Genomic DNA, 72,089 nt, shown 5'->3' on the forward strand with positions numbered 1-72,089 from the left:
ATGGAAATTTCTCCTGTGAATAGAAGTGAACCATGCTCTGCTGGGCTGGGATGAAAGAAAAACAGAAGCCCTCACTCACCTGCAAGCCGCAGACAAGTCAAAGAGAACTGAAAGTGTAGGAACCTCCTTAATGTCTCCTGGTGTCAAAACAGCATAAGAGCTGAGAGCCGGATTCACAAAGGTAACCTTGCACTTATGTGTAAATTTACATTTTTTATGGTATTCACAAACATCGAGTTAAGGCGGAGATGTAAAAATATAAAAAGATAGGACAGGTCCTTCTATTTATGTGTGGAGTATTTTGTCCCAACCATGGATGTAATATAGGGGTCACAGATGCGACCCTTTGATTCCCCATTGTGACTGCTTGCACTGCCTTTGATACTCCTGGACTCCGAGGCAGTAAAATTTGTGCATACCAGGAACACAGTAGCAGATTGTCCTTATGGACATCAGTTGGGGCTCCACTCTTTATTTTCTCTAAATTTGTAATTACACTAATAGTGAATAATGTTTCATTATTCATTATTAGTGTAATAAACATAGAGTACAATTAGCTGGAATATGACATTTCCTGGCTGCTGAGGTAAGTACAAAATATGCTTTTAAATGTATGTTGTGCATGTGTTTGCGTATTGAGTGTGTGTTTATGTGAGAGAGAGTGTGTGTAAATTAACCCTGGGAAAAGCACTATGCTACGCTCGCGTAGTTTGCGAAGTTTCCGCTACTTCGAACTACGTGAATTGCACGTAGCACTGTGCAAACACACGTAGCTTAGTGTAGCATAGTGCAGCGGTCAATTTTTGCTTGCTCGCGGTCCTCAACGTCAAGTTAGTGACCGTGAGCAAGCAAAATGACATCCCGGCGAGACTTTTTCCTCCTTCGAGTGGTCGCGTATTCTCGCGACCGCTCGCAATGAGAAACTACCAGTCCGTTTGAGAAAGCTGCTGCTCGAGTAAAAATATACTCGAGCGGCAGAAAACTACAGCTCGCACTGTGCAAGATGCCGTTTTCAATGATTGCACAGTGCTGGATGCTTGTCGGCACTGTGCAATCATTGAAAACGGCATCTTGCACAGTGCGAACAGGGTACTACGCAGTTCGCGTAGTGCTACGCGTAGCTCGCGTAGTGCGACGTGCACTTCGCATAGCTACGCGTAGCGCTGCTTCGCAAACTACGCCCAGGGTTCGTGTAAATGTGAATGTGAGTGTGAGTGTATGTGTAAATATGTGTGTAAGTGAAATTGAACGTCAGTGTGTGTAGGTGAAATTGAACATCAAAGGTCGTATGATGTCACTTCTTCTACCCTAAGCCTTTTGGTGAATTGACGTTCATGGTCTTGACTCCGGAGTCTCCACAGTAGTAACGTGCGCATATCCTGTGAATCAAAAAAAACGTTAATTTAAACAAAAGTGAAAGTTAACCTTTGTAAATCAGGTCCACAGCTGGGAAGATTCTATGAGGATAGCCAGGATTCCAGTTCTGGCTCAAGAACAGCAGCAGTAATGGAAATCAGGCTGGTTTCTATTCTCCACTAACACTGTGCAATAACGTGAAAGTTGTCGTTAAAATTAAAGCAAACTGAGGGCCTCATTTACAAACTTTTGATGTACGGCAGCTCAGCAGGCCTTCCTGCTGCGCTAACGTGCATCATAGGAAAAGGATAGGAATGCGCAGCATGTTGCAAGGGTACCTGCATTGTGGGGATGATTGCTTTTCTGCAGGAAGGGACACCTTCCTGCACTAAAACAATCATTGTTGGTGTTTTCCTCTGTCTGCAGCACGCATAGAATAAGGAAACAAGCATTTACAATGCAATGGTTTCGCCTTTGGAAAAGTTTGAGCTATTGGCATTGTAAATGACAAAATTTGTATTTATGTGTTGGTTTTGAAAACAGATAAATAAATGGCATTGTCATTTACATTGCCATTAGCTTAATCTCTCGCAAATGTGAGACCTATTGTACCCTACGAACGAGCTCAGCAGACAGCAATTACTACCACACACACACCCAGAGCCACACAAACACACCCAGAGCCAGCCACACAGACACACCCAAACCCACACACACACCCAGAGCCACACACACACCCAGAGCCACACACACACAGAGCCACACACACACACACACACCCAGAGCCACACACACACACACACACAAACACCCAGAGCCACAGACACACACCCAGAGCCACACACACACCCAGAGCCACACACACACACACACCCAGAGCCACACACACACTCACACACTCCCAGAGCCACACACACACCCAGAGCCACACACACACACACACACAGAGCCACACACACACACAGAGCCACACACACACACACACACACAGAGCCACACACACAGAGCCACACCACACACACACAGAGCCACACACACACACCCAGAGCCACACACACACCCAGAGCCACACACACACCCAGATCCACACACACACACACACACCCAGAGCCACACACACACACACACACACACACCCAGAGCCACACACACACACACCCAGAGCCACACACACACACACCCAGAGCCACACACACCCACCCAGAGCCACACACACCCACCCAGAGCCACACACACCCACCCAACCGGTGATAAATGTTGTCATTTCTTTCTACCAGCCTGCTTTGCTGACAAGCGCATAAGCGCACAATGAAAAGCACACCTCACCCACCCTGCGTTAAGAAGATACTTTAAATTCCCCTGGTGACAGGTGTTTTTATCACTACTGACGACCTAGCTGTAAAATGACATCAGTCAGGAAAGTCCCCACCGGCCCACGAAAAGAGGAACGCCCCGCCCTTCGCCTCCCAGTTGTAGCATCTTAGGGTGGAGCAAAACATGCCCTTTCTATTTGTCATGTCGCTGTAAAGCGAGCAGCTCTCTCCCAGTGCTTTAAATGAGAATATAGAAGTGCGGGTACTCCCACTATCAGGGTGCCTGCTTCAAACTGAGAAGTGCCTGTACTCTCCCATATAAAGAGTTGAAAATCTCCTGCGAAAGGATGTTGAAGTGACATTCCTTTCAAATGAAAGAATTACAGGTGCCTGCCCATTTAAAGCAATGCTCTCGCCCCACGTGGATGAAGCAGTACACCCTCTTCTTGTATGCCACGTCATTGTAACGCAGACTACCCCTTTCTTTCCATGTTATGATTTGTAGTGTAATAGATGACGCATTCCGAGACGAGAGGTGTCTTCAATTGAGTGGACTGAACTAACTTGACTAACACGAGTACTGATGATAGGGATGTGAAGAATGGAAAGCGCAAATCTAAAATAAACATTTCAGGAGAGATACTGTGGTGCCAGAGTTGCCGAATTTGGAGCTGGGGAACCGAGTTTGAGTCCCGGCATCAGCTCAACATCCTGTGATTCTGAGCAGATCACTTAATGTCCCAGAGTTTACAAAAAAATATATGGGCTGTAACTGGTTGTCATGTAAAGCGATCCAATACCTTTGAGGAGTTCGCGCCTTTTAAACTGCAAACACGTAACGTTGCATTACGCCACACCTACTACCTACGTGAGAAAAAGACCCAAGATCCCCCGGGAATGCGAGGCCACCCACCCAACTTAAGTGACCAGACCCTTTCTAGACACTTGCACCTTGATAATAACCACAGTCCTTCGTTCATACTCACCCAATCCTGCCTCCCCCACTGTGCATTCTAGACCCCCGTGCTACACGCCATCGACCCCTTCCACATACATAGCACCTCACTCACCCCCGGTAGGAGGCCGCTCGGCGTCAGCAGCACGTGCAGAAGGGTCCGGGCTAGGCGCTGCATGGGGTCTGCCCGGGGCTTTTCTACTCAGCCCTCTGAGCGGACAGCTGTTCGCCCACCCTCCTCCTGGCGAGCATGGCACGGAGAGCCCCCGCCCACACCCTCGAACAACACGTCCTACAGATAGCAAGCCCCTGGAGTCTCTGACCGCCCACACGGCCACTTGTTATCTGCTGACCAGGCCCCCAGAGAGCGCTTCCAGGTGTGGTGCCCTGGGGGTTTGTGCAGTCGCATGGGGGTCGAAAGGGCCCATGAGCATGCTGTGGTTTTAAGGTGCTCAGAGGCTCTGGGTTTTTGTGGCTGTTTGGAGATCGAAGCCCCTTTATTTATAATAAAAATAAAGCCCCCAGAGCCCGCTGTGGGCCCTGTGGGGCTCCAGGGATTGTGCGGCATGATCTGCTGGGTGATGGCTCACGGACCCGATGTTTTCAAAAATGAAGACTCCCGGAGTCCGCTGTGCTACCTGCGGAGCTCTGTGGGGGTAATGTGAGGCTCCGTTTTTTACATTGAAGCCCCCCCAGAGCCTGCTTACCCATGGCTGTGCTCTGGGGGGCAGACAATGGCATTTCCACGGATCCCACGTGGATTCCGATGGCGGCGGCTGCAGGGGACCAGGGAGCTCCTTCGTCGTGACTGCGAGTTCAGGACCCGCCCCTTTCGTGATGTCACCAGGGATACCCCTGACATCACAAACGGGGCAGGCCCTGCCCTAGCAAATACGAAGAGGAAGCTGGCTGTGCCCCAAAGGGGGCATTCAATAATTTTAAAAACAAGCCACAAAGGCCTTACTGAACCGCCGCCCACATCCTACCGGTCCCGGCCGCCCCACATCTGACCCGAGCTCCAGAAACAATCACTTTCACCGTCACTGGTGCCGAGACACAGATAACGGGAGGGCGGGCGGGAACAGACACACGGACAGCGGGAGGGGGGGCGGGAACAGACACGGACAGCGCGAGCCAGAAGCAAACATTAAACTAACTCGGCTGCAAGGCCACAGATACCGGAAATACTGCAGGTCTTGGCTTGGAGCAATAGGGCTTACCGGGAGACACAGCTAAAATAATACAGCTAGAGAAACACGGGGTGTACTGGGAAGACACAACAGTACACGGAGAAGCCACGATGAAATGATCAAAACATGCCGTCCCAAAAAAAAAAAAAAAGAACCGCCTACCGCCGGAATGACGTCACAAAGGGGCGGGATGAGAAAAATTTGACGGAACGCCCACAAATCGCCTCGCACAATGACGGACGCCTCTCTCTTCCAATGGCTAGCCTCCATTTATGGAGCTAGCTAATGGAACAGAGAGGCGGGACAAAGCCCATACTAGTAAACAAAAGTTTTCGCCTGCGCGAAACGCTGCTGCGCAGCTGTTCGCCAGGCGAAACCTAAAAAGCAGGAGAAATAAAACAATTTCTCCTTGTTGAGCATCTTTACGCCTCCCCAAGAGAGCCTTTGATTCTGACGCATTCCCAGGTTTACGAAACATTGTAAATCTGGGAAAGCAGCAGAATCCAAGGGTGCTGCGTAAGAACACCAAAAGCAACACCCATGAAACACCCCTTTCACATAAAGTGATGCATGAAAAATGGTCATATTTACAAGACCATGAAAAACCACGCAGGGTGACGGTGTCTTTGCTTGGCCTTGTAAATATGGACCACCACATTTCGCCACCTGTGCGCCAATAAAAGCGACACACCTGCAGCGCAAGGGGCTTGTAAATAAGCCCCTGAGTTGACCCCTTATCCTGCTGCATAAGAAAAAAAAATAGGTGAAAACCGCATTAGACATTTTTTTAATGTGAGCAACTCATGAAGAACATTTCCGTGGTTAAAAGTGTATCCTTCAAGTACAATGATTTATGAAGTATAAACATTAGAGATATTTTTGCGTTATCTTTGGAATTGTCATCTTCTGTGTATTTGTGCCAGGAGCCAAATGTTCAGTTATTTCTCACGGGAGATGCAAAAATGGTGCAGAAAATAATTTCTGCCCATTGTGACCTTTGCTGAAAAAGTTTCTCTAGTATTACGTCTGGTTGCATGCGTGACGCACAATAAATGAATAGCACTGCCTCAAAGGGGCAGATTTACAATAACTGGCGCATCCCTGCATATCAGCAGGGATGCACCAGTTATTGTGCGCCATGCCTCCGCCACCATAGATGCGCCGCATTTATAATGCGGCCCACCATGGGGCAAAAACGGCACAGATGCGTGACTCATCTGTGCCGTAAAAGCAACGCATTGCTGGAGTTGCTCCGCAAGTGCGATGCAGCTCCAGCAATGCTCTGGGGGGCCCTATTCTTACAATGCTGCATCAATCCTTACGCCTGCTTCAAGCAAGCGCAGGGTTTTGACGCAGCATGGGCCCAAAAGTGACTGAGTGAAATCTTGTAAATTTCACTCAGCCACTTTTAGGAGGCGTTCCTGCGCCGGAACGCCCCCCCCCCGCGCAGGAACTCCTCCTTCTGGTGCAGGGCCTTACAACGTGACGCATCTCCCAGATGCGTCACATTTGTAAGTACCCCGCACCATGGCGCATCTTTTGCGCTGCCGCTGCGTCACAAAAGTGACGCTGCTGCCACTTTTGTGATGCAAAAGGGGCGCAAGGGGCTTGTAAATCTGCCCCAAACTGTCTAATAATAGCGCAGCACCGCCACCACAGAGTCAGAGATATAATGGCAACATCGTCACACACTGTCAGCTGCTACACATTGGCGGCTCTGCCCAGCCTGCTATTCTTTTACAAAATTATTCACTTTCAGGTTCTTTGCAGCAACCAATAAGCATAATGCAATAAATATGTATTGGAAAATGATTTTTTCCTTCTGGCGAAATGTTCCCGACACCTACATAAATGTTGTTCTTGTATTTCAGGATCAGCCGCTCCCTCTTGGCATTGTTGAGGGAAGGGTAATCCCATTGGACATCTCGGTAGCAAATACGCAACTGAGTCATCATTTCTTGGCTAACGGGACAGGTCTGAATTTAGCGCCTGTAGAGCCAGTTTCAGATTTAATAGCCGATTTGTCAACTCCTCTTTTAGAGTTAGCCCACAGGACTCCCCGAGGCATCAACATTTCAATTAAGTGAAGCTCCACCTACTATAATGCTGTAATGCCTGTCCCTATTTGAAACCAGCCCCTATTAACAGAATGAAAAGAGGGGGCCCTCGGCCCCCTCGCCCGCATGGCGGTGCGGCGACCGCCCCTCTCCCCCTGCCTCCCTTTGGTGGTGTGTGACCTCCCGGCGATCAGTGATGACGCGGGGGTGCGCTCCTCACCACCGATTGGTGGCACCTGACCCCCGACCCGGAAGGCATAGGTTAGGCTTCCGGGTCGGGGGGGGCGGGCGGTGGATGGGCAGGGTGCCCCGCGTCCCTGCAATAAAGGAGGAGGGAGCGCCCAGGGAGCCCCCTTGTTCTCCTGGACGCTCCCCCACACTGGCCGTGCCCCACGCTCGGGGCTCCTTAATTTTCTCTTACTTTCTTTTGCTGCAGGTTCGCAGGTTGGAATCCAGGAGGCCGGCGACGTGTGCTGTGGCTAGCCTACAGCATTGGGCGGCCCAGAGGCGGGACCGGCAATCGTTTTTCTTTCCCCTTGCAAGTCACGCCGTAGGAGGTGCCATCGCCAGGGAAATCGAGCGGAAAACGGACAGGCACATCGGAGAACGTGAGGTCACTGATCCCGCTGCGGGGCGCGCTGAGGCTGATTTGCAGGCACTGAAAGCCGGATAGGCGGGGAGCGAGTTCTGCTGTAAATAACAGTGAGGTGTTTGGGGGAGGCTCAGAAGCGCACACGAGGCTGCGCGGTGCAAGAGAGAGGGGCGGAGACCCGTTAGCTTGTACACCGGCGTGACAACAGTAAGTTACCTCTTACGCAGTGTTACCTCTCACGCGAGAGGCGTGAGGCCCCGCAGGACATCGTCGTAAAGACGCAACTAGGCAATTCTAAGCGCTGTAAAGCTCTAGTGGTTTCTCGACCTGGGTATTAGGCCCCTTTTGGTGGTAATAGCATCAGGAGTTATCAGACATAAGGTCATTTGTGAATTTAATACACAAACAGATAAGGGTCCTTTTATATCCGTAGTGTGGTAGCAAAGTATTGAAGGGATTTGGGTGGATGTAACAAGGGTGTGGGACAGAAGGTGTAGGAGGCTCAGTCTGTTCTGTTGTACTTTTGCTTGTGACAATATTGTGGTATTAATGTGGTTTTCTTTGTAGACCGCTTCATACTTGTGGCCATACCGGCTGGCGAGGAACACTGCCACTTAGACGGACGTGCAGGGCTGATCCGGAGTTGGTCACGCGCGACGGACGCTGGTAAGGGGAGTGAGGGGGGCCTGCATTTCATTGCTTCTGGTGGCCGCCGGGTGAGTCTACGTTAGAGTTTACTTACCCCAGACAATCGGGTAAGCCGGTGTGTTGCGGGCATAGTTGCATGGTGCTTACGGCCCCTCTTCCACATCCTCCATCTTGTAAAGGTACTGTGCACTGGTGCACTTGCGTCTGAACATTAGGAGTGTAGCTACAACTGTTGAGACAAGAATGCCAGGAGCAAGGGGTGGTAAGAGTTCCCGAATGGAACTTATGATGCAGACCATGATGCGTAGGATGTCCGCCATAGATAAAAGGTTGCGGAAGGTGGATGAGCTGGGGGAAAGGTTGGATGGCCCGCCGGGTCCACAGGGTAGGCCCAAGCATCAGATTACGCCCCCCTTGCCAAGGGGGGATTTCGCTACCTCGCCTAAGAGGGGCAAGGCCAAGAAACCTAGGGGCGGCGCATCTGCACCCACGCCCCCGTCAGGCCCACCTGCACCTGTGCCTGTAGTCCCGGGGCCAGCCCCGGCGGCTCCGGCTCCTGCCACGCCACCGGTGACCCCTCCTGTGGCGCCTGCCCCGTCAGCCCCACTGCTACCTCCACCTGTAGTCCCAGTGCCAGCACCTACTGCGCCACCCCCACCTATAGTCCCAGTGCCAGCTACTACTGCGCCGGCCGCCCCTTTACCTAACCCACCAGTGCCGCAGGGCGCGCCCACGGGGGGGGCAGTGGTGCCTGTATTGGTACCAGATTCGGATGCTGCAGTCCCTGCTGAGCTAGCAGCTCAGATAGCAGCAGTGTTGCCTTGGTTGAAGATGGGGGGTGTGTTGCCCACAGCATCAGATCATTCCGCTGAGGCGGCGAAGTTGGTGGAAAGGATTAGAGCAGCAAAGGCTGCAGATAGTGCTCCAGGGCCCTCTTCTTCTCCACAAACAGGCTCAAGTGTCCGGAAATGGTAAGGAGGTGGCTCTGCCTCTCTTGGGTGACGGTTCAATACCATCCAGGAGGGATGATTTGGGACAGCTTGTTTAACAGGCTGTAAAAGAAATGATTTGGGCGGGAAAATATATTTATATCTTCTCTTTGTTGCTTGATAATAGGGAAATGGAGCATGCCAAGGTCCACAAAGAATGGATGTACCCTCGTGAATGGAGAGCACAGTTGTCTAAATTCAGAGTAGAGCAAACATTGATTAATTGGTTCAGGGCTTTCTCTGTTTTTATGACTGTCATGGCCGAGTGCCCCCTTAATGTGCAGGCAGCAATGGCATGTTACCAGAGCAGGATTGCAGGCTGGAGCGAGAAGTATCCTGGGGATGCTTGGAAAGAGTACGATATAAACTTCAGGAAGTCCAAAGAATTTGACTCATCATTGACATGGGACAGGGTGGACTCGCTATCTTGGCACACACAGTTCTCAGGCAATTCAGCTCTGGCTCCGTCCACCAGTGCAGTCAAGGTTTTCTCTGCTAGACCCCAGAAGCCCTTTCGGTCAGCGCAGGGGAATGACTTCCCGGGGAGGAGTAGGGGAGGGCGATAGGAGGGGGGTATGCTGGGACTTCAACAAGCGCACATGCACGAGGGTGGCAGGCACATGTGGATTCAGACATGCTTGCGCCATTTGCGGTCACCCCTCCCACCCTGAATCAACCTGCAGGTCAAAAAATGGGAATCAAAGTCAGAGAGGGAGAAGGAAACCAGAGTAGGGTAGGGAGCTTGGTTGGTCACACTCCTATAGACGTCTTAGCAATGATCCCATGGCTGAACAGATACCAGGACCACGCAGCGGCTAAACTACTTCAGGAAGGGTTCTCCCAGGGTTTCAGGATCCCGGCAGGGGGTTACTCTGGCAGTGCGCATTGCAGGAACCAACTGTCAGTGAAACATAGCCCTGCAGTGGTTGCCGCTAAAATTAAGAAGGAACTGTCTTTGGGCAGCGTAGCTGACCCTTTTCAGGAGGTCCCTGTCCCCAACTTTGTGTGTTCACCACTGGGGGTAGTACCCAAGAAGGAGAGGGGCGAGTTCAGACTGATTCACAATCTGTCGGCACCTAGAGGGGGGTCATTGAATGATGCAATTGATGATGGTATTTTCAGAGTGAAGTACGCTTCATTTGACCAGGCTGTGGAATTGTAAAATCAGACATCGAATCTGCTTTCCGTCTCCTCCCAGTCCACCCATTAGATCACCACCTCCTGGGATTCACTTTTGAAGGAAAATTTTACATGGACATATGCATGCCTATGGGTTGCTCGATATCGTGTGAATACTTTGAGACTTTTAGCTCCTTTCTAGAATGGGTCATGAGGCAGGCAACGGGCCAACAGCATGTCATGCATTACCTGGACGGTTTCCTTTTTCTTGGTGCAGCGAGCACTCAGGAGTGTGCCTGGTCATTGCAGGAATTTTGCGTGCTCATGCGGGCTTTCGGGGTCCCGTTGGCGCCAGGGAAGACGGTTGGCCCGTCCACTTGTTTGGAATTTCTTGGCATTGAAATAGACTCAGTGGAGGGATGCTTCAGGTTGCCCAGGGACAAAGTTTCTAGGTTTAGGGCGGCACTACAACAATGCCTACTCAAAGACAAGGTCTCCTTACAACAACTGCAGGAGACGGTGGGGCAACTTATCTTTGCGCTGCGTGTCATTCCAATGGCACGCCCTTTCTCATGCTCTATTGCTCAAGCCATGAGAGGACTGCGGGAGAAGCACCACCGCACTAGGCTGTCATGTGAGGTTCGCCAGGATATGCGGATATGGATGGCATTCCTTGAGGACTTTAATGGCAGGGTAGTGTGGTCCGGCCCCCCCACCACATCAGCAGAGTTGGGTCTATGGACAGACGCTGCTGGTAGTGTGGGCTTTGGCGCCATTCTGGGGACCAAATGGATCGCTCAGAGGTGGTCGAGGAATGGAGGACCTGTGGTTTGACCACCAACATCGGCTTCCAGGAACTGTTCCCAATATGGGTAGTACTGATGGTCTGGCCAGAAAACCTATCTAACCAATCAATGGTATTCTGGTCTGACAACATGAGCGTGGTGGAATGCATAAATCAGCAGGCAGCACGGTGTAAATTCATACTGCGCCTGGTAAAGGAGATTGTGCTGCAATGCTTAAAATGGAATGTGATATTCAGGGCCAAGCATTCACCAGGCGTCCTCAATAATGCGGCTGACGCCCTTTCTCGCTTCAAAATGCAGGTATTCAGGGCCCATCTTCCGGCAGCAGATCCCTTGCCAGCGCATTTCCCAGCAGCACTCTGGCAGATTGGTGCCCCAGATTACAGAACCTCGTGGCAGCTAGCTTAGCCCCCAGGACCAGGACAGCGTACGAAGGGGCGTTCTTGTCTTACCGTACTTTCTTGGAGCACGAGTGGGAGATTAGGTGGGCACATGAGGACAGTTTTGCTGCTTACCTGGAGATGATGCACAGGGAAGGGCGCTCAGTGGCGACTGCGGGCAGGCATAGGGCGGCTGTCTCTTTCTTTGCACAGGCCAAGGGCGTGAGGGATCCCACGAATAATTTTGTGGTGAGTAAGGCTTTGAGGGGTTGGTGCCGCATGCAGGGGCACTCTGTTGATACAAGAAAGCCAATAGGCTTAGAGCGGCTGGCATCCTTGTTGTCAGCACTTCACGGGGTCTGTACCTCAACATGGAAAGTGCTGCTCTTCAAAGCCGCGTTTGCCCTGGCGTTCTATGGGGCGCGGAGAATAGGCGAGTTGGTGGCAGCTTCGAAAGGAGACAAGCAGGGCAGCCTTCAATGTACTTGCATGAGGATAAGTGAGGACACGATGTGGGTCACAATTTTAAGATCTAAGACTGACCAGGAGGCACGGGGTGATACCATAGTGCTCCACCTTGGCCAGGCCAATCCGTGCTGCCCGGTCTCCCACGTGGAGGTCTTCAATAGGCAGCGGGAGGGTGCGGTGGGGGGCGCACTATTGTGCCACGCCGATGGTACTCCACTGACCAGGTATCAGTTTAGGAAAGTCCTAGAGTTGACAATCAATAGGGCAGGCCTTGATCCCAGGGAATTTGGGACGCACTCCTTTTGGATTGGTGCGGCAACTGAGGCGGTTCTAAGGGGACTGCCAGCTGATTAAGTATGAGGGCAAAATCCGTTCCGCTCGCAGATTTTGCGAATTTTCTGTAAATTTGCGATCCGCGAACTCCCACGAATTTACCGCGAATTCGCAAATCCGCGAGCGGCAGATTCCGGGGGCAAAAGTTGAAGCCTGGCTGGCCTGTCAACTTGTAACTATTTTAGGATGGCGCCGGCAAGCTGCCAGCGCCATCCTAAAATAGTTACTAAGTTAGCTTCAACAGGAAGCTCTAATAGATAAAATAAAGCAGGTGCTCGCACCTGCTTTATTTTATCTATTAGAGCTTCCTGTTGAAGCTAATTCAGTAAGTATTTTAGGAGGGCGCTGGCAGCTTGCCGGCGCCATCCTAAAATAGTTACAACATGCCCTAATCGTGAGCGTCGTCAAGGCAGGTGTGCCTTCTTCACAAATCTACCGTGGAAAATCAGCTGTGATGCTGGATAGAGGCTTTTGCATCCTTGACTTTCACGAGCGCAATACCCGTGCTGTTTCTGTGACCAGGAGCTTATTTCTCTTCATCTGCTGAACTGATCTTTCTCAGACCTTTAATACACACAAGAAGCATGTGTAACTGTGAACTCGCATGGTAACCCTGCCCGTTTGGCCCCACCCACACACTCGCGGTTTGCACCGTCTACCCGCCATTCACCCACTATGATGGACAGCTCACTCAAGGGACCCCTGCGCCCGTCGGCGCGATTGCATAGTAACACACACATGGTCGCTCGAACTAGTTGATGCTCAAATTCAGTGACTCATTCATAAGCCCAAAAACAATTGTGAGCGTCGTCGAGGCTGGACAGGTGTGCCTTCTTCCCAACTCTACCGTGGGAAATCAGCTGCGATGCTGGATAGAGGCCTTTGCATCCTTGACTTTCACGAGCACAATACCCGTGCTGTTCTTGTGACCAGGGGTTTCTTTCTCTTCTTCTGCTGAACTGATCTTTATCAGACCTTTAATACACACAAGAAGCATGTGTAACTGTGAACTCGCATGGTAACCCTGCCCGTTTGGCCCCGCCCACACACTCGCGGTTTGCACCGTCTTCCCGCCATTCACCCACTATGATGGACAGCTCACTCAAGGGACCCCTGCGCCCGTCGGGGCGATTGCATAGTAACACACACATGGTCGCTCGAACTAGTTGATGCTCAAATTCAGTGACTCATTCATTAGCCCAAAAACAATTGTGAGCGTCGTCGAGGCTGGACAGGTGTGCCTTCTTCCCAACTCTACCGTGGAAAATCAGCTGTGATGCTGGATAGAGGCCTCACAAGAGGCATGTGCACTCGCATGGAAGCCCCGCCCCCGCCCCAAATCCGCGGATCCGCAAATCCGCAAAATCCGCGGATTTTGCGGATCCACAATCCGCAAATCCGCAAAATCCGCGGATCGTGGATCCGCAAAATCCGCCCATGCCTACAGCTGATAAAGTGAAGAGGATTGGGAGATGGTCATTGGAATGTTACAAGTGATATGTGCGTATTGACATGTTGTAACATAGCAATGTGAATCACGTATGGTGTTTTCTGTTTTTTTGCAGTTTCTCAAACCTGTCACGCAGGGGAGGAACTCGCCGCGGGGCGTCAACCGGCTACAACAGCTCAACGAAAGCAGTAAGACGATCAACGGACATTGGTAATTTGGATTGTGGGCCACTCATATGTGAGGCGCGCCAAACATGTTTTTCTTTCAGGTGAAAGTAGGAAGAGGGCAGAGCAGAAGGGGTTTTCCGTCTCCTTCTTTGGGAGGGGGAGCCTACGCCTCAGTCAGTTTCGGGATTATTTCCGCGATCAACTCTCCCAACAACCCACCCCCCCCCGTCAGTGGACGATTTGGCCAAGCTAGGTAGGCGCATTCTTATTGAGGAAATCATCTCCACTGCGGGGTGCTTGTGATGGTTTCTTTAGGCCTTTTTCCCGTTTACAAGAAAGTGGTTTGAAGTGTAATTTCTGTACTGCATGTTTGTGTAGGCCTTTTTTCCCGTTTTACAATGTGTGATGGTTGTGATGACATGTTGATTTAGTATAGAGTAGTTGTCCTTTAGTTCTTTTTCTCCACAGGTCGTCGTATTTATTAGGATTTGGTCATGCGGTAAGGTCATGACCAGTGAGCAGCTATTTTAAGGTCTGAGGGGGCGGCATCATCCTCGGTGGTGCCCGCCCAGGGGGAGGGGTCATCGGCCCCTCCTAGAACTTCAGGGGCAGGGATAACTGGTGCTTCAAAGGGCCGCGGGGAGGGGAGTCACGCTTTCCTAGGCTGGTAGCCACCCGGCGCGTACTCATGACGTCAGCAAATGGCGCGAGTGTAAGGGCCCTCCTTTATTGGGTAAATGGAGTTCACGCCGTGGACCGAGTAATAAACGGGCTCGGCAGCACATGCGCACCTGCGGTAAGGGCGTAGCTAGTAGGACCTGACAACGGTTAGCGACCTTGCCATATGGCCAGAAATGTTAGTATGCAAAATTCAGATGAGGATGTTAGATTCGGTTAGGAAACAAGCTGTATTAGAATTTTGTTAAGGTTAGCCAATCATACCTGTTGACAATATTGTATCTAATGTCCTGCTGTATTTTACATAAATGTTCATCTTTAGTTTTAAGAATTTTATTGTTTTTGTATCTTAATAAATACGGCCGGGGGGTCACTAGATCCCCCGCCTTCCAAAGACAATTATGTTTCATGTCTATGTGTTCAGGGTTGGTGTGGTTCAACAGGGAGGGGGCGGTAGCTAGTCACTGACCATGCCCTAGGCAACTGTTTTTTGTTTTGTTTTACAGTTTTACACAGCGTGAACTCGACCCGAAGGTATTGTATCGCTTTACATGAGCACCAGTTAAGTTACACAGGCCAGACACATTTGTTTTTGGTAGGCATGGGGAGATAAAGTTATTTGCCCAGAATCACAGGATGTTGAGCTGAAGCCGAGGCTCAAACCTGGTACCCCAGCTTTAAAGCATGCAACTTTGGCCGTTACACCCGAGCCTCAAACCTGGTTCCTGAGCTCCAAAGTATCCAACTCTGGCTTTTACACCAGGGTGGTTCCTCGATTGTAGTGAAGAAGCGTCACCCCCATTAAATTGTACCCAGAGATGAAAAATTAAATGGTAATGAAGTTAATTCACTAATATTTTATTTTTAGTAACCCTGTCCCAAACCGAGTGTCAGGATAGGGCCGGCCTGCTATGTGGCAGCAAGGAGGAGTGGTGGGCTGAGGGCTGTCTGTGCACAGTTTAAAGTGTGCATGTCCTTTGGCACACCATCTTGCGAGGGCCAGCCAGGCTTTCGCACTTTAAACCGCTCAACCCAGCTGTCTTAAGACTGCTAGGTTGGAAGCAAGTGCTGGCCTCCTGTGCGCCCCTCAGGAGGATAGAGGCCTCTCCCACCAATCCTGGCACTTCTCTCAGGTATACACCTGTTACAACGCATTTGTTACAACGCACTACCATTACAACGCGACTTTTACAACGCATACCATTACAACGCATTGCGTTGGGGGGCGCTCTAGGATAGGGAATAAGTATAATTTACTATCCAACACCTTCCCTAGGGTCCACGGGGACTGGAGTTAGAATAGTAAATTATACTTACCACTATCCAGCACCTCAAAGCGCTATGCGTTGTAATGGTATGCGTTGTAATGGTCGCGTTGTAATAGTAGGTAGTTGTAACGGTATGCGTTGTAACATGGTACATCCTTCTCTCAAGCTGGTTAACAGCACGAGAGAAGCACCATGATTGGTTAAGGGAGTTGGGTGGGACACTGACTTCACAGAGAAGAGGACCGGAGTGAGAGGACGACTGCTGCATGGTAAGCAACATTTTATTTTATTTATATATTTAATGTAATCCCCCCCTTCCCCCCGCACTCCCAGTAGTTGTAATGGGGGAGGTCTCTCTGTTTAGCCTGTGGGACAGGGCTGGCTATTAGCATGGGCTAGCTACCCCCAGACCAGGGCAACAATATCCCGAGGAGCACACAGGGATGGGTGCATTAAATAAGGTAAACTAAAACCAATTATTGTACAGTTAATTAAAATAATTACAAAGAATACAACATTAAAAAAAACGATTAAAAGAGGGTCTTAGTTAAAACGTAAAATGAGTTGATTTTCAATGATATTCTCATTAATCAGAATCATCTATATGTAGGAGAGTTATCATGGGAAGTAGAAGTGGTAACTCAGGGGACCATTAAACTTCTCCAACAACTTACATAAAATTAGCTTAGCTAGAAAAAAGTGGCACCGCCAAACGATTCTAACAGTGCAGTGCGAAGAAACTTACACAGTGGTAGTGCCCTGGAGTTGTGCATTTCTGTGGACCACACTACTCTCCTGTCTCGAATCCACCAGCTGAGGGCAGAACAATACTAGTGGCTGAAAGTCCACAAGGTGCTAGTTTTCCATTAGATAACCTTATGCTTAGCTTTACAAAGTATGGAATAGTTGCTTCTTTCTGAGCCTCACACTATCTAGGAACTTCATCAGCTAGCATCGGGAGTGGCTAGGACTTTTACTAGACAGAGAAATCCGATGCAAGGTCAGGGCTTTAAGTGGGCCAGGTCTAAAGGGGTCTGAGCACCGGCTGTTTTTTAAAGGGGGCCTCAAAACGGGTCTCTATTGGGCTGTTTTCTGGACTGAAAAATAGTTCCAGGGCGCAAAACAGCCCGATAGAGACATGTTTCGAGACAGCAAGCACATCAATGTGCGCTGCTCACACAGCTCACTTCTCACTAGTGGAGACGTTATGCCAGGTGAGCATTGTGGGGGAAGGGAAATCCTTTAAAGAGTCTTTTTCTTTCTGGATTTCCCTTCTCATTCTGAAATGCAAGAGCAGCAACATTGTGGTAGGGTCACCAGGGCTTTAATTGGAAGCTTTTTCAATATTACATGTAACAAGCCATAGTTGCAGCTTATTTATCTTATGCAACTAATAACCATTGACAACGCCAATTGTCCTTACTTGTTGTGGTTATGATGTTACTTGTTGTGTCACATATCTGGATGCAATAACAGAAACAGCAAAATACAAGTCGGGCAGCACACTATGCTAAACACAGATTTTTAGCATGAGTATTGGAAAGCCACACCCCTAATTACACTGGCCACGCCCCTTTGAGAGACCCCCCCCCCCCGTTTTTTCATCCCACTTAAAGCCCTGTGCAAGGTTGTCATTGGTCTGACTTAGGTCCTGTTGATTGATAGGGAATTTCATCTGCAATGATCAGCTCTGATCATTAGCTTAACTTGCTCCTAATTGGTTCTCCCTGGTTACTAAACTGTAATTGGCTTCCTTGTGGTGAGATTAGAGTGCATTTAGCTGAGACAGCCTCCAGCAACTTTGCTGCGCGTGTCATAGATTTCATAAAACAGGCTGCAAGTTGGAGGGGTTTCGGGGATAGAAAGGCTGTCAATGCTTCCCTGAATTATCTTAAATGATGCCTCAAGAAAATTGGATACAGTCAGTGGCATATACAAACCAATAGTGGATCACAAATGCAGATAATATGCATTAAAGACTCTGGCGCAGCCCCACAGAGACTACACTCCGATCGATCGTGCCGGACCGATGCCCAAAATGGTAGTCTTTAAGGGAAATTATGCCATTGGCCGAAGTAATTGTTTTACATGAGGAGTTTCAGGAGAAAGTCCAAGACCTTTGTAATACTTCCTGAATTGCAGTGAAGAGGAGCCAAACTTAAAAAGAACATCAGCTTGTTTATGGTTTCAATGTCCAGGTCTCTCTGGATTAATGTTGCATATTTGGTCAGAATTCTGCCAAATATTTTGGGCAACAGAAGTAGCGCCCCGTGTTTGGGAGGAGTGGCGGGGTGGGCGGACGGAGTGAGGGGGCATAGGGGTTTTGAAGGGAGGGGGGAATAAAAAATAATAATAAAAGAAATAAAACTTCCCTTCTGCTGGCTGCGTCCTTCATTGCACTCCTCTGCTTCAGGCACAGGCTCCCAGAATGCCTTGTGGCCAATCCTAAAACTGCTTTCACATGTGAGCAGCCGAGATGTGATGATTCAAGTAGATTTATTGATGGTTTATTAGGTTAAATCATATAATCATTAAAGCCCCACCAGGAGCAGCTCTCTTGATGCTCAGCCCTCTCTTCCAACTGTCATCCATCCACCAGGCATCCCACACATTCTATATTACCTCATGCACACGAACATTCCACCATTCATCCAGATAAGCTGAGCAGCAAGACAGGTTAATGAGAAAGGTACATGGCATCCAAACCAGGATAGACAGGAAAAAGAGAGAGTTTTCCCTAATCAACCCAGAAAGGACTGGGAAATATCGTAACAAAAACAAGATTCCTTTCTGTGTATTTCAACCTAGATCTCAAGTGTAACTTGTAAACAATGACACCTTTCTTGAAAAAATTATTCTATCCCCAACTACTCATATACTTGTACATAAATCAAATCATAACATAAAATATATCAAAACAGTATTTATTAAAAAAGGTTTCATCAAATGACTTAATATAAACAGTTTCTTACACATAAAGAATTCATACATATGTATTCATAAGTCACAATAAATGATACTCGGTACATAAATATACAATGATCAATTAAAAAGCGAGTTTTGTCGACGCGTTTCGGTGCTTCGATGATTAGGACACCTTCCTCAGGACTATATTAAAAGCATCTTCATTCTAAAAAAATATATAACATTTATTAGTATACAGTATATGGGGATTTTTAAGTTTTTTACAAAAGTTTTTTCAAGGCTCATACGGTGTCAAGAACACAAGTAATCAATTCATCTTACATTTATAGCAATTTTAATTTTGCGGTACCAGTCTTGATCCGAGAGTTGAGGTAACCTTAGGTAATCTCCTGCAACTCTGCTTTACCGTCAACGGATCTGTATATACAATAATATCGTTTTTAGAATCTTAGTACATCAATTACCGGAGTGTATTGTATTTACATCAGGACAACAAAAGTATCTCGCTTACTTTGTGTCTTTTATAAGGCCATGCAAGTAAATGGATAAACTCCACGAAGCTTTATATTAATGGTTTATGCCGGTTGTAACCACCTTTCCATTCCTTAATTCATGTGGGGTTTGTTGCGGTCGTCTTTCCTCTTTTTAATTTGAGGTGATCCTTACCATCTAGATAAACAGTAAGAAGAGTTTTATTCAATATGGGCGCTGTGTATGGATTACTCACATACATATATCCGGCTATCAACTCTTTTACATGAGTGTTAAATTTAGTGCTAGAGCTTTTGTTCATTTATTTAAGAGAAGAAGGGGGACGCCTTTTATCTTCCCATTATGTTATCACCTAATGTTATATATAGGTACATCCTCTGTGTACACAGTATTTTTTATGTTTTAGACTGAGGGCATGCTGATCAGAATTAAAGTGTGCCCTCACGATTACTGTTAGCTCACTCAAACCCTTCTTAGAAAATTAAATATTTTTATGAGCTGACGAGCTCCTAGGTTGAGCCGGGCTCCAGTCCCTTTAACCAGCCCACTATCGTCGTTTACGCGCAGACTAATCTTACCTCGATTCACGACAAACGCACCGCCTGCCCGGTCTCCCTGGTATCCAGTGTCAGAATAAACACTGCACCGGTGCGTCTCTATTTATATATGCGGTGATTGTTGTTAATTGAGCAATTATCAGCACGTTTGTACAATTGAAACGTCTTTTATTCTCAAAGAGGTGTGCGCCATATTTGTAGTTTTTCAGTCCATAGAGTAAGTTCTTGTACACGTTAGAGAACGGACTTATTTGGAAAACTTAACTTCTTGAATTGTTAAACTTCCCCTGCATATTAGGAGCGTATATATATTCCATGTTTCGAGGCCCTATTTGGAAGATTCAGAAAATGGAAGTGCCCGTTTCATTTTTAAAACATTATCGGGTGATAGTAAAATGCCTATACGGACTGTCCCGCAATAAATTCTCAGGCAATATGTTTGTGTCAAGCTGTTTTTTTATTATCAGAGTACTTTATTAGTTCAACTTACCAGTATTAAGTCCAAACCAGGATACCACACCTAAGCACCCTCCATCAGTGCTATAGGACAGACTGGGAGTCTATGCCTGCTCTCTACAGCCTCAGCAAGGCAGCTGGGGTTGGAGAGAGGTTCACTGCGCAAAGGGCACAAGTCCTAAAAAAAGAAGTGGGGGGACGCTGTCACTGGAAATGACGTCATGACAGGAAGTGACTTCACGAAAGGTGGCTTGCACCATCGAGATCATTGCCTCCCCTCGTTCTCCCCTTAGATGCGATTGCATCTGAGAAGCCAGCTCTGGGAGTGTCAGACGGGCTGGCTTTAAACTTGCACGTCATGCGTCAGTGGGGATTTTCTTACACATGCAGGGCTCAATCTCGTCCCAGAGAGGGCAAAGAGAGAAGTCCAGCTGTTTGGCAGGGGGGACGATGTCCCCCCCGGTAAAATAAGTGGGGGGACGCCGTCCACCAACGTGGTACCCCGACTCAAGCCCTGACTGCGCATGATGGTTTGGCGGTCTGTGACGGCCGGTCAAAACCATCATGCTCAGTGAAGGGAGTGCACTACCACTCCCCTCAGTGCTGTCACCCCCCCAGGCCCCACCCCCAAGACTCAGCAGGAAAGGAGAAATAAAACCAGTGTGTTTTTTTTCTCCTTTTCTGCCGTTTTTGTGGGGGAGATGCTTCTCTGCTATAGCGAAGGAGCCGCAGCTGGATGACAGAGAGCTTTGCCTTCAAGCTTTTGATCAAGGCTCTCAAGTATTTATGCCATTTTAGCTTTTCGTCTGAAAGAACTTGAAAAATTGCATGTTTCAGCGTGCCACTATTTGCATTCTTCACTTTCAAACCCTATGCCAAGAAATCCACTTTTACCTTCAAGCTGTGCCTTGGTAAATTGAATTCCAGTCAAAGAAAGGATTTAGGAGAGGAATTTGGGATGGCAAACATTGAGTGCAAGCATTTATTTTGGGCATGATCCAGCCAAACCTCAAGACGTCTCTAAACATGAATGCTCCATACATCAAGGTTGGAATTAACTTGCTATTAATAACCTTACAAGCCGCTGACACATTAAAACCATTCATTTTTTGTAGTAACCATTCAGTTTTTGTAGTAACTCATAATACGTAGATATCAACGCAGGAGGGGCATGTTTCTGGAAGATAAGGTATCAAAAGAGTTGCCTCACTCGCCCAGCAAGGTAATTGATCTTACTCTCTCGAGCTTCATTGTTGACAATTACCAGGCCCCCTTATTGGGACGTTTCCAGATCTTGCTTTTAGTGCTGTTGAGTTGAACATCACTTGCCTTACTGTAGACCTCTAGTGCAGTCAGAGAGTGCTGCAGAGCAATCTACGTGTGGTTGAAGATGATGGCATCATCAGCATATTGAAGCAGTTGGATTTTTTTATTCCTGCCATTCTCGGTGGAAAATCTCTTGCTCTCCCTAGGTGCATTAAGGTTATTACAACAGCAGAGCCCCTATCATCTTGATCTAGCCTTGCCTGTGTCCCTGCATGCTCGTTTCTGTCAGATTTGCAAGTTTAAAGTGGTTTTAATCCTTCATTATCATACAGTGGGCAATATTTCTGCCACCGCATTAGCCCTTCCTTCACTCTCTCACCCTGCTGACACATACCAACAACATCATCTGCCTGAGGCAGCTCACCTATTGGTGACTTGGGTGTGTTGGGGGAGGTTCAGAGGTATTTGTGCTCAACCAGCGACTGACCAGTGAACACAAATGGACACCCCTGCTGCATCATTCAATTCACTTGCATCAGCAAGGGCGCCGAATTTCTCTCTATCCAGGGAGCTATCTTAGCAAGCCCTCTGGCTGAAGGTTACACCATGAGAAAAATGGCCGAGGAAGGGTCCCGGCCCATTTCTTGTCTTGCAGTGATTCACAAAGTACTCCATTTATTGAGTTCTCCAGGCTCGTTGTTACTTCAAAGAATGAGCTAAAGATGGAAACAGTGTTGACTAAATGCTCTTCTTACCTGGGTTTCTTGTGTGGTACAGAAGGTGCTTCAAACATTTTGCCATTCCCCAGACCACCTTTTTAGGTTAAGCATTCGAGACCTCTTGTTAGGTCGAGCATTCAAGACCTCTTTATCAACTTTAGTATATACAATATACTAATAATATACTTATATGTGTAATACTAATAATATACTTATATGTGTATGTACTTTGTGGGCTCTGGAGATCAGTTATAGGACTTGTCTGCTTCTGCTTAAGGACTTTTTTCTGTTCAACTGCCTCTATTTAACTGTTTTGATAGAAAACGACCAGAAGAGGTCAGTAAAATACCAGCATTGCTTTCTGCTGAGGGACTTTCTTTTTTTTCTTTTTTGGCAACTGCCTCTATTTAACTTTCTTGATAGAAAACAACCAGCCGAGGTCAGTAAAATACCAGAATCACTTTAGCATTCACTAGATTCCAGTCCATAGAAGTTGTCTTCAATGAGCACCCATAGACAATAATATTGTTTTCAAATCTTGTATTTTCAGTGATATGACCACCGAAGGCCCTGATTTTATATTTAAAAAACCTTAGAAAACCTTAGGACTATACCATTTCCAGCTGAAAGGCAATATTTTTCTCCATGTGTTGCCATACCTGGCACCTCACGCAGTTTGGAGCTTACTTTCCCTCCATGTTAAAGAACAGTAGATGTTTCAACACCCAGGCTAATGTGCTTCATAGCTAAATACATATAAGGTCCCAAAGGCGAGACCGATTGCATTGGAAATGCTTGTTATACTTACAGGTTGCTTTGGAATGCGTAAAGTTGACTTAGAAACCTATGCATGCAATGGCTGGCTGATTCATATGGCAGTATGACTGTTGGCCCTTGTTCACACCATTGTCTAAAAGACATCTGATTTAACAAGGGCAACCAATAGACCCTCCGATTACACTAACTAAAGCAGATAAAACACCTTTTTCAATCGGCATCTTTCTTACTTGCTAATTTAACACACACAATAGAAATTTACAAAGATGTGCACACTTCAGTACTAAAAGTACTCACATCCATTCAGCCATGATCCGTGCAGGCAGTAGCGGTGGGGCGGTGGGATAATTAATTTTCCCTCTGCATCGTTCCTCGTAATCCCCTTTACCCCGCCCTACCACTGTTACCTGCACGGACTGCTGCTGCATCTATTAATGAAACCACATTTCACCATACTAAGTATATAGATTGTGTCCAGAAGAAGGTCACTCATAAACAACAGACTGACTGAAACAATTGTTTAAAGTCTTCTACTGATTCTACAGAATATGAAACAAATTTCTTGTCTCCTTGGTGATAATGTATTGAAGTTAAGAATGAAGTTTTAGTCTATTGTTCTATCACATCGCATAGTCTTTTTATATTATTTATGTAAGCCTCCTGTGCATTTACACGTGAAACCTAAACATCTTTAGAACTCCTACAGGATGAACACTTTGTATTCCCATTTGAACAACTTCTTGGGAACACTCCTTAGAAGAGGCATTGCACAATTGCAGTGTCCGATTGAAACATTGTTGGTATGATTTGAGGCATAATTTAAAGTTCAGCAGTAATGAAAAATCGTCCAATTTCTGGAGGAAGGGCTAAATCTATAGGATTATCCACGGGTGAAATGTCCTTCACCTTAGGGATAGTGTGATGGTGGATTTTGCACAAACACAGTGCTCTCAAACTGATTCAAATAGCAGACCAACTCAATTAACTAGACCAATTCTTTTTTGAAACACATATTCTGTTATTCTGCTATTGAGCAAAGATGAAGATGGTCCCCATAAAAGCTGTGGATTCACCATGCTGATTTTGAACCAGATCGTGAATCGTAATCCCAGTCAACAAACTACATACAGGGGCAGCTAGTCCCCGGCAGACAGCTTGTGTGAGGCTTAATTACAAGTACTGTGGTTTCTAATACTTGACTCACACAGATCCATTCACCATCCCATTTAGGGGGTGGAGTTGGTAGGAAAACCTGCACACCGTATCCCCTTTTATTTGCGTGAAAATTTGAGAGTGCCACAGAGCAAAAGCACGACTAACCCTGGGCGAGTAACTCCGCTTCACCAGCGGAGTTTGCGAAGATTTGCCTACTCCGCGCTCCATGGTGAACGTGAAGAAGGCAAAAACTCTGCCTCCGTGGCGGAGCAGGGTTAGCTGCTCCCTCCCCTCCCAAATGATGTAAAAGAATTTTAAAAAGGCACTAGCTTATGTTTCTGCCGCCTCCCCTGCCTGGCCGCTATCCTTCCTGCTCTTCCTCTTGTGTCCTCCATTGGAAAAAACACTATGTTGTACGTCTTGCGAGTGCGCATGTGCACTCGCAAGATGTCCAACTTAGTTGTTTTTTCCAATGGAGAAGGAGTCAGGAAGACAAGAGGAGGCGAGGAGCAAAGAGGAGAACGCGGCCAGGCAGGAGAAGCAGCAGAAACACAGGTACGTGCCTTTTTAAAATTCTTTTACATCATTTGCGAGGGGGGAGAAATCAGGGAGGGAGCGAGCAGAGCGATGTGTAGCTCCACTGAGTTTTTTTCAAACTCCGTGGAGCTACGCGTAGAGGCCCTATGCTAGCTCTGCCCACCCTTAAACACGAGCAGTTATGTAATCCAAGCAGACTGTTCGTAGTGTGTTTGGAAAGGTGTTTTAAAATGTATAGAGCTTCAGTTTTTCAGTCATCTACTAGTTCAAAACTGCAGGTGTACTATGTGAGCAGAGATAACAATTTATGCCACAGTTTATGTGATGTCAGAGACGGCAAAGAATCCATATAGAGAGAATACCTTCTGGGGCCAAATGTTTGACAATTTTTAGGGGTCGGAAATGGAAAATTGGGCTGCTTGCGACCATTTAAAAAGGTTGCAGCATGTACAAACTCTATCTTGCGAGCCGCTAACCTATTACTGACTTGCAAAATAGGGCCTACAAGTCGCTTTTAGGAAGGGGCGTGCCGAGGTCAACTCTTCCTAATAGCGAGTAAAAGGGGGATCCACGATTGTCTTGCAGCGCAAATGCATTCCCAAAATAGTCGCTGTTGCTACTAATTGCAAATTGGTGGTAAGCTAGTCACAAATGGGAAGGGGTCCCCAGTGGATCCCTTTCCCTTTGTGTTTGGCTGCGAAAATATTTTTTAAGAGCAGGCAGTCGTCTTAGGGACCACAGCCTGCCCTTAAAAAATTAAAAGAACATTTTTAATTTTTTTCTTATAAATGCATCCCGTTTTTTCTTTATGGAAAACGAGCTGCATTTGAAAAAAAAGTTGCTTTATTTAAAAAGCAAACACAGGCATGTTGGTCTGCTGTCCCCAGCAGGTCACAATCCCTGTGATTGTAGCCCACTCGCAAGTTTAGACCTGCCACATAAATATAGATGAGGCAGGGCATTTGCGACCCCATTGGGAATTGCTAAATGTGTATGAGACACAATATTACATTCCGTACATCTGGCCCCTGGTTACTAAAACTGGAGAAAGTGAAAACTCTGCACAATGAGTGCCTCGTGAGGTGTGGAGAAAGCGACTAGACTGTAGACCTCTTTCTGGGTGCTCTAGTAAAATGGTCTTGGTAACTCCTCGTGGCGAATTACCCATACTGCGTGGTTCTGTATTTCTCGGGTGCGGTGGCCTAAGTGCAAAGTTAGAAGAAGAAGATTTTGTAGAATTTATCCAACAACATGACATACTTCTTTTTCAAGAAACCTGCTAGATAAATAACTCTAAATTAGAGGGCTACAAAGAAAATGTTATTCCAGCAAAAAAGGAGGCACAGTATGGAAGGGCTAAAGGGGGCTTATCGACCTATATATCTACAGACCTCTTGTGGCAGGTCACAAGCATCGACCTTGACTCCACATGGGGATGCAATGTACCAAAGTGGACCTCTCACTCTCAATGGGCCTACTAATCTTAAATCTCTATATTCATCCAGTAGGAAAGCAGAAGGGCCAAAGAATCAAGCAACCAATAGCGGCAATCAAAACGCTGAAAAGCACTTACCCAAGTGCCAACATAACAATAACAGGGGATTTTAACATAAACTTAATCCAAGGCCAAGAGTTAAATCTACCGATTTTCATACAGCCAAGACAGGGCAACTGAAGCAGACAAGACCCCATGGGTAAGAAATGTTCAGCAAAATTGGACAACCTCTTCCTACACACGTTAAATGGTAGAGGCCCTTTGGACAGTTTAGCAGCCTTTATGAGGGTTACAAGTAAAATAGGATCAACAATCGATTTTACGCTAACTGACTCTGATCTATTCCCTTAAATAACAGATTTTCAAATACAGGAATGAGTCGAAAGTGATCTTTACCCTTAAACTTTCACATTAACCATCACTCCAACTGGGTCAAAGCAGGCTAATCCTCTCACATTAACAACACAACTTTACAACTTAAACGGTGAATTTGGGATGAAAAGAACATCGGCAATATAATGGAGTCATGCCGGTCATTGTTAACACCTACAGAAGCAGACCACGCTGGAGATATTACGGGTGTCTGAGAGTCTTTCCCAATCAACAACTATAAAAAATTTCAAACCACTTACAGAGATCATAAAACTCCTAGAACCGGAGGAGGGCCATGGTATACGCCCAAAAATACGGGCAATAAAAACGCGACTGAACAAACAACTAAGGTTAATTCGAACTAAGGGTCCCAAACCTTCGCAACAGACTCTCAAAATTATAGAAAAGACGAAAAAGAAAATACAACACGAAATAAAGGTGGCCAAACGAACGTACAAGGAAACATTTGAGATTAACATGCTCCACGCAAGCAAGCAGAGAAACTTGAAACAGTTTTGGGCAAAAATCAACTTCCTGCTAAATGGCAAACATCGTCAATTCACCTCTGACATAACAGAACAATCTTGGAGCACTCATATCGAATATACATATAATTTCACAACTGCACAGCCAACGGTCAGCACTAGTGACAATACAAACGAGATTAAAAGGTGCTCCAGTCAGGAGATAAAATCAGAAGCCAGGAGTCAGAGTATGGAAAAATGTACACCAGTGGAGGCATCAGCCACCGTCTTAAAGAACTTATCCAAAGCTAAACTTCATATCAAAGTCAGCAAAATACAGAAAGAAAGCACCGACTTTATCAAGCATGCACAAAGAGAAGAACCTGTACAGATAACACAAAAGCAGACCTTGCATACAATCAAACATTTGAGATCGGATGGGGCACCCTGCCCCAATGGTTTACCGAATGCTCTTTTCAGGTACGATCCAGAGTTTTGGTCTTGCTATTTAACCCCCTTGTTCTCCAATTGCTTAGAGACCGGAATTTTTCCAGATTCTTGGAGGGGCAGCATTTCTTCAACCCATTTATAAGTCAGAGACACGTTCAGACCCTAGCAACTATAGACTGATAGCCCATATAGACGTAGCGGCAAAGATCTACCCAACAAATTTACTGGCACACCTGGAGACATGGGTAAGCAGTACAAATCTAATCCCGAAAACGCAGACTGGGTTCCGGGCCGGTACAGGGACTTTAACAAATATTTCAGCACTCACCCTCTAAGCAAAGAAAGTTTCATCAATTCAAACATCCTCTGCACATGCTTCATAGATCTCAAAACAGCCTTTGACAAAGTGCCAAGAGCCAAGCTATGGGTCAAAATGAAAGCATGGGGAATCCCCCCTCAAATTATTAGAAGCAATTATCAACCTATACTCACAAACTTGGCTTCAGATAAAAAAAGGGGACGGGCGGAGTCTAACTAAGAAATTTCCAACAAAAAACACGCTAAAGCAAGGATACGCTCTGGCGCCCTGTCTTTTCAACATCTATACTGCTGATTTAGAAACGAACCTCAGACTCATCCAGGGAGACCCTCCCAAATTGGGAAAGACATCAATAGCAAGTTTGCAATATGCGGAAGATATTGTGTTACTCTCCCAAACTCCACTTCTGCAGTGCCTCATCTCACAACTAGCCATATACATAGCGAAAGAACAACTGATAATCAACCTAAAAAAATCTAATGGCTTATGTTTTTCCAGCACTCATAAAAATTGCCCCAAATTCATCTGGAGGATAAATTCAAATACCTGGAGGTTCTCTTACATCGCCACTTAAGTTTCAAACAACACCTAGAACACGCTCAAACAAAAAGCAAACAATTATTATTTGCTTTTAAAAACTTTACAGAAAAGCCTAAGTGGCACCTCAATAAACCATCTCGTAAAGGTAGTGGCTGCAAAAGTTCTGCCAGCAATAACATACGGCTCAGAAATTCTGAATACCAAGGACTCCCAAATTCTAAATCTCGCAGCATATCTCTCAGGCGCAGATATGTCTGGAATACGGACTAACGAACCAGACACAGGCCAGATAAGGAATCCTGGTCAAATATTACTGGCGAATGAGGGCGGCTAAAGACTACACGCTAGCTCACAATTGCTGGGAGGAGGTTGAAATACAATCAAGGCACAAAAATTCACTTTGCCACATTTTTAAACAAGCGCTTCTAACGCTAAATCTTGAGGAAATTTGGCAAACACCTATGTCATTCCCTGTTCGAAAAAAAATCACAAATAAATCTACTAAAAAAATATTGTTACAAACCGATAAAGCCTTACTTGCCGGCAAAAGTCATGCATGGTCTGTGATGCCAACTTACAAGCAAATGAAACCACAACCCTACCTGCAAGAATGCTTCAGAGACCATTACAAGCGAAAATTAACCTTACAGAGATTGGGTTCTTTTTCAAATAAAGATCTTACTCCAAAATGGCTACAGATTTGCCCATCCCTGGACTGAGGACATCACTCTTAAGGCCAATCTTAAAAGAAACTCAAATCCGGACTTGCACAGCGGCTGTCATAAAATGCTTCAGTGGTTCCTCAGTCCATCTGTCTTGCAAAAATTCTTGTCACTAGCAGCACAAGAGTTAGGAAAGAAAGATACAGCACAAGAACTTGGAAAGAAAGAAAGACCGAAACAGGATTCTTGGAAGAAGGCCATAAAGTAGCTGGCCTAAGTCTTTTTTAGATCTTTTTTTGAACATTCTTTCTTTCAAAGCTTCTTTCTACAAATGTTAGGCATAAATATGCTCATACCAGTAAATGTTCCGGGATAGAAAGCCAAGCGGCCACATGCATCATCGGAACATTTTGCGATTCCTTATTTGCGAAAAATAGGGAATCGCAAATAAGGAATCGCAAAATGGGATTCATCAATGTATTCGTATAATTTTTGCGATTCGGTGAAAATCGCAAATTTTACCGAATCGCAAGGATTATGCGAATTCTAAATTGCGATTTCGCTATTCCCATTGATTCCTATTGGCCAAAAGGCCTATAGGAATCAATGGGAAGGCATTGACATTTTGCAAATTTCTATTAGCGATTCGCAAAATGTTAATGCATTCCATGGGTGCAGGGGGGGTCCAAATGACCCCCCCTGCACCCCTAAAATGCATTTTTAAGTGCATGTTACACACACACATGTCCTAAGGACATGTGTGTCTGTAACATTACAGTGTTTAAAATGCAATTTTGACATTTTAAAACTTTTTCGCAAATTACCACAAGGTTCACCCTCGTGGTAATTTGCACCCCCTAATTCCGAATTCGCAATTTAAAAAGCAATCATGCATTGCTTTTAAGGAATCGCAAATTTGCGATTCCTTAAAAGCAATCGCATTTTTGAAATTCGCTAAAAATAGCGATTTTCCCAAAAATGTTTGATGCATACAAAAAAGATATTTAGGAATCAATTCAATTCAATCTTTATTCGGTTAAAAAACCTTGTAAGATACAATACATATTACTAAAAAATACAAGCAAATACAAAGTCACAGTAAAATTTGGGTACAAATAGCAGCACATTTTCTTGTATCAAATAATACAGAGTATGTAATTACGTTTCCCTGAAGGGTTTTTTGGTTGGAAGACAATTCATCGTAGTCAGCTTGCCTCATCTAACGAGATCACTTGATAAGTATACAGAATAAAACAATAAAATATTTTCTATATAAAACAGTACCAGGATCACTAAAAACAACAACACTTTGTCATTTGGCGACCAATATCATGTTAAGCTAGCCAGTTCATTATACTTCTGCACCTAACTTATACGTTCAATTCTAGCCAGCGATAGTGCAATACAATGGTAGATAAAATTAGATTTTAAGACCTTTCCTCTTTCTGATCAAAGCTACACATAAGAGGAAGTGGCTCAGGCTGAACACTATCAGTTGAGAGGTGTCTCCCTTAAAAGTTCTAAGCCCAACCCCAATGCGGCGAAGGCCTAACATTTTGCATATAGGCTTTAACCATTTTTTCCTTGAGTTAAGATATGCAGGACATATAAATAAAACATGAGACTCACCCTCTTTCAACCCCATTTCACAAAGCTCACATAGAACTGAATCAGTATTCCTGTCTGCACCCTTTTTACAGTGCCATTTGATTGTCCTGTCCCTCGTTTGCAAAATGCTGTACCGGAATTTTAGATATAGAGTTTTAGCCAACGGGGGGTAGATTTCATCCATAAGGGGCTCTAGTTGCATATTCATTTTTACTTCAAAAAATTTTGAAGTCAGAGTCCCTATGTTGGGGTTGGCTAACACTGAGTCACTAATAAACTCCCAGTACCTTTGTTTCAGAAGCTTTTTTGAACTATTAGTGAGGGAATCTGGGTCTGACCAGAAGTTACTCAGGCCCAGTTTTCCAAACCATTTTTCAACGTACACTAACCATGGCAGATAAGTGATATTTTTTATAGCCATTATCTCTTTCAGTGCTTCTCTGTAGTCTACCAGCTCCTCTGTAGACCACAGACGGACCCAGTACAGCAACGGGCAAAGAGAAGCATAATCATCTGTGCGTCGAAAATTAAGGTCCCACAGTACAGGGGTCAATGGCGTGCAACCAGGTACACCTAGGAGCTGTCTGATGAAGGTATTCTCTCGTACTAGAAAGGTGTCCTTCAATGCATAACCCCAAAGATCTGCTCCATAGAGGGAGGAGGATTGTGCTTTACATTTAAATAGTTCAATGGCCGGTGAAACTGATTTAAAATGACTATTCTTGTGTTTTTTTTAAATCGGGAACTGGTTTTGAGTCAACCTCAGTTTTGCATTTTCTAATTGAGTTTTCCATGATATTTTGCTATCTAAAATAATTCCAAGGTATTTAAAATTAGGGACTTCTTCAATAATTTCATCATTTATTTTAAAAACTTTATTAAAACCTTTATGAGGGTTGATTGTCATGACCTTTGTTTTTGAGGAATTAATTTCCAATTTCCTGTCATGACAATACAAACTAAATTTATTTAAAAGGTTCTGAAGTCCTCTAGGTGTCTGAGAGATTAAAATGGTGTCGTCTGCAAATAATAATGCCGGAACGGCTTCACCACACAATTTGGAGAGTCATGCTCGCAGCCCAAAAGGGTGTCGGGAATATCGTTAAGGGAGAATAGGGTAGGTGCCATTACACACCCTTGCCTAACCCCTTTAGCTATTTTTATTTTTTCACTTAGCTCCCCATTTGGTCCCCATCTGACTCGTGCATAATTATTCTCATGCAGTCTGATTAATAGCTGTAGAATGTTTCCGGGCACGCCCATGTTATTTAGTGACTTCCATAGGTCTGCCCTTGGAACCATATCAAAGGCTGCTTTCAAGTCGACGAAAGCCACATATATATGGGAGCTCCTTATGATAGTGTATTTCCAGACTAAACATAAAAATCTAAAAACCTGGTCCACTGTGCTTATTTTTGGTCTAAAACCAGCCTGGTACTTCGTAAAAATAGAATGGTCTTCGATCCATAAGGCAAGACGACTAAGAAGTTGGCGGGCAAAAGTTTTTTGTAACACGTTAATCAAACTGATAGGACGATAGTGCGAGGGATTCGACCTATCACCTTTTTTGAATAATGTTACAATCTCCGCCCCCTTCCAAGTTTCGGGGACAGGGGCTCCACTTGCAATTTCATTAGATAATAAGTTAATATAGGGAGCCCAAATGTAATTCACGTGTTTCCAGAGGTCCCCAGGTATTTTGTCCGGGCCTGGGGCTTTTCCTGGCTTAACAGCTTTAATTGCTAGAATTGTTTCATTCAAGGTAAATACAAGAGGGGTTTCATGCAATGCCAAGTCAAGATACATATTAGCCTGGTCTTCATTATCACCTGGGTCGGCACAAGCATATAGTAAAGAGAAATGCCTGACCCAAGTCCTTTCCTCAAGCAATCTATCCTTAGTTTCAGTGACCCCTATGGTGCCTCTAGCAATAAGGCTCCAGAAGGAAGTCTGATCTTTGCGCTTACAAGCATCTAGCAGGTCAGACCATACCCTCTCGTCCCATTCTTTTTTGGCCGAAAGTAAGCTTCTTTTGTACTGAGCTCTTTTGATTTTAACATTGTCTGATGAGTTTTCCCGGACTGCAATAATTAAATCTGATTTGGCTCTCCGGCATTCCTGATTGTACCAAGAGTTACCCATTTTTTTACACTTGTGAGCGGCATTTGGTCTTTTTACCACTCTAGTCAAGATCTCGCTGAGCTGGCCAATTAAATGGTCATGGGATTCTGTCAGACAAGGGCTATGGTTAGCAGTACTATTCTCAGCCAAGGGGGACATATGTCTAACGAAGACGTGGTAGATCTGGCTAATAGTGTTTGTATTTCCTAAGACTGCTGGCCACTTTAGGGACCTACGATTGTTTGCTTCTAAGGGGTCTTGTAGTTGGTAAATATTTTGTCTGGCACTCTTATTGGTAGGATTAGAGATCAAATTTTGGATAGATAGGATCAGAGGATAATGATCGCTCTCCATACGGTCATTCACTTTTAAATCCACTACCATAGGCCATAAATGTGAGGAAACTATAAAATAATCTAGATGGCTAGAACAAACTCCTCTAATGAATGTTGGCTTACTGGGACAGTCTGAAGGCAAACGCCCATTACATGCACGTAGCCCACGCTCAAACGTTAAGCTCAGTAATTGTAAGGCACTCGCAGTACAGGCTACTTTGTAGGTCGTGTCAACCAGGGGTATATTGTGGACACTATCCTCGTCTTATAGATGTCTTCAAGACCCAGTATGGGCTCAAAACTTCTATTAAAGTCGCCACCTATAATTACCGTTGCATTCTGATCTAACCCTGCCATAATATTACCTAAGTGGGTTATTACTGGCGACTCTTTGCATGCTTGATGTGGTCTGTTGTAGACATTGATTACATAAATGGTCTGTCCCTTGTTTTTTTTTAGTTCAATCATCAGAAGGTCGGGATTGTTTGTATCTATTTGTTTTAAGCTTACCCCCCCTGTGATTTTGACCCATATTGTTAAACCACCAGAAGCTCTACCCCCATTTGTGTTTATTGCGGGAATAAAAAATGATCTGTAATCAACCTTAAAGTGGTTCTCCAACCCCCAGGTTTCCTGGAAGAGGATAAGGTCCTCACTGGCAAGATATTGTTGCCAAGCTGGATCAGATCAATTTTTTCTCAACCCTGCAATATTCCAGCAAAATATTTTATCTATTTCTAACATTTCTTGATTTACCTTTACCTGGGGTTGTCTAGTAGTCTCGGAGACATCTGTATTCAATGTTTGAGCCACTGTATTTTGTTTAGTGGAATGGTAGTGCGGCAGTTCTAACCTATAGTCCAGTGCATTTTGATTGAACTCAGCATCGGGGTTAACCCTGGGAGTAACATCCCTTACTTCATTGGAAACCCCCCCCCCCTTGAGTCAATTACAGTCATTAAGACCGGCCAAAGCCCCAAACCTTTTGGAAGTGCTAATTCCCCAGTTACAGGACGGAGCCCCAAAACCCCATCCGTTTATAGCTGTATTCCATCTAGGCACTAAGGTGTTAGGGTATGGCAAGTTCTGCTGGTCACCTAACCATCCTCCAATGTAATTGCCATTACGTGTCGCCCCATACTCATTGACATAATTACACGGCCCCCGTCTACTCACTAAATTCCAATTTGGCCCAGGGGTAGTAAAACAAGGCACATTTTGGTGGTCACCTACCCATGCCCCAACCCTATAACCTGGGACAATATTAGTGTCAGTTACCATAGGTCCCCCACCCCATCTGTTATTTCTTACCATCCAAGCTGACTTCAAGGCATTTTGTTTGGATTCTTTTTGCAACTCGTTATAAAAAAATTCCAATGTAAGGGGGATTATAGTGCCACTTCTTCGTTGCGGGGGAAGAATGTTAGACAAAATATTCGGAAGTGTGACTGGGTTTAAGAGATTTAACACAACACAGTCACCCTTCCATTTTTTAGGTTTATTCCCAATCCATGTAACCCTCCTTGCCATTTTAATTTCATCAGCTAACTGCTGTTCTCCCCACTGCGCCATCCTCATATTACTTGACAGCCAGTGTAATGCCTTACTTGTTAGTGATGATGTTGACTCTGTTTGGCCAGGTGGTAGGGTAGGTACATTTGCTAATACTAAAACCAACGGTGAAGCTTCTGCTACAAATTGTGACAAATCTTTCTCGAAGCTATAGGGTGCTGGTACAAGCGGTGGGTCTATTGGGACCTCTTTTGCTAATTCATGGGTGATTGGGCCGGTTTGTGGGTTCTCTGCAGTGCAGTGACCTCTAGTGGAATCGCATCTGAAGCTGTCCCACCCACACTAGGTATCTTCTGGCATTCAAGCTGCTTAGTTACACTATTTGAAACAGTGCCTATCGCATCAACTAATATGTCTTGAGAACCTCCCAATTTCTTTATGACCGCAGAGAGTTTGTCAATTTTACTAATAAGTGGTTTGATAAATGTCTGAATTTTTAACTCTAACAAATCAGATATTTTAGACAATAAAACTTCATCCAATAACTCCCTAGTATTCTCCTCCTCATACTCCCGACATTTGCCTTTAGTTTTTGGTGGTGGAGTAGCTTTATTCTTCCCTGACCGTACCCCCCATGTTTATTTTGTGTCTTGTGACACGCTCTAACTGCCCTAGTCGCCCGCTTTGCAGGCGATACTTCTTCTACCACAATGTCAATATGTGTGTCCGGGTAAGTATCCATATGTATCTCCTTGTCAGCCGCATTTAGTCCACTTATATCCATACTGACATTGACTAGGGAGTTATTTTCAGGGGCAACGCAGCTAGGATCTTGAAGTGTTGCATCGGTTATTTGTGGATTAGGAGGAGGACTCGTAGGGGGGAGGATAGGTGACTGACTCAGACCCAACGACTGTCTTCGTTCACTGTTTATCTTGTTGACCACCTGGACGAGATAGTTGTCCATGGTGTTAATTGGTGTTTCAGATGCCACAGGAATATTTTGTTTAGACATGTTTGTGCTACAGTTAGAGTTAGTTTTGTACCCACAAATTGATAAAAAGGAGGAGAAAAATGAATAAAAGATGATCTTACTTCAGCGACAGATACAATTGGTATATTTCCCTGCGATTTCCTCTTCTTGTTTAGTGGTGGTGAAAGGGCTGTTGAGGACTTCTCAAAGCAAATCTCCTCCTCTTTCCAGGCTCCTGGGCGATTCGGTGGCAGCTCTAACTAGCTGCCTGCCGACCCCCGTCTGGTAACCAGGACTTGGGAGGTAGTCACTAGAGGTCAACAGCACATACACTGTTATCTTATATCGCAGGTATTAATACTTGATACTCCTTAATAGATGTTATAGGGGTGGCCTAGCCTAGCCTCTTCTTGCCTCTGAGGGCCTTAGAGGGCCCGCCCTTTGCCAGGGCTTCGCCCCGGGCGTCCCGCGACGCTGGGGGCTCGATGTTTTAATAGCCCCTCCTGGCGCGTCAGCACTTCAGGGCAACGCGCCGCCGCAAAGGCTGCCGGGATATGAAGTCCCGGAGCGGCGACGCGGCTGGTGGTGCCGGTAGCTGTCGTTTGGCGTTCTGGGCGTTATTGGATCTTCAGGCTGCCCACTCCTCTTGTGCCTCGATCCTCAAGTGCTCAGGTATGGAAATTGTCCCCCCGCTCCACCGAGGGCTCGATGTTTTAATAGCCCCTCCTGGCGCGTCTAGCGCGTCAGGGCAACGCGCCGCCACAAAGGCTGCCGGGATATGAAGTCCCGGAGTGGCGGCGCGGCTGGTGGTGCCGGTAGCTGTCGTTTGGCGTTCTGGGCGTTATTGGATCTTCAGGCTGCCCACTCCTCTTGTGCCTCGAACCTCAAGTGCTCAGGTATGGAAATTGCCCCCGCAAACGGCCGATTTTACCGATTCGCACCGTTTGCGACTCCTAAATACCTTGATGCATGTGGGCAATAGTGTCTTAAGAAACTGGAAAGAAGGTAATTCGTAGCAGTTTTGCACTTTTCTCCTTCCTCCTTTTTCGTTGGCATTCGCACTTTATTTACAATGGAAAGCATGGACATGTTTATATAGCTGTTATAAATAATAATCTGTTGTACCTTGGTACCATACCTTGTTAGGGTTACGACAGCTAAAAATGATTTATTGCAATTTTTATTCTGTATCTGAATTATGTTTTCATCATGGTGGTATGTTCCACTCTTTTTAAGATTTTAACAAATCAAATGAAAGCATTATTATCTGGGTACTGAGTTACTGCATCCTTATCAGTTTTGAAGGTCGGAACAGCGGATAACACCTTAACACTGCAGCCTTTATTTTGACTTTAAAATGAGAAACAAAATGTTTTCAACCTAACTTCGTTAGGTTTGTTTCTGCACGCAGATTTTATGCCCAAACCCCCCACCCAACGACGAAAATTTGAAAACGTTTTCTATCGTTTTTCGAGGACATGGAGCAACACTTTTACTCTTGACATGCAAGCTTCATTTACACTTTAATGACAGTAAGGGACAAGACACTCTTAAAATTGGCAGGTTCTCCTAAAATCTAATTCAGCGCTGCATCAGCAGGTAAGGGCTGGGCTGGGCACTTCTGTAATCCAGACCCATGGAGGTGACTGTGTCTGTTACCGGCAGTTTACAGCACTCTCGAGGCAGCGGGCTTTTGAGCACGATCCGGTCCTTTATGGAAAATTAATGGACTGGCATTTTTTAAACGAAATGATTTGCACCTACCCCGCCCTTTATTTTTTTCCTTAATACTGTAAATAAAGGCGCGTTTGATGGTGAATCACCTCTTCTCCCCGGAGTTGTGTCTAGGAATGAGTAGCACCCAAAGATGCAAGCTTCGCCTCCCCGCGAAGGCGCTGCTGTTCCAGAGACAGCATCCTTGGAACAAAGGTTCAGATAGCTGAGGCGCCTGAGGCGGTGAGCTCTGGAGCTCTTCAGTTGTGTCTCTGCCACCTCTCAGGTGTCTGGTGTCTATACACGGCCTGTCCAGAGCGTGGTGATGGAGGGGCTGGGGTCAGAAGAGGTCATTCGCATTGTGGCCTCCCTATTTAAAGGCTGGCGCCCTATTACCAGACTGACCTCTTCTCAAATGAGTAATTGAGTTAACCCCCCCCCCCCCACCCCCTCCCCCCCCAAAAAAAAAGGGCCCACTCCTCCGCTGATCCCTAGAGGCCAAGCAGTGGCACACCAGCGCTTAGAATGGTGCAGGCAGGGCGCGAGGACTCCGGAAGCACTACTATGGCACTGCCCCAGTTCGTACCTGCGCCAGTTATCAGAGTGTGTCCAGGTTCATTCACTTCCGGGAAATTAGTGAAGAAATACTGACTATACCTTCTGGAAGGATTTACCGGCCATCCCCATTGGTGCAACACAAAATGATGAGGCCCCTTTGCAGAATGCGACGAGGGCCCCTTGAGACTCCCACATCTCCATAGCCTTCAGATTGAATGAGGGGGGGGGGGGGGGGGGCGGGGGTTTGAAGGATATGAGGCCCCCCTGCACTGCAGGGTCCTGCGCTGCGTCCCTAGCCAGCTCCCAATCCATGTCACATTTGGCTCTACGGACACCCCCGTGGAATTCATCTCCCCGTAGCCTTCCACTTGAAGGATTGTCACGCGGCAGCGTTGTAACGACTTTGCTGCACTGCAATGAAATAATTAACAAACACTGTTTTTTTTTCCTATTTAAAATGCAAACTAGAATTTTAGTTTTAGAGTTGCCTGCTCAACTTCTAAACCTGTAGTGAACAAAATCATTTTAAACATGGACACACAATAATTTTGTTCAGGCTTTATTGCAGTATCATCGTCTCTGCCTTCCGGTTTCTCAAAACAAACTGTGTGTGGAGGTTGCTGTATAGTTTATATAGCAAATATTACCCGGGCTCGACTCATGCGCCGGCATTAGGGGCCAAGTCGGACTCTGGGGTCAACTCTGGCTCGGCTCGCTCTGTTAATTTTTTGGCTCTCCCATCTCTTCAATACATACAGGAATCACACTTAATTTCAATCTCTAGCCAATTTTTTATCCTTAAAATTACCTGCTTTAGAGGAGGGAGATTTAGAATGAAGTCCCAAAAATTAGCCACATGACTCCTATTTCCCCGCTCCCCCACAAATATCTTCTGATGTCTCCGTGTGTGCAGGCTATAATATTAATAACAAAATAATAATGCGTTTTGTAAAGCGTCCACACCAGACGGTGTGTACTGGTGTTGAGGGCCCTGACCAACGGATAAGAGATGAGCAAGAATCAAAAGACAGCAGGGAAGTTAACAAGAAGAGTGGAACAACTAGACCTGGGCGGTAAATTCCGTTCCGCTCGCGGAGTTGCGGGATTTGGGTAATTTCACATTCCGCGAAGAACGCGAAATTGCCCAAAATTCTGCGTTCCGTGGCTTTGCAAAATGTTTTGCTTGTTCGCGTTCTCAAATGCGTGTTCGCAAGATATTTCTCCCGAGCACGCAAACAGCGATTGCAAACAGTAAAAAAGCATCGCGAACAAGCAATTCCGCGTGTTCGCGGAATTTCTGCATGTTCGCGGAGATTTTTTTACCGTTTCGCGGAGATTTGCGGAACGCGATTACTCAAATTACGCCCACCCCTAGGAACAACCGGGTTTTTCAGTTTGCTTCTGAAAGATAGGGTGCTGCTCTCAGATCATAAGGAAGAGAGTTTCACATTTTGGGGGCCAAAGAGGAGAAAGAGCCGCCCCTAGTCTGGCTTTCATTACCCTCGGCACTCTTGCTCGTTTAGCTGCTGATGACATGAGATCGTGGCCCGGGATGTATGGTTGGATCATGGAATGCAGCTATTTAGGGCCTAGCTGGTGAAGGAGGCAGCAGCAGAAGCACATGGCTTGAAACTTAATTCTTTGGGTTGCTGGGAGCCAGTGCAACTGGTTGCGGGCTTCAAATACAGAGGATCTTCTGGGGAGATTGAGCACAAGCCTAGCCACAGCATTTTGATACTAGCCTTAGTAGCTCCGAAATACAGGACATGGCAATAGTCCAGTTGGGAAGTAATAGGAGCATGCACAATGACTTGGTTGGAATTAAGTCTAAGATTTCTCTAAGACTTAACAAGGGTACCAAAGCTCTTGTCAGCTATGTTTCTGATCTGATCCTCAAAGGAGAGTTTGGAATCAAACCAAACTCCTAGATTTTTCACTTTTTGTTTGGGTTCCAGGGGCTTCCAAGGGAGACGGGCTATCAGGCGGTGGTCCAGATCGAGGGGTTTTTCCCACTATCAGGAGATCCGTTTTATTCGCATTGAATTTCAAGCAGCTGTCAGCCATCCAAGTGATGACTTCAGCCAGACATGATCAAAAAAACTGTTTTGAGAGTTTAACAATAAGTTGGGTGTGGTCGGCGATTGACACCGCTGAAACTATCTCCCATGAGTAAAGTACTAGCTTACAGTTCCAGCTCTTTGGGGGGAGGGGCAATCCCTCAACTGGATCATGACTTAGAGTATAGCACCTGGCTTTTTCTGATTGACAACAGAAGAAGCTCAAGGGTCAGTCCTATGTCAAATTCCTAAAATGCTTGAGGCTCGAAGAATTCCCTCAGGGCCTAAGAGTTTGGTGGATGGGTACTTTGTCAGAAACACCGGAGAAATCCCGTCCATCTTAATACAAGTGCATTAGGATGATGGATATCCCATCAACCTTATTTCAAGTGCATTATGTGATAATGCACTTGTAATAAGGCTGATGGGATATGTGTAACACTTGTGAAAGGATACCCGTTCACTAAACTCTAAATCAGGCTCTTAGTCTCTATTCGAATTGCTCCTGGGACTTGCAAGAAGAGCCCTGTGTTGGTTACTCCTAGCCCCCCTTTTGCAATACACTTGTCGCCTGTCTGTGCAACCCCTACACCAGCTCACTCTGCAAACCCCAGCATACACCTTAGATTCACAAGTACAGCTCTCTATATAACCCAAAGTCTGCCCAGTGGGATCACCAACTCAGTTCTTGGAGTGCAAGAACCTTCATGAGCACCAGAGCTCACATGATCTATTATTTGTGCCTAGGGGTTACCATATCGGTTCTTAAAGACTTACACTACAGAAGGGGCCATAATACCAGCAGGCCAATTGCTACGTGTGCCTCCTGTGACATACAGAAATAGCTCTGTTGCATTATAAGTTTCATAGTAAAAAGAGTTTTTAGGACTAGGAGACATACCATTGTTTCTCTGACATTTTGAATGAATGTGCAACTCATGGATGCAGGTTCACAAATAAAATGGCAGCAAAACTAAACTATGAAACCAGGGGTAGTTAGGGCAGTGGAAGCAGTATAAAGAAGGCAGGGCTACACCCTTGGATACCCCTAATTGATGTTCATGCTCTGTCAGCTGGAATATGGCTTCCAGAATGGATGTGAAATCAAGTAGAACTTCCTCTTGATGTGCTCCATTGGTTCATCGCAGAGCAGACCTCTTTAACAGTACCGAATCTGATCCCGAGGGCTGCGCTGCCTCGCTCCAGAGCACAGACGGCTTCTTCTTGTGGTTATGGCTCAGACTTTGCAAAAAGGAGTGGTCGCGCCAGAGCCCAGACGGCTTCCCAATGTATTCGGATGAGGAAGTTTGAAGCTGTTTTAGAAGCACAGCCTTTGACCTGATAATAGTTGTGGCTGGCAGTGATGGAGAAAAAGCTACAACAAAAGCCCACTGGGTGCCATGAACAGTGGTCATTGTTGTTTATTGTGTAAAACTCAATAAACAAAAAGGAGAAAAGGCTACAGCAAAAGCCCACTGGGTGCCATGAACAGTGGTCATTGTTGTTTATTGTGTAAAACTCAATAAACAACAAGGAGAAAAGCTACAGCAAAAGCCCACTGGGTACCATGAACAGTCGTCATTGTTGTTTATTGTGTAAAACTCATAATATGTCATGTTTGGGCCGGCTCTTGCCCTGACTGATGTATGTTACAGTAAAGAGAATGCTACATATCTTCTTCAAAGGTCAGTCATCCATTTCATACAAGTTGGCTTGAGTGAATGCTACGGCATCTTGTTTTCTGTCTAATCATTGCCGGTTGGGTTGCAGGGCCTAGTAGTGTTCAGAGACTCCTTGCCACATCTGAATCTAGGATAGGACATTTGTACATACATTCATCATGTTGACCCCGGAAGAGGCTGCATTTCTTTGAGAACGACATGTCACATTCCCTGGAATTCTCCTTTATGATGGATGATGTCAGCACTCTGAGACCAAAGGAAGACTACAAAAGATGGGAAGCTAAGAACACACAATGATGCATGAGGCTGTTCTAAACCTTCTCCTGCTTGTAGGTGGTGGAGCCAAGGCAGGCCCAACTGAAGGTGCCCCTTAGCTCTGAGTCCCAAGTGAAGGAAAAGCCATGTATGAGTCAGAACACTGCTCTACCCTCAATCCACACTCCCTATTATGCAGTTCAGAAAAAACAAGCAGCATCATGCAAGCAAAAGGAGAGGTGCTGTAACTCTCAGAGAATAGTAATAAATACAAAATGAGTTTTTTCTTTTGCATACTCAAAACTTACAGTCTTAAATAAAGGAAGAACTGGAGAGGAAAACTTTGTCAAGCAGGAATAATGGGGTTTTAATGCTACAGCTTGCTCTTTGGCTCTTCAGTAGGGGTGACGATAAATTCCCTACGCCGGCCGAGTTTGCAGAGTTTTGCCCATTCCGCGGTAAGCTTTAGTAAAAGTCCGACAATCGCCACATGGCGGAGTTTTACTTACACGCGACTTACCAAAGTTGAGTTGGCGAGCAAAAATTGCAGTCGCCTATTGCGATTTTCAGGTGCTAGGACAGCACCCGGTGAGATTTCTCATTGTGGGCAGTCACAAGCGTTCACGATGAGAAAGTTGCTTGAGTAGAAAATCATCAACTAAAGTGGCAGCACCCTATGGTGCACTTCATGGTGCAGTTTGCGCTGATTTTGTAGAGTGGAAAAAGCTCCCGGCACTAAAAATCAGTGCAACTTGCCTATCCCGCCGGCTTTCAGAACTTCACAGAATCTAGCAGAGTTTTTATGTAACTCAGGGGAATTCTGTATAGTGAAACTCCTGGAGTTCCTCCCACCCCTACTCTTAAGGCCATGCGGACCCATGGCACATCTCTTGCTGGACTCTCTTTATTCATTTGGTGGTTTGCATACCATCTTTACTCCTGCTCTGACGTCATGGACACCAAATCCAGTGCTTGTATGATGAGAAAATGTAAGGAGTTAGCTATCTGTTCCTCCATTTAGAGCCGCAAGGGCTCAACAGAGATGGATCATCAATGTTGCCGAGTGAGGATTGTGAGTGAGTGTAGAGGTTGTAAGGCTCTCTTCAAATAGAAGACAACATGCACCAGTCACCTCTAGATGATCTCACAGCACACGAGGCACACCCATGAGCACACAAAACACACACCACTCACCTGTACAAGATCTCAAAGCACACATGAGGCATGCCTATCAGAACACAAAACACACCACTCACCTGTACAAGATCCCAAAGCATACATGAGGCATGCCTATCAGAACACAAAACACACACCTCTCTCTTGTACAAGATCTGAAAGCATACATGAGGCATGCCTATCAGAACACAGAACACACACCACTCACCTGTACAAGATCTCAAAGCACACATGAGGCATGCCTATCAGAACACAAAACACACCACTCACCTGTACAAGATCCCAAAGCATACATGAGGCATGCCTATCAGAACACAAAACACACACCTCTCTCTTGTACAAGATCTGAAAGCATACATGAGGCATGCCTATCAGAACACAGAACACACACCACTCACCTGTACAAGATCTCAAAGCACACATGAGGCATGCCTATCAGAACACAAAACACACCACTCACCTGTACAAGATCCCAAAGCATACATGAGGCATGCCTATCAGAACACAAAACACACACCTCTCTCCTGTACAAGATCTCAAAGCACACATGAGGCATGCCTATCAGAACACAAAACACACACCTCTCACCTGTACAAGATCTCAAAGCATACATGAAGCATGCCTATCAGAACACAAAACACACACCACTCACCTGTACAAGATCTCAAAGCACACATGAGGCATGCCTATCAGAACACAAAACACACAACTCACCTGTACAAGATCCCAAAGCATACATGAGGCATGCCTATCAGAACACAAAACACACACCTCTCTCCTGTACAAGATCTCAAAGCACACATGAGGCATGCCTATCAGAACACAAAACACACACCTCTCACCTGTACAAGATCTCAAAGCATACATGAAGCATGCCTATCAGAACACAAAACACACACCACTCATCTGTACAAGATCTCAAAGCACACATGAGGCATGCCTATCAGAACACAAAACACACCACTCACCTGCACAATATCCCAAAGCATACATGAGGCATGCCTATCAGAACACAAAACACACACCTCTCTCCTGTACAAGATCTCAAAGCACACATGAGGCATGCCTATCAGAACACAAAACACACACCTCTCACCTGTACAAGATTTCAAAGCATACATGAGGCATGCCTATCAGAACACAAAACACACCACTCACCTGTGCAAGATCTCACAGGATACAGGAGGCAAACCCCTGACACACAAAACACGCACCAGTCACCCCTGCAAGATCTCCCAAAATAAACGAGGCATGCCTATGACAAAACAAAAAAACCCACCAATCACCTGTATGAAATCTTACAGCGTACACCAAACGCACCTGTGAGGTTGCAGAACACACAACCAGTCACCCCAATAAGAACACACAGCATTCATGAGCCATGCCTGTGAGATCACGAAACACGAATCGGTCACATGTATGAGAACACAAAGCATACTCAAGACCAGGGCTGGCTCTAGGGCGGTGTGATCGGCACCACCGTCGCATGGCGCTGACTTGGGGTGGATGCACCAAGTTTGGGTCCTTTAAAAGCATCTGCTGATGCAGTCCTTGCCTCCAGCAATTTTCAGGCATCAATAAAAATGTCAGCATAACTCTGGTGGTTAAAGTTCTTCCTGGAGGGAAACCAGAGTTTTGTCTAGTGGAAGATTTGACTCATGGTAAGGTAGTACAGAAGGTTAATGTGCTTGCTGCAAAGAACATGTACCAAGCAGATCACAATGTGCATATAATGTGAATCAGTCTGTGGGTTACTGGTCTTGTCAGAGAGATCCTTTTGTTACTTGCAGTTTATAAATTAAAATCCTAATATAGGACAGGGACCTATTAACTGTCATCAAAGAACTGCATTCAAACTGCAAGATATATATTAGAGCTATATGTGTTTTTGCCCAGTCTTTCATTATCCTAATCCTGCAAAAAGATAGAAATCAATTCTTATTATTGAGACACCCTAACAATGGTGTTACATAAAAAAAATGTAATTTGTGCTTTTCCAGACCAAGGATTCTTAACCTATACTGCCTACCAGTATGGATGGCAGGTGACTCCTACACCTCGTAGTCCTCTGTCTTATGTAACATTTCCGATACACTTATTTACACATGTATGATTGTCTCTGTGCAATGTGTGTGTGATGTAAAGTGATCTGACACCTTACACTGCTATGAGTGGCGCTATAAAGCTAAACGCATCTGAGAGTCAGTGGTTATTGAGGCTTGAGGGCACTGTTAAATGGTGGTAGTGAGGGAATTCGTGGCAGAGGTGGTCATTGGGGGACACCAACAAACATAGTCGCAGAGGGCGCCAACAGCGCTAAAGCCGGCCCTGCACGAAACACGCCTCTGAGATCGCAAAATACGCACCAGTCACCCTTGTGAGATCTCACAGGGTACACAAGGGTCACCTTTGGGAACATATAGGGAAGGCCAATGATTTTCCAACATAGTGTCCCTCGCATACTTTGGGAATATTAATGAAGGCTGCTTACTCTCAGAATACTGTAAGGATTCAGATAAACAGCAACACTGGAAGTGAGGACATACAGTGACACTGGAGGGTGTTTGACAACTTGTTTATATGAGATCTCACTTTTTAAAAGGCCCTCGTGGCCTCCAAATACTTAAATCAAAGTTTGCAAGAGCAATGCTAACATTTACTTCTCAGCTGTAGTAAATCAGGGGCTGATCCCAGAAGTGAGGCTTCCTTGACTTGCAAAGAGGCGGGATTATGTGCTCTAAACAAAAGATTATCTTTATCAGCAGAGAAGTTCCAGAAACCGCACCTTTCAGTGTCAGTGACAAAGGATGGCCTGTCTGTGGGATCAGAGCTGAGAAGTGGGCTGCAGGAGGAAGATGGGGGCGAGGAGGCAGAAATCCAGCGCCGAGTCGGATTGAAAGCAGAGATGACGGGGTGGTATCAAACCCATAAACTAAGGACTTTGAACTAAACAATGGGGCAAGCATTGCCAGCACTCGGGCAATCAGCATGAGAGGTGGGTGCAAAACGAATCAACAAATGGAGGAACTTAAAAAATCTAATAATGAGTAGTTAATATTTATTTATTTATTCAAAGTTTTATATAGCGCGAACAAGATCCTTACAGATATCAGAGCGCTTCACAATGACAGGGTAGGGGCAGTAGGAAAGAACAGTGGTAATGGGAGCAATGTAGTAGTCACTAACATGAAGGATAATAATAAAACAAAATACATAACCAAATCAATATACAGTCAGGTGAACAGGTAATAAAACTGCACAAGTCATGGATCACATTACATAGGTGTTCAGGTACACCTTGGGTGTGTGGCAGGCTTATAACAGTGTTTTAGTATAGAGAGCGCACTGAGTGAGGGCATCGGGAGGGTGAATCTGTGACCCAATGTGTCTCATATATTGGTCGGTAGGACGAAAGAGGCGAAGTAGTGTCACCATCAGGTAGAGGTATAATGCCAAAGGACAAAGTGAGCATTGATACCAGGCAATGTAGAGTCTCTGAACCACTACCTATAAGGTTCAGGAGATCTTGGCCAGAAGGATGGTTTTCACCTCTTTCTTGAAGAGTGCAGCGGAGGAGATACGCCTAGTTTCAGGCGGGAGCGCATTCCAGATCCTGGGTGCCATTCCTGAGAAGGAGCGCTTGTAGGTTTTCTCTTTCCTGAATCTACGGGGTTTCAGGAGTAGATTCTTTGAGCTTCTATTGGACCTCGAACCTCCTGATATGGACAATTTTTGAGCGAGGTAGTTGGGTGCATTGTGGTGCACGGCCGCGTGTGTCATAACTGCAATTTTTAGTTGTATTCTGGCTTCAAACGGCAGCCATTTTAGGGACTTTAAATCTGGGGAAATATGCGAATGTTTTCTTGAGCCAGTAATGAGTCTTGCGGCAGCGTTCAGGGAGGCTCTTAAGGGTGCTGTTGTGGATAGCGGGAGTCCACTGAGGGTCACAATTCCGTAGTCGATTCGAGGGATGACTAACGCTTGTACAGCAGTTCGAAAGTCTTCAGTTGGAAGGAAGGGTTTGATTTTCCTCAGTGTGTTTATTTGGAAATTAGCTGCTTTTGTGGCTTTGCTGATGTGTTGCTGCATGTTGAGCTTGGCGTCCAGTGTGATGCCTAGAGATTTCGCTGAGTCCACGATGGTGGGTTGGACATTGAGTGCTGTTAGGTTGTTGAGCCATGTTTGGGTGGTGGAAATTTTCGCCGGGGGTGAGATGAGAAGGAACTCAGTTTTCAGAGCATTTAGTTTGAGGTGATTATCGGCTAGCCAAGATTGAGTGTTAATAAGCGTGGAGTTCAGATGTTTGATATCTTCCGGAGATTGAAGCTTTAGGTACAGTTGTGTGTCGTCGGCGTACATATGGAATTGGACATTAGAAGCTTGGAGCAAGGTGGCGAGCGGTTCCATGACGAGGTTGAACAAAGTGGGGGAGAGGGAGGATCCTTGTGGAACACCTAGATCCGCAGGCACAGGTGAAGATAGCACATTATCGATCTTGAACTTCTGAGATCGGTTGTGTAGGAAGGACGAAAACCATTTGAGAACCGTTCCCGATAGACCCATTCTAGTGCTTAGCAGTTCCAGCAGGTTCTCATGTTTGACCGTGTCAAATGCTGACGAGAGGTCAAGAAGGATGAGGAGACAGGACTCATTGCGATCAAGAATTTGGAGGGCGTCATCAATTATGTGTGTCATAGCTGTTTCCGTGCTATGTTTCGCTCGGAATCCTGATTGATGAGAATTGAGGAGGTCAAATTGGTCAATGTGTCTTGTTAGTTGGAGTTGGACACATTTCTCCAGCAGTTTGGCCAGGGTGGGAATATTGGTGATGGGTCGGTAATTGTTTAGGTCAGTCGGATCAGCTGTAGGTTTCTTGAGTATAGGAGGACTTGCCCCACCTTGAGGGAGTCCGGAATGAGGCCTTGTTGCAGGGAGCAGTTGATGATTTTGGTCCAGAGAGGGAGGAGCAGGGGGATGAAGTCTTTTACAGCATTAGCAGGTAGAGGGTCTGTGTGGTGGTTAGAGGGCTTCAAGGTGCAGAGCAGTTTGTGTATTGTTTCTTCCGAGTAGGTATCGAAGTACTGCCAGGAAGCCATGTTTTTAGGTTGAGTGTTAGCCATTCTTGTGTGGTTGGGGAATCGGCTTACATCCATGATGAGGTCATTTCTTATGTTGTCAGTCTTTAGCTTAAAGAAAGCAGAGAAGTCTTCACAGTGTGGGGTGTCGCTTGTTGTGCTACTTGATTGTAGGGGTTGTGCCTTTGTTTGGGTTTTGATTAGTTCGAAGAGTTTTCTTGGCCTGTTTTTTGCTTGGTCCAATTGGCGGCTGAAGAAGTCCAATTTTGTGCGCTTTATTATCCTGAAGTAGGCATTTCTCTTGTTTTTGAGCCTTTTGAGGTGCAGTGCTGAGGGGTCCGCTCTCCAAGTGCGCTCTGCCATTCGCATCGAACGTCTATCGTCATTGAGTCTGTCGTCATACCAGGGGTTAGAAGTTTTGGTGGAGACTCTCTTCAGTTGCAGTGGGGCGACTTCATTGACTAATGTATTCATAGATTCAAGGTAGTGGTCAGTCAGTGATTGAACATCCGCGGCACCTGAAGGGGGAAGGAGCAGATTGCCGATGTGGGGAGGCAGAGTAGAGGCGTTGAGGTTCTTCATGTCCCTTTTCCATATTTTGGATTTGATTGGTTGAGTCGGGTTAGGTTTAACTTTTTCATTGATATAGAAGGTGATAATGTGGTGATCTGACCAGTCGCAGGGTAGAATCGTCTCCAGTTGTGTAGAATTCTCTTTGTCAATGATGAAATCAAGTATCGCGCCTTTGTCGTGTGTTGGTCTATCGCATATTTGGGTGAGGTCAAGTGCATTAAGGAAAGTTTTGAGACTGTTTACCACTGTGTCTTTCTGGTCGTTCCAGTGGAGATTGAAGTCACCCAGGTAGACTTGGGTGGTCTGCCGACCGGCATTGGAAGTGATCATGTCCATGAGTTGTTGGGTGAATATGAGATTGTCACCAGGCGGGTGATAGATGAGATGTAGAGCACAAACTTGTTTGGCCTCGCTGGTAATGTCGAGGCAGAGGAGTTCACAGGAGGAGAGGGAGGGGGAGGTGACTTTAGTAACGGAGAGGTTGCTTTTAAAGATGCATGCAATTCCCCCGCCCGTCTTGTCTGAAGACCTATCTAACCTGATGATGTGATAGTTGGGGGGGACTAGTATGTCCATAATCGGAGTAGAGGCTTCAGTGAGCCAAGTTTCTGTTAGAATGGCTAGGTCCAGATCCCTATCTGAGACGAGATCTGCGATGTCGGAGGAGTGTCTCTGGGCCGATCTGCAGTTGAGTAGGATGCATTTGAGTTTGGGAGAGAGAGGGGTGGTCGAGCTTTCTAGAGTGAGGGGAACTTTTCTGAGGTTGTTAGGGACGGAACCTCTGTTGTTGAGTGTTGGGAGCCTCAGAGGGTTTGCAGACAATCAGAAAAGGGCAAGGACAAAGCATAAATACAGAACTGTGAAGTCAGAACCAAAGAATGTGGAAAATCCAAGCCAGAGAGTAGAGCAGATTACAAGAAAGGAAAGGGAATCAGAATTAGAAAATGAAGTAGTCAGATCTAGAGACTGGGGGCAAGTAGAACTGTAGAATCAGAATGAGAGAACAACATTTAATGTGGCAGACGATCAAGCAAGATGTGCAATCACAACTGAAAGAAACACACATTAGCAGCAATACACTTTGCCAACATTTATAACATTGAAAATCAACATCTAAGTTCATTGAGAAGACTTTAAGAATTACTAACTCAGTGGGATACATAGAAGAACACTGCAGCTGAAACACGCTCAACCACACCTTTAGGACTACATCAAAATGGCAGCAGCACCTTTACACGCAACCCAATTTTTGCAAGCATGACAACACCTGGCCCCAATTGAACTAGAGAAACAGAAGGACCACCATAGACAGTAGCGGCCCGTCCCCTGCCAAAGTGTGTGTGGGGGGGGGGAGGGGGCCAGACCAGAGGAGGGAACTGGGGAGGGTTGGGGGGACAATAAATGAATACACTTACCTTAATGCCGCCACCGTCCCCCACCTCATTGCGCTCTTCCTGCTTCTGGCCCTGGGCACAGTTCCCCAGACTGCCCTGTGGCCAATCCTGAAGCTGTTGTCGCTTGAGAGCAGCTTCAGGATTGGCCTGAGAAATGGCAACTTGACCTCCCAGGCAGACTGTGATACTGTCCATCCCCAGCAAAGAAGCTGGGGCTGGAGAGAGCTTCACTGCACATGGGTTTTTTTTCCCAGGCTGAAACGGCCAGCCCAAAAACCTAATGCGCAGTGAAGGGAGTGTCCACCACAACAACCCCACCAACCCTGTCTAACCCTGGACCCGCCCCCCAAGACTTGTCAGAGTCCTGGGGGCAGGTCCAGGGGATTAAAATAAAACAATAATAAAAAAGGGTTTAAAACCCGTTTTATTATTCTTTTATTTGCTGGTGATGGTGGCGGGGCGGCCAGTGCTCCCCGCTCAAATGGAGCAGCTGCCGCTGACCATGGATAAAGTATAATATGCAGCAGTTACATGTTCTAATGCTTTCCCATATGAACAAGGATCTATATATTACCATAAAAAGAAATTCTGAATCATACAAAAAGTGATGGATGGAATGCTTGAACTAATCTCAGCAAATGGTAATTTCTCAGAACCACATCCCAGTACATCGTTATTTTGCACAACATGCCACTTCAGTTTGGACTCGGAAATATGCAAATTAGTCTTGATCCTCTTGCAATGGAAGCAGGCCAGTGTGACGCCTTAGGTGGGATGATTATGCCAGGACATGGGTCCTGTGCACACTGTGCCACTGGAACCAAGCTATGCCCGACTGATAAGCCCTAATAAGGGTGAAACTGATCGTAGATTGCTTGTGCTACTGTTAAGGGGGGACTTTTCCCATTAGAGCAGGGTCAAGACTGATTTGCATAAGGCTGGCCCCAAACTGAGGTTGCCTGATGTGCAAAAAACGATGGACTGGGATGTATACTTGACAAAAGTAAATCTGTCCCTACAGGCACCATAAATACACTTACATGGCAGTGTGATTCATAAACCTAACCAGGGCCGGACTGGGAACCAAAACTGGCCCTGGCAAAGTGCTCGGCCGTCCCCCCTAGGGCCAATTTTGGACAGTTTTGTTACAGGGGGCCGAATTTGCCACACCCGGTAACAAAAACGGCCCCCCAGAGCCCCAAAACCGGCCCTCACCCTGGTGGCCCACTGGGGAAATGCCTGGTGCCTACTACAGCCAATGCGGGTCTGAACCTAACCCTATATCAGTCTCCACCACCCTTCTGTGTGCAGAAAAAACACTGTAATATTCTAGCACAGCTCAAGTGCCGCCAAATGACGTTTCATCAAGTAACCACTTGTACAAGGATGGGAACAGAGGAGGTTTGCAGAAACAGCTTCGCTCACAAAACAACATGACACAAGTGAAAACTGGTCCATGCTGCATGGATTGGCAAGGTACTCTTGGAGCCCTTGGAACGGGTCACCCCAGAGCCCAAATCACCACATGCTACTGGGGCGGTGAATTATCTTAGTGCTAGGATCATTGGGTGCCTAGAATGTGCAACGATCAACATCACAGATTTTACAATGAACTGTCGGAACTGTGATAACCCTGTGATACTTCGTGTTACTCTGTGGTGTTCTATAATACCCTGTGGTGCCCTGTGGAACTAAGGGTCAATGGTGGGCATTACAACAAGCACTCCCTTGGTTGCTCATCACGTTGTAAGAGGCTCTTTGTGTCCTTTTACCCCGGAAATGATACTAGGTTCTGAATTTCCTGTGGCAGACATCAGGAGGCGGAGAACACAGAACGAGAGTTGTTTGGTAGACAAGATGGGCATATATTGGCCAAAGCATGTTTGGTGCACATTTTTTGATGGTATGGGCCCAAATACAGGGTTCCAGCCCAGGCACAAGTCCTAAAAAAAGAAGTAGGGTGACGCTGACATCACAACTGGAAGTGACATCACAAAAGGTGGCTTGCACCACAAGACTCATTGCCACCCCTCGCTCACCCCTTAGATGCGATTGCATCAGAGAAGCCAGCGCGTGAGCAGCATTCTGAATGGGCTCTGATCTCGCCCCAGAGAGGCCAAAGAGTGAAAGTGTGGCTCCATTTGCTCCAGTTATCGAGCTCCAGGTAAAATAAGTGGGGGGACGCAGTCCACCAGCGTGGTACCCCGACTCGAGCCCTGGTTCCAGCAGTGGCTTTGTGGCCATAGTGAAAATACAGCACCGCAATCCATGAAATCAGGGTAGTGGGAATACACACTCAGTGACCAACAGCATGTTGTCCACTAAAAGGGGGCTGGGTCATGCAACGCATCAGCGGGGGGGGCTGCACTGAGGTCACGGTAGCTTGTCCACATCAGGTTTGCCGCAAGCATAGATACATAGGGGCAGAATGGGATGGAGGAATTCTTCTGTTGATGAGGCTAAGGTGTTACATCAAACACAAAAAAGATGGTGGGAGGAATGTCTGCTCACTGTGCTGTAGGAACCAAGCTACATCTGACTGATGGTACCCAATAAGGGAGAAACTAGAATTGCGATTGCCAGTTGTTAGATTTATTGTAAGCATTTCTCCCATTTTGTGAGTTTGATTTAACCCCTAAGTGGCCAAGGGGGTGCCCATGCATGGGTCCCATGCTCACTGTGCTACTGGAACCAAAATATAACCGATTGAAGAGCACCAGTCAGGGCAAAACTGATTTTGATCTGGAGGTTCCAATTAGACTGTTTCTATTGGAGCAAGGTCGAGAATGATTTGCATATGGCTTGGTCCAAACTAAGGTGTCAGGCAGGGTGGGCAATAGACTGATCATCTGGAATGCTACCCCAAGCGATTTCAAGGGATTAAACTTATTGGAAACAATGCTGTCATATCCTTATCAGTTTTTGTGATTTTTATGTGGTGCCCTTAGTAGGGTGACCAGAATTGTAAAGCCAAAAACTGGAACATTTCACGGAAATAGAAGAAGGACTGCCGTTTTACTTAAAGGGAGCGCACAGAATGACAGCGCTCCTCAGCAGAGAATTACAGAACAGGCAGTTAGAACACACATAAAATGCTATTTTAAACCCAGAACCTTTGCTACTAATTAATTTGCTTTCTAGAAACAACTGCTAACTATCTCTGCTTTGTAAAACCTAAAAAAGCACCTCCTGCCGTTTTTAGTCGACCCTCTCCAAAAACTGGGACAGAAGCTAAATTTCATGAAATTTGCCGGGACAGCTGATGAAAAACCGGGACGGTCCGGACAAATCCGGGACACCTGGTCAACCTAGCCCTTAGTGGCCAAGGGTGTTTCCAAACATGGGCCCCATGCTCACTGTGCTACTGAAATCATCAAGATATATTCAATTGAAGAGCCCCATTAGGGCGATACCGGTCTTGGGTTGCTTGTATCACAGTTCAGGGAAGATATGGCTTGGGGTTTTGGTTGGACCGTTCTTACTGGAGTAGAGTCAAGACTGATTTGCTATATGGATGTAACCAAACTAAATTAGCATGGTGGGCAAAATAATAATGGTGTGGAATACTATCCAAAAAAATAGCCAGTGGTTAGACTTATTGCAAGCATTATTCACATCACATATTGTTTGTTTGATGTGATTCTCTGATTGCCCAGGTTTATTTTCAGACATGGGTCCCATGCTTACTCTGCTAATGGAACCAAGCTTTCCTGGACTGAAGACCCCCAGTCAGGGGAAAACTGATCTTGAGTTGCTTGTGATCTGTGTCAGAGAGGACCTGGCCTGATAGTTCAGACTAGGTTGCTTCTATTGGAGCAGGGTCAAGAATGATTTGCATATGGCTCTGTCCAAACTGAGGGGCATGGTGCGCAAAAGAATAATGGGTCGGAGTACTAGTCTGAGTGATTGCCAGTGGTCAGAAATATTGCAAGCATTTCACCCATCACCTTTTTTGGAAGTTGAAATAAGGTTATGGTGACCTGGGACATGCTTTATTTGGGCACTATGTCACAGCCTGTGTAGATCTTTGGCACTTATCACATATCTCAAATGATGTTTGCTAGTGCCCTTAACTTTGAAAACACTCAAGCAGCACTTCCTTCTCTTTTGCTTCCAAAGAGGATCAGCCTTATTTGTTCTTTCCATGCCATTGGAATGGTTAAGGCTGCATGCCATAAATCCTGAGTGGCAGTCCCATCATGTTGTACAAACATGGAGACATATTATTTCATGCAATGCAGCACAGCAAGGGGGTGTATACTCCACCCTGCCCAACCAGGATTACACCCCTGTGGACCCTATCCCTGAGGCAAAATGCTGTTTTTTTATGAAGGAGGTTGCATTCGTCCCCCCTCCCCGAGCTGAATTGCAGCCCAGGGACCCTGTCCCTTAGGGATAAAACCGGATTTTTTTGAAGAGGTGGGCTGCGGCCACCTTCCCTGAAGTACAACCCTAGGGACCCCATCCTACAGGGCCAAAACCTCTCTTTTTTGTGTAGCGGAATGTGCACCACCCCTCCCCAAGCCGAATTGCAGCCCATCCTGTGAGCCTGTGTTTTCTTTGTTGGAGTTGGAGGAGTGCGATCCTCCTCCCATAGCTGTATGAGGTGCAAGAGACCCCCATCTCCCAGGGGTTTGAGTATGGCTTCTGCCTCCTGTGGAAACAGTAATTCTCCTGGTGGGCGAGAGCAAACATTTTATTTTTTTCTCTTCCCACAAACACATTCAGGGAAAACTAACACCCTTATATTGTTCCCTCACATAGTCAGCATTGCATGCCTACCCCACATCAAAAATGTTGTCTCCCTCTTCAGGAGCAGAGACAAAATCCCGGCATCCAGAGTGGGTGCTGGTCAGGAAACTGTCAGGCGGCATTATGGGCCTGAGCTCCCCCTGCACCACCCAATAAATTTAAGGTATGTCAGCCACTACAAAATGAAAAGCGGGCAGCTCCTGCCAGTAAAGTCAACAGGGGCTGCAGAGTCCTTTGGGCTCCCTTTGCAGTCATCACTGAATTAAAACTATGTGGGTGCCTGGGGTGGACCCGGGGCACCCACTACAGATTGAAAAGTTGCTAGCTCCCACCAGGGGAGGCACCAGGGTTCACAGGGACCCTGGGACACACCCCAACAGCCCCCAACAAAAAAAAGGTGAGTGGATGCCCCAGATAGGCGCTGAGGCACCCACTACAAATGAGAAGAGGCGAGCTTTGGCTATAGGAACCAGTAGAGGCAGTGGGGGCCCTTGGGGGGTCCCCCCACAGCCAAAACCTATTTTAAAGAGGCACCCGGGCACCTACAGAGGCCGGCCCATGGCCCACGGCTGGTTCAAGGCTGTGCGGGTCCTAGGAGCCCTCCCCAGACCTCAACTTACTTAAAGAGGCACCAGGGTATACAGAGAGGCCGGCCCACACCAGGTCCCAGGGCGGGTGGTGGGCTATGAGCTGGCAGGGACCGCAGAGCCTTTGGGCTCCATCAGCATCCCTCTACATTTGGTATGTCTGGGTACCCCAGGGGCACACAGGAGCACCCATAATAAAACAAATGAGCATCATGAGGCAAATATTTATTATTCACTGCTCCGTGCAAGGTGAGCCCGATAATTCTCTAGGGATTTATTTATCATGTTTGTTGTTTTTTGCGGTGCCTCTAGAAGGGGCAGGGGCAGCAGCAGCCATATTTGTTTTATGTTGTGGGAGGGCAGCAGGATGTGCAGCAGCTCCCCAACCCCATTAAGAAACCACACAGTAAGTCTCCTGGGTCATTGAATTTATGACCCAGGAGAGCTTACCACATTTTCTAAAAGTGCTCCAAACTATAGCTGTATGCTCTTCAGCTGGAGTGCAGGGCTCTCGAGTGGTGGGATCTAGACTTGCATATTGTAGCCTGAAAAATGGTATGAAAAAGATTCAAAGACATCATGATGATTTTTTTTAATAAAGATTTATTTAAAAAATGTTATGACAATCACTTTTATTAAACATTGCACCTTGTGACTGTATCAAATATACATTTGATTATAGTGATTTCTGACTTGTCAAAACAACAGGTCAGCTTTGTATATGTTGATGTGCTGACCGCCTGATAAAGCTAATAGGTCCACATTATATATTTTGGTGTTCTGACACTTTGACAAAGTTAGCTCACCTTTGGAACCGGAAAGAAAAATTGAAGTGTTGGAGTAATTTTTACCCCACGTCGGGCAACGCGGATCATTGGTCCTGCCCCTGCTATATGGACTGCCGGGACTGTGTGGTTGGTGCAGTTGGGGAGCAGAGGAGGTTTCTGCATGGCAACACCCAGGTGATTTCTATCCGCATATTTCCTTCACCCCGATGGAGTGCCAAACCTGCTCACAGCATTCTGGGACTCGTAGTATTGACGCATTGGGCGTCCTACCATGCTTGTACATCAGCCAATGACTACCTGTGCTGTTCGGGGGCGGAGCTGGCTTTCACCTGGCAGGAGGGGATTAGGTATTTATACCGGCCATTCTGTCCTCATTCTGCTTGAACCATTTTGCGCTGAGGAAGGCTCAACCCGAGCCGAAATGCATCCGCCTGAATTTGGTTTTTAAATTTGCAATAAAGAACCCTCCACAGACTCCCCTGCGTGGCCTCTTCTTCTTGCCCATGGAGAAGATACCGTTCACACATTCAGCGCGAGTGCCAGTTACGCACTGCAAGAGGCTCCTGCACCACTAAGCGGCTCCCGATAAACTGGCATCTGCCTTGGTGGAATTGTTGTTGGCCTAGGAATCTGGGATGTCCAGGGCTCAGCCTTGGAACCGGCAAGAAAAATTGCAGTGTTGGAGTAATTTTTACCCCATGTCGGGCAACGCGGATCATTGGTCCTGCCCCTGCTATATGGACTGCCGGGACTGTGTGGTTGGTGCAGTTGGGGAGCAGAGGAGGTTTCTGCATGGCAATACCCAGGTGATTTCTATCCGCATGTTTCCTTCACCCCCGATGCAGTGCCAGACCAGCTCACAGCATTCTGGGACTCGTAGTATTGACGCATTGGGCGTCCTACCATGCTTGTACATCAGCCAATGACTACCTGTGCTGTTCGGGGGGCGGAGCTGGCTTTCACCTGGCAGGAGGGGATTAGGTATTTATACCGGCCATTCTGTCCTCATTCTGCTTGAACCATTTTGCGCTGAGGAAGGGTCAACCCGAGCCGAAATGCATCCGCCTGAATTTGGTTTTTAAATTTGCAATAAAGAACCCTCCACAGACTCCCCTGCGTGGCCTCTTCTTCTTGCCCATGGAGAAGATACCGTTCATACATTCAGCGCGAGTGCCAGTTACGCACTGCAAGAGGCTCCTGCACCACAAAGCGGCTCCCGATAAACTGGCATCTGCCTTGGTGGAATTGTTGTTGGCCCAGGAATCTGGGATGTCGGGGGCTCACCCTTGGAACCGACAAGAAAAATTGCAGTGTTGGAGTAATTTTTACCCCATGTCGGGCAACGCGGATCATTGGTCCTGCCCCTGCTATATGGACTGCCGGGACTGTGTGGTTGGTGCAGTTGGGGAGCAGAGGAGGTTTCTGCATGGCAACACCCAGGTGATTTCTATCGGCATATTTCCTTCACCCCCGATGCAGTGCCAGACCAGCTCACAGCATTCTGGGACTTGTAGTATTGACGCATTGGGCGTCCTACCATGCTTGTACATCAGCCAATGACTACCTGTGCTGTTCAGCCGGAGCTGGCTTTCACCTGGCAGGAGGGGATTAGGTATTTATACCGGCCATTCTTTCCTCATTCTGCTTGAACCATTTTGCACTGAAGAAGGCTCAACCCGAGCCGAAATGCATCCATCTGAATTTGGTTTTTAAATTTGCAATAAAGAACCCTCCACAGACTCCCCTGCGTGGCGTCTTCATCTTGCCCATGGAGAAGACACCGTTCCTATATATATATATATATATATATATATCTATCTATCTATATATATATATATATCACCTACTGGCTATCGCCAGTAGGTACATAAAGTTAGGATTTTTTCTCTATGGGACTTTTGAAAATTCTATGTCTAATAACTTTGGCGTTTGTGGACGGAATCGGCTGAAATTTTCAGGAAAATGGCACATTTTGTTTCTGAGCAGCCCCTAAAAATTTGGGGGGGGTTCATCAAGGGGGGGCCAAGAAAAAAGGGGGGTCCCAAAACGCGTTTTCCCATGATATATATATATATATATATATATATATATATATATATATATATATATATATTCACCGAAAAAACCAAACCATAGGTTATAGACCATATATAGTTAGGGATTAGCATTTACAAAACCTTATTTTACTCGCACAAAACCATTGAAATTCGCATATATAGTTAGTTGCAATAACTATATATCGCGCACCCGCAATCCACTGCTGATGATGTCACATATTACATCATTCATGACATGGTCAGTGACATCACTGATGACATCATCCAGTGACTGTATGTTTCTGTAAAGTTAAAATATGTCTTACATATTGAAGAATGAGTGGATGTATAAGTGTCTGGATGAAGGATTTAGTAGGTGCATGACTGACTGTATGAGTGAGTGATTAAATGTGTCTCACTGAGTGCATGGGTAGTGACTAAACTGTCTTAATTTGTGCATCATTATGTCTGTTGTTCTGTAAACTGCTGCATGTGTTGATCAGTAGCTATATGAGTAACTATGTGGGTTATTAATTGGTTGCCCAAGTATTTGTATGGGAGACTGTGTGTGTGTGTGAGTGGCTGGGAGGTGTGTGACTCTGTGCATAGATGTGTGAGCAGTTGATTCACTAGATGTATGGGTTCAGAAGTGCATGTGGAAACAGCTGTATGGGCGGTTGACTGTGTGCATGAGTGTATTGGTGAGTGAATGGATATATCAGTGCTACATGTCAAAGTAAGTACATATGTAAAACACAGTACATGTGAGAGTTGACATATATAAATAACTGTGCATAAGAGCCAGTGAATGTGTGAGTGGCTGTAGGGATCATTGTGAACTTGTATTGTATTGTGGATTGTGGTATACTTATATAGCGCAAACCTGTCACCACCAAGGGCATCCTGGCGCTTTGACCCATGATCCAGCAAATTCAGCAGCTTAGCCTGTCCTAGGGAAGAGGTAGGTTTTCAGCGCCTTTCTGAAGGCTAAGAGATCCTCAAGACTTCTCAGGGATATTGGCAGGGAGTTCCAGAGTTTGGCCGCCGCTACTCTGAACGATCGGCCACCCATCCTCACTCTCTGGAAGCGCGGAACTATTAGTAGCCTGGATGAAGAGGAACGTAAAGCTCGGGATGGAAGATACCAGGCAAACATTCTCCGCAAAGGGATTGGGCCCAGGCCATGGATAGCCCTGAACACAATACACGCTGCTTTGTAGCGAACGCGTAGATGGACCGGCAGCCAGTGGAGTTCCTGTAACGCTGCTGTGGAAGAGCTGTGGTAGGGGCGGGAGAGGGCGAGTTTGGCAGCCATATTTTGCACCCTTTGGAGCTTGCCCAGAAGTGTTACCGGGGCCTCCAGAAGTAGTGCGTTACAGTAGTCGAGTCGACTTAGGATGGTACTTCGCACTACTTCGGGTCTGGCTTGCTCAGGGAGGAGGGGTAAAACCTTGCGCAGCATACGGATCAACATCATGCACGTTGAGGTGGTCTTATTTACGTGCAGATCCAGCTGCAGGTTGGGCCCAAAAATGACACCCAGATTACGTGCCGATTGTGCGGCTGACACCGTCTCTGAAAATGACGGGGGCCAAAAATCGTCTGGGAGATCTCGGGGAACTCGGTCGTTGGAGCAGTACAGGACCTCTGTCTTAGTTCCATTGAACTGTAACGAGTTCAAACTGAGCCATTCCGCTGTAGCCTGCATGCACCGGTGGAAGGTTTCCAATGGGACTGCGTCCTGTCCTCCAGTGAAAAGACCAGCTGGGTATCATCCTCATAATTAAATGCGGAGATCCCAAATGATTTAATGAGCTGGACTAGAGGGCGGAGGTAAATATTAAAGAGTATAGGGCTGATGGCTGAGCCCTGAGGTACTCCTTGTCCTACTCTCCGCTCCTCTGAACTGAAGGGAGGGAGCGAAACCCGTTGCTGACGGTTGTCCAGATAGGAGATTAACCAGTCCCTGGCCTTATCTTTGACCCCGCACTCTTCCAGCCTCGAAATCAAGGTAGGATGGCTGACCGTGTCGAACGCGGCCGACATGTCGAGCAGCACCAAAAAGGCTGCCCGACCACTGTCGACTCGCGCCCGCAGATTGTCTAACACAGTCACCAACGCGGATTCCGTCCCAATGAGCTGGGCGAAAACCGAATTGCGTCTCGTCCAGCCAGGTGTTCCCTTCTAAGAAGCCGGACAGAGTGCGGGTAACCAATTTTTCCATGATTTTGACTGGAAAAGGAAGCAGGGAGATTGGCCGGTAGCTGGAAAGGCAAACAGGGTCAAGCGTAGGTTTTTTTAAGAGCGGAGATACCTCTGCCTTCTTCCAGCAGCCCGGTACCGTCCCTGTTTCAAACGACTGGCAACAGATGGAATGCAAGGGCTGGAAAAGATCCTCCTGAAACACCTTCCAGAGTTTTGGAGGAAGAGGATCAAGAGGCGAGCCGGATGAAATCGTAAGGGCTAGGCTGCCAAACTCCTCCAAGGAGGGAAGGGGAAAGCTACTCAGCTGGGGTCGACTGGCCTCAATCGCCGGAGCTCCCAAGCTGAGGGCCGGATCTAAGGAGGGAGGGGGAAAGCTACTCAGCTGGGGTCGACTGGCCTCAATCGCCGGAGCTCCCAGGCTGAGGGCCGGATCCAAAGAGGGAGAGGGGAAGCTACTCAGCTGGGGTCGACTGGCCTCAATCGCCGGAGCTCCCAGGCTGAGGGCCAGATCCAAAGAGGGAGAGGGGAAGCTACTCAGCTGGGGTCGACTGGCCTCAATCGCCGGAGCTCCCAGGCTGAGGGCCTGGTCCTCTGGTCGGGGTCGACTGGAAGGCGTGGCCGGAGCTTCCAAACAGAGGTGAGCAACCCTCTGCAGGGGTCGACTGGCCATCTCCTCCGGAGCTCCCAAACCAGTGGTGGAATTAACTGGGTCCTGCAAACCCTCCAGGATTTTACGGATTTTCTCCTCGAAGGCATCAGCAAGTGAGTCACAAAGAGCTTGCGATGAGGGGACGGCGCTAGCCACACACGTAGGGTGGGCAAGGTCCCTGACGATTTTAAAGAGGGCCTGTGCCTTGTTTGGGGCCTGATTCAAGGTAGATTCAAGATAGGTCGCTTTAGCCATCTTGATCTGAGCCTTGTATTTTTGTATAGCGGTCCTGAATACAGTTTTCTCCGAGTCTAAGTACTGTTTCCTCCAGGCCCTTTCTGCGCGTTTACAGTCAAGTTTAAGCTGGCGTAATTCGCTCGTGTACCAAGGGCTAGCTCGATTCACCCTCCCTCGTGACTTCCGGAGGGGTGCCAACTTATCCAGCGAGCTCGATATGGACTGGCAGAAGAGAGTATAGCTCTCTTCAGCTGTGTTGCCAAGCTTAAAGTCCTTACCTAAGATGTTCGGCAGTGGAGAGGTTTTGAGAATACGGGACCAAGGTCTCTCTAGCTTGGCTAGGGATAATCCAGCCTTTCGCGAGATATGGTCCTCTGAACAAAGAGAGAACATAATCAGAAAGTGGTCTGTCCAGAACTGGCACTTAATATCATCTAATGATACCTATTGTGGATCCGCAAATACTAAGTCCAGGATGTGACCCTTCTGATGCGTGGAGGCGTTCACCAACTGTTCCAGATTGATATCCGTGCAGGCTTGACTAAGGGAAAAGAATGCATTGTCCAGTGAACCGCCTGCCCACAGGTTAAAATCACCAAGAATCAGTAACTTGGAGTGGGAGCTAGAGAGTTCGTAGATCAGGTCAATGAGGAGCGATATGGAAGGTGCCGGTCCCGGGGGACGATCACATAAGATACCCGAGCAAAGTATCAGCTCCTGCTGTTTGACTGTGAAACCCATCAGTTCGAATCCCGGTACTTCTCGAATCTTTAGCTGGGAAAGGGTCAGCGAGTCTCTATAAATGAACCCGATTCCCCCTCCTCGATTGAGTGGGCGCGGGGTGTGACTGATTTTATAGCCTGAGGGGCAGGCTAGGCCCAGCTCAACCTCACAGTCCTCCCGAGTCCACGTTTCTGTGAGAAAAGGACATCAAGTTTTTCTGAATCGATGAGGAAGGCAATTTCCGTATAGTGCTTGCAGAGGAATCTGACATTAAGCAGCCCACAGGAAATTCGCCTAATAGTTGGTTGCCTGACCGGGTTCTGACAGGGTCTGAGTCTGAGTAGCTCAGCCCGAGAGTAGGCTATGCGAAGTGGGCCAGAGGGGCCAGAGGTAGCGGCCCTGAGCGCGTCCGTTGCGCGAACGGGCGCAAACGGGCTTACCTCTGGCGCACCTCCGGCGCCCCTACGGCGCCCCCGCTGCGCACCGTCGCTGCGCACTTGACTAGCGGCCATCTTAAATGGCCGGCGGGGTATCGCGTGGGTCCTGGCAGGGCGAGTGGCTCCCCTCACCCAAGATGGCGCTCAGTGAGGAAAGACCTTCTCCCCACTCCAAAATGGCGCTCGAAACCGGCGCGATGCTTCTACAGTGCCCCCGAGTCCCTTCTATCCCACAAAATGTGGGTGCACAACAATTAGAGTGTGGGTAAGAGCTCCCTTAATTCCCCCTAAGCGGCGCAGGCAATTTAAAATTAAAAGCGCGATCGCTCGGCGCAAAACAAGATAAAGCGAAGTAAAGTATTAATTTTTAAAAATTACAGAGCAGGAGGAGCGTTATACACGCAGCGCTAATGCAGGAGTTAAAGTCAGACTGAGACGGGGTAGGAGGTCCTACTTTTATTACCTCCTCCTCCAATGCGTGGGTCCTGGCAGGGCGAGTGGCTCTCCCTCACCCAAGATGGTGCTCAGTGAGGAAAGACCTTCTCCCCACTCCAAAATGGCGCTCGAAACCGGCGCGATGCTTCTACAGTGCCCCCGAGTCCCTTCTATCCCACAAAATGTGGGTGTACAACAATTAGAGTGCGGGTAAGAGCTCCCTTAATTCCCCCTAAGCGGCGCAGGCAATTTAAAATTAAAAGCGCGATCGCTCGCCGCAAAACAAGATAAAGCAAAGTAAAGTATTAATTTTTAAAAATTACAGAGCAGGATTGTATAAGAGAGTAAATATGTGTTAGTATATGTTTGAATAAGTAAGGTGTGTATAACTGTATAGTTGAGGAAATGGAGGTGTGATTGATTTTTTGCCTGACTGACTAGGTGTGTGAGTAACTCCATGGATGAGTGACAGTCTATGAGTGTCTGTTTACGCTGATTGTATCTAAGGTTATATTTGAGTCTGAAGAGGTTAATCGTATTATCACATGATTGATGTCATCAGTGATGTTTTCTGTGATGTCATTTGAGATATTAGTGATGACATTTGAGATGTCAGTGATGTCATCAGTGATGTCATTTGAGATGTCATCAGTGATGTCATCAGTGATGTCACTGACCATGTCATGAATGATGTAATATGTGACATCATCAGCAGTCGATTGCGGGTGCGCGATATATAGTTATTGCAATTAACTATATATGCGAATTTCAATGGTTTTGTGCGAGTAAATTATGGTTTTGTAAATGCTAATCCCTAACTATATATGGTCTATAACCAATGGTTTTTTCAGTGAATTTTCTTGGTTTTGTAAATGCTAATCCTTAACTATATATGGTCTATAACCTATGGTTTTTTCAGTGAATTTCAATGGTTTTTTAATAGCAAATATCAAAAGCTGTCAAATGTCAAGTCGTGATAGGTAAAAACATTTTCGTGTTTATGCACGCTGATGTGCCTTGAACGCTGCCCCCCCCCTCTTTTCTCTTAGTAGTACTCTCTCTTTGCAGATAGTGAAGGGTAGTTAACGCAGGCCTTTGCCCCCGTTGTAATCCGTTGTGCCTGCTTGTCTCTCCATTTGATTGATTGTTATCCAAGCATTTACTGTTTTAGAATTGATTCTCTTTGGTTCATTCTCTATTTACAAACAAGCACAGAGTCGCAATACTCTGTTTAGTCTTTGCAGATAGTGAAAAATCGTGTAAAAAAACAAAAGTAATCGAGCAAAATCAGTAGGCCACTAATGGGATCTCTTTTTGACCTCGCTAAAATAGAAACATTAGGAACAACCCTTCATGAGAAATACGAAACTAGTGAGATGAACTGAGCTCCACACCATGATGGCTGCAAGACAGCTCGGCTCCGCCACCCACCCCGCCCAAAATAACAATAAACTCTATGCAAATATTATAAATATATACAACACACCAGCAAAGTAACAGGGTAAAACATTTTATTAAATAACTATTTACATAACTATTTTATACTTTTTGTTGCCTGATCCGGCTAGCTCAATCGATCGAGCATGAAACTCATGCACTCTGATAGCAAGCATTGCTGCTGATGCTATGCAGACAAAAACTGGTTTTCAGTTTGTACATTCTTCAAGATTTTTCCATCCAAGGCTGGTTGAGAGTTTGTAGAACGATGGCTTCAGATTTTCAACATACGGTGTGGTGGCGCGGACTGGGAGGGGGCGCTTGGCTCCTGCCCCCTCCCCAAGTCGTGTTGCCCTAGTGTGGCCTAAGATCGCCCCCGACATAGGCGGCCGGCTCCCGGGGTCCGGCGGAACTTTTTGCCTTTTGATGACTGTAATGGCTGGATTTTCTGTTTAGATGGGATCAGCCCCCAGGGGCCCCTGTGACCCAGCCAAAACGTACTCACCTTCCGTCCTCAGGACTCCTCTATCCAGGCACCTGGTACCTACCTGAGGATAGGGAACTCGCAATATACAAGCTCATATTATTAAGAACACCACTAAATCTATAGGGATACTAAGAATACTCACTGATTACTAGGGATATCCATACCCTACACCACACTTATTCACATCAGTTGGTCTCGCGGCCACCCTGACCCAGACCGTTCTACCCTAGGGCAGATCTGACACACAATCCGGTGTGTCTACACACGGGCCTGCAGAACCCAATGCTCCCTTTTCCAAATTGTTCGCGATCCTGCGAAACTCCACGTCAGTGTCCTTCCTGACGCTCTCACTTATTTTAAGCCACAATCTGGTGGATTTACACGCCGGTCTCCTTCCCGACGCTCTCATTAACGCCGCATATCAACGACGACCACATTCCTATGAACACCTATACATATATATATATATATATTGGGATATTATCTCAGCTGTCTACTCGGGATGAAACTACAATAATAACTTTGAATGTGGTTCCAGATTATTGTGTACTCTCTGCTCTTGGCATCAAAGGTTCACTCACTCCCTATTTATGTGATCACCACTTACCTGATTGGGATTACTCATCCATTCACGTGCCTGGCAATTACCTAGAAGCTATGTTTACCTTCAGTGAACAAGAATAGGGGCTACACACCAGTTTGTTATAAACTGGGGATCATTTATTTTAGTAATATAAACATTTATACAAATCTAACAAAGGCTATAGGTAGAACACACCACTTAAAAGAGAAGGATTACACATAACAGGAACACTCCGCTAAAAGGGGAAAGATTAGACATAAAGTGTAGCTAATGTGATGAAAACAATATCACCTGATTAGTGTGAAGTCTTGTTCTAGCTGTCATCTGGGTTCCTCTCTCGTCTGTGCCTTGGCTCATCTCATGCTCTCTCTCCTCTCTCTCCTGCACTCTTGGGTACACCTCTGCGCTGATCGCTCTGTCTCTGGACTCCTCTCCCCCACACGAACTGTCTCTCCACCTTCCGTCTTCAATCTTAATGGTTCCTGCCGCTCTGATCACCGTTCATTCCACTATCTTATTCACTCTGTCTCTGCGCCAATGTCCAATTCCATCTGCTCCCATAGGTTAATCCACGAGCTCTCCTCTATCTCTTTTAAAAGGCATTACTTCAGACTCCAGCTATTCACACTTCCTCCTGATAAGCAACTGCTTCTGACTGCTTCCTTCAGTTCCAGCTCACTATTCAACTCAGCTCTTCTCCAGATTGAACCCTCTCTCTCTCTCTGCCAACTCCACTCCACTGCTGTACTCTCTGCTGGACTCCCTCTCTCCTCGACTGCTTCCTGCTTGACTCTCTCCTCGACTCCCCTCTTCGACTGCTCTCTGCTTGACTGCTTCCTGCTTGACTCTCTCCTCGACTGACTGACTCCGCCTCTGCACTTCACAAATATAGAATGCTGTTTCCTCATGGAAAGTTCCAGCCAGCAGCTTCTTCCCACCAATCCCATGCACCAGGCTCCTTGCGCTAGACGCTCCCACAGTGACCAGTCTGCTTGTTTCGTCTAGAGACCTGAGCCCGGGAACAATTCCTGATTAGATTCAGCTCTGGCCGGTTCTCTCCGGTCCGCTTAGGGCGAACAACAGTTATAACTATAAACATTGCTTTTGCCCTAAAAAGCCTCTCTGCTTCCATCAAGATGGAGTCTCTCTAGCTTTAGGCCTGAAAGGGGTGAAATGCTCCTTAGCTCTGTCAGAATACCTACATAAACCATACCAATATATCTAATATGTCAAAGCCAATAGGCAATAGACAGGTTAAAGTCAAGAATAAAGGCATATTAAGCAGCTATCCTCTTCTAGGTCTGGAAAAAGGGCTTAAAAGGGCCAACACAGGCTAAGAATACCTATACTAGATGCGAGCAAGAATAATGATCTATATCACTGCTAAATAAAGCCAAAAACTCTGCCATTACAATGACTCTTCCATTCTGGACCTTGTCCCACAATCCGTTTGACCTGAAGACACGCTGTAGTGGGGCGCCCCTTTACCGTTTCAGTTGCCATTCCACCCGCTTTTGCTACACTGTGCCTCTTCCGCCATTCAGCTGTTTACCGCCCGCTCTTGCGACTACAGCGTCTCGCTCACCATGTAGTTGAGTTGCTCCCGCTCTTGCGATGCAGCGATAGGCGGCTGCCACAGGACTCTCAAAATGGCGGCCGGCTCTTCAGATTTGGGCGTGGTCCACTAAAATGGCCCTGGGACACCTTGGAACTCGGACGCTTGTCTGCTAGGGCTTGGGCCCCATTCTCAAAAGCGTCCCCTCAGCCTTGAAGATTCTACAAAAGTCTTGGGGGCCCCCGACTCCCGCAGGCTTCTATTGGGGAGCGGCTGCCATGATTGCTCGTGGAATGGCCACGACTGAGCTACGAGATGGTGGTGCTCTCATGCTGACGCCAGCTTCAGTCTGAAACATCCAGAAACACTGTAGACTACCAATTTGATCAGTTCCGGTAGCGCCCCAACGTGACCCGGTAGAGAAGAACTTGCCCTCCCCTCTTTGACTGATGGTTCTTGTTGCCTGTACCTTCTGTTGTCATTTAACAGAACTTTTTAGACTGCTGAAAGGGGTTGTGTTCCGACCGCTGGTTGGTGGAGACATTTTGACTATATTCTGGACCTACGTTGTCGCGTAATGCGTTATATGACACGCCGCGTTAGCGCACCCAGAAGTGCTCCCGTGCGCGAAGCGCAGCTTCCCGGAAGCGATCCGGGGCGCGGCGCTGCGCGGCGCGCAGCGCGTAACGTAAGCATAACAGGTCATGTGACTTGTTAATAAAAACTTTTCATTGGTTCATTTTACTTTTGTTATTCTAATGATGAAAGGCTTGGTCATATGGCCTAAAAATTACGCTTTTTATTGCTTTCGAACATTATTTTTTCTTAAACATATATGTTATAATGTTCCAGGCTGATGTACTTTCCCGGAAAATTTACAACTGTCCTGCAAGTAAAATATATTCCTTTTTCGAGAAAAAGGGCGTTTCTTAGTCCCATGACGGAGCCGTTGAGCAAAAGAGGCTCGGCCTGCTGTCTTAGTCGCCGATACGCCTGAATATCAGATTCTTATCGATCACTTTATGTTGCAGGAGTAGAAAACACAACAGCCCTTGACCATTTATCTTTACTGCGTTCCTGCGTATTATACCTTTTATCCGTCATGTAATTGGACTGCTTTATTTCACTTGCCTTTTACTGATTCGAAAACAGTGACTAAAATTAAAAACTTTACCAATGTAAATACTACTACCATGTTTTGTTTTAAAAACCTTTATTGTGAAAATGTCAGTATACAAATACGGGCCTATAACCACGTGGGCCGGCCACGGAGCAAACTGGAATCGTATATGATGAGGAGACATTTACACTGTAGAGGATCGTAACGAGCGGGCCATTAGGTTGCAAGAACTAAGGTGTCTAACAGTTGCGGAATCGGTGGACGTACATTTTGTAATTAAAATACGACAGGGCCACTTACAATAAAATTATCTAGATATACATTTGCGGGCAAGTACCATGGGTGACGTTTATTCGAACATTCAATAGTACAGTAATCAATAACACATCAGAACTTAATATCAATAGGGATGTCGAAATATTCAATCAATTCTCGTCCCCGCCCGCCATGTGCTTCAAAACTGCATACGTATCTCGTGATATCAAGGTTGTGCAACCAGTACACAACAAGGAGTTACGAGTCCCATTTATACCGGCGCCATTTTGGGCGAGGCCGGGCAGGTCCAGGATATAGTCAAAATGTCTCCACCAACCATCGACTATGATGATGTTCATAACCTCTATTTATTAGAGTAACACTCATCTGTCCACATGAAATTAATTTGCCACAATCTAAACATGTCATTTTAATCTTTCCAAAGTTCTTCTGAATATTTGGGACCGTTTCCCTTGCCTCTGATGCTGTCAGTGCCACTTCATTGGTGGATGTACTGGCAGGTCGGGGGTTGTCCACCAAATCTCTCATTTGTGCAGCACTATAATTAATCGGTGCCACCTCTCCATATGACGATGCATGGTATAATTACCATAACTATATTTCGGCTCGTTTGCGCCGCCTCCCCCCCCCCCCCTTCAGGCACCCCACGCCGACTTTCGGCGCAGCATTGTAGGATGGCCACACCAGTATGGCAACTTGCTGGACACCACCTCGGTGCCAACCGGATCTCAGCGCCTTGTGGTGTCTTCCATTCAGAAAATATTGTTGGCAGCATTTTGAAAGGAAAGATAAACAGCCGTTCTCCTAGTGAGACTCACATTGTTACATTTAGGAAGAATGTTGAAGAGTAGTATGTTGAAAATCTGAAGCCATTGTTCTACAAACTCTCAACCAGCCTTGGATGGAAAAATCCTGAAGAATATACAAACTGAAAACCAGTTTTTGTCTGTATAGCATCAGCAGCAACGCTTGAGTCAGCTTTGTGTGAAGCCGCCATTTTGATTCAATCAATAGCGTCCCCCTGCACACATTCAGGGACCTGGTCGTGTCTTCAGGTCAAACGGATTGTGGGACAAGATGCAGAAAGGAAAAGGAAAAAAGTTCCGCCGGACCCCGGGATCCGGCCGCCTATGTCATGGGCGATCTTTGGCCACACCAGGGCAATAGTGAAGCTGCAGCAGGTGCAAATAAGCTCCAGACAGTGTTACAAGCGCTGCTCAGAACTCTCAACTATGACACCACCTCGGTGCCATCCGGATCTTGGCGCCTTGTGCTGGTTCCGGTCTATTCACACATCGGTCCGCTACTGATACCACCTCACAGGCCAACGGGGCATCCCACGCCGACTTTCGGTGCAGCATTGTAGGATGGCCACACCAGTGCGGCAACTTGCTGGACACCACATCGGTGCCATCCAGATCTCGGCGCGTTGTGCTGCCTTCGGCCTACTGTAGCCGCAAGTGCGGACGCAACTCAGCTGGATAGCGAGTGAAACACCAAGGGGCGCCCCACTGCAGCCGAGGAGCCTCCATCTTGGGGGCGACGCACAGCATCACATTGCTTTCCAATGCAGTCAGATCCTCAAACAGCCCCCACTGACTGACGCGACCTCACAGGCCAACGGGGCGCCCCACGCCGACTTTCAGCGCAGCATTGTAGGATGGCCACACCAGTGCGGCAACTTGCTGGACACCATCTCGGTGCCATCCGGATCTTGGCGCATTGTGCTGCCTTCGGCCTATTCGCACATCGGTCCACTACTGACGCCGCCTCATGTGCCAACGGATTTTCTACGCTTTTTATAGCCCTATGCCGCATAACAGGTCATGTGACTTGTTTATAAAACTTTTCATTGGTTCATTTTACTTTTGGTTTCCTAATGATGGAAGGCTTGATCATATGACCTAAAAATAACACTTTTCATTGGATTAAAACATTTTTTTTCCCAAACGATGAAAGCCCCACCTTGTTTCTGGATGTTTCAGACTGAAGCTGGCGTCAGCATGAAAGCACCACCATCTCGTGGCTCCGTCGTGGTCATTCCGCGAGCAATCATGGCAGCCGCTCCCCACCGGAAGCCTGCAGGAGTCGGGGGCCCCCAAGACTTTTGTAGAATCTTCAAGGCTCAGGGGACGCTTTCGAGAATGGGGTCCAAGACCTAGCAGACAAGCGTCCGAGTTCCAAGGTGTCCCAGGGCCATTTTAGTGGACCAGGCCCAAAAAGGAAAGAGCCTGCCGCCATTTTGAGAGTCCTGTAGCAGCCGCCTATCGCTGAACCGCAAGAGTGGGTGCAACTCAGCTGAATGGCGGATTTTGGCACAGTGTACCAAAAGCGGGCGGAATGGCAACTGAAACGGTAAAGGGGCGCCCCACTACAGCAGTCTAGCCTCCACCTGGGGAGGCCCGTTCACGCCGCCTCCCCCCCCCCCCCCCGGGGCGCCCCACGCCGTTTTTCGGAGCAGCATTGTAGGATATCAAAACCAGTGCGGCAACTTACTGGACATCACCTGGTGGCCATCCACATCTCAGCGCATTCTGCTGCCTTGGGACTATTCGCACAACAGACCGCTACTGACGAGGCCTCCCCCCGCAACCCCCGGGACGCCCCACACCGTTTTTCGGAGCTGCATTGTAGGATACCAAAAACCAGTGCGGCACCCAGGTAACATCACCTGGGTGCCGTCCAGAACTCAGCACGTTGTGCTGCCTTGGGACTATTCGCACAAAACACAGCTACTGACCATTGTTGCTTCTTTTTTCAAAATTTTTTTTAAATGTATTTACTGTTTTTGTTGCGTTGTATATATTTATAAGTTATTAAAGTTTTAGAATCCTTCTACTTTGTTGGAGTGCTATATATTTTTAATGTGACACATAATTGTAAAAACTTTGATGTACAAAGAGGCATCCCTGGAATCTTCCGCTTCAGGCTCGGTCCCACACACCCTCACAGTGAGAATCCCCTCCCCAATCACAATACAGGATGGTTTTCAGATAGTAGGAACGCGTGTAGTGTGACGGATCTCATCGGGTGGGGGCCTTGATCTACTGTAACTCCTTTGAAGATGGGTGATTCTTTACAGCTGGGGCCATAAACTACATCTGCAGGGCTAGGTGATAGCCTGGGACCTGCCTGGACAATCGGACACAGAGGAAGAGGAGTGTCAGAGGGTGCGGTAGTGAATAGGGTGAATGGGAGGTGTCGGGCGGGCACAGGGTGTGATTCTCAGAGAAGAACAGCGCAGATGGGAGGAGGTTTCTGGCCCATGCATGAGAGAGAGAGCGGGGTGACCAGTGCGTGGGGGAGATGCTTGCGAGGGTGGGGAGCCATGCTGAGGATCGGCGGCGTGCAGAGAGTGGGTCTGGTCAAGGCATCTGAAATGGCTGCCGTGCTCAACAAAAGTGTGGCATTGCAAAAAAGGCAAGATGGCGCAGACAATGTTTATCAATAAGGATTAATTTATAACAATTATTTTTAACAAAATATTTACTCGCAGTGACAAAATGGCGGTCAACAGTTCCTGATTTCCATCAAATCGAACGTTAACAGACGTCACGCAGCAAAAAAAAACCAAAACGCTCACGCACAGCCGCTGGAAGACATGTATCAACATATATGAGCCTCCTCAGCCACCCTCAGAAAACATAAGGGGTCAGGATACGTCTCCCGTACCCCCTTATACCCTGTAATTTAATTAAACCGAAACACAAAATGGCGAATTCCCGTTTCGCTTCCATTTTGCGGCCCGGTCGCGAACCGGGAAGCGCTTCTACCGTGAAAAATCAAATTTTTTTT

Source organism: Lissotriton vulgaris, chromosome 5 (assembly GCF_964263255.1).
Source record: "Lissotriton vulgaris chromosome 5, aLisVul1.2, whole genome shotgun sequence".
In the NCBI taxonomy this organism is placed as follows: Eukaryota; Metazoa; Chordata; class Amphibia; order Caudata; family Salamandridae; genus Lissotriton; species Lissotriton vulgaris.